The following is a 66,682-nucleotide window of genomic DNA, read 5'->3' on the forward strand; positions in this document are numbered from 1 at the left end:
TACAATACGCAAAAAACTACAAAGCCTTGAAAAGCGTTTGTATTTTTCTTTAATCGGGTTATAAATTAATAAGGCTCGATTCCGGTTTCGTGGATCGCGTGACAGTGGAAAATGCTGATGATTGCACCCAGGCACGGACACCAAAGGCGGGTATGCTGAGTCGGCATCTAGAAAAACTGGGGTGATTTAAGAATCATCCAAGATTTTTACCAACTTTTTGTCAACCTTCAGTAATGTTAACTACTCCCTCCTTAGAAATAAGACCGTCCCCGGTCGCCTTAAATGTTTCGGCAACCTGTCGCATTTACCATGCATCTGCTAATTAAAAAGATTACTTCCACGCCGACAGCGATCCTAATGTCCATTGACCCAGACGACTTTACTTCATTTTTGAAGGTTTGGATTGTTTTGGTTGTTCATCCTCTAAAGCATTGACATACTTAGCACATGGCTATGCCTAATAAGGACTTTAATATTAGAAACCTCTATTAGGCTAATAATGGTGACCTCTGTGGGGTGATGGACTTAAAATTTTCATAATTAAAAATGCTTGGATTTATGATATTTGCTTTTGTAAGTGTGGCCGTGAGCATCCGTTTCTGTATCTCTGTAATAAGCATTATATTTCTGGCCAAAAGAACTCCGCATAAATGTGGAGTGTCAACCAGGTCCTTCTTTTTCGCCTTAAAGATTTCGTTGACAGCATCGGGTACTTTGTTGATCTGCCTTTGCGTTTCGGTGTTAATGACTACTTGTCTATTGCTTCATTCAATTAACCGCGACTCGAACATTTTTAACATTTCCAGGTCAGCTGCATCAAAAGTTCCCGCTACCACCTTAAACGCGGTGCCTAAAAAGTCTAAAAAGGCTTCCGGCAATTTGGTTGTGTACCTTAAATACGGAAAGAATATTTTTAATATGATCAGTATCAACGTGATTGTGGAAATAACGTGGACAATCTAGTTGTTTCAGCTATCTTAATTAAGATCTTTGTCAAATTGCTTGAATGTCTAAAGACAGAGGTCGGCTTCTACCGTGTATTTTCCGTGTATAGCGGAGTTAGCTTATTGCCTAGTCTTTTACCATTCTTAAAGTAGACATTTTCTTCTACCTCAAATATTTTATTTTGTTATCTGTCAAAATTATCCCTTTGTGCTTTTACAATGTTAATTTTTATTGTTTGCTTAGCTTTGTCGGAAGCTGAGTGAACTACGATTTTTTGGTTAATGACCGAATGTAATTTTTTATTTTATTCAACGGTCGCACGCATAACTAGCTCCACTGTATCATTAATTTATTTATCCATTTTTATGCACTTCGATAATTCTGTTAGGGTGCTTTTGAGGCGTTCGATTTTTCTGTTTGAACTAATGTGCAGTGGGGGTGCATTTATTTCTAATAAATAATTTCTAGTTTTCTAATTTCTGCTATTCGTTACTAATACTAATGCTCACAGCTCACACATAACTGTTAACCTATTTGTCATTATGTTAAGTTTAAGAGAACAACCAAAAAAATTAAAAGAAAAATAATTAAAAAAATTAAATTTAACCCTTATAAAAGATCGATTGACCGAAAAAGTCAATTAAAAAGTATTTTCAACGCTTTGAATTCGGTTCGATGCACAGTGGTACAATGTGTAACTTTTTGAATGAAAAAGTTTTTTTTTTTAATCTAATTTTTTTTTTTTAAGATTTAAGGTTTTGTGTATTTATTGAACTCCGTCGTTCGCTTAGAATAAATTGTAAAGCTGAAAATGCTCTCTCAACAGATACCGGAATGGTAGCCAGAATGGTGCAAGGGGACTCAAGTTTGGCGATTTTAGCCTTAAGCCTTGTACTCTGACGACGAAAATCCGCTGTCACACGTGTGACAGCTGTCAAACTCCATATAAAAAAAACGGTGTGAAAAAAGGAAGAAAAAGAAATTTTTGCCTCCTAAATTTTGCCGGTACTCTGACGACGAAAATTATGGCTATCAAATTGAATGACGCTGCTGGATCAAAAAAAATAAACAGCTGATCTCGGGGTGTAAAAAGAGTTCATTTGATTTCTTTTGAAAGCCAAAACATGGAGCAAAAATTGAAAGAAAAAAATTGTCGGACCGAAAAATTTTCGTCCCGCGGGGATAAAGTCAAGCTAATTAGTGCGGTCAGGGCGAAGACCATAATATGGGATTTGACCCACAAGGGGCATTTTAATTCCATAAAATGGCATTGAAATGATTTGTGATTGATTTTGATTTTGATTTTGACCAAGTTTCCTTTTTCTTTATCAGCTTCTTAGCGGCGAAATACATAAAGAAAACACCAAAATCCAATGGGTTTGAATTCATTTTTACTTATTTGTTATTTGTTTACAAACAACAGCTGTTCAGTAATACCCTTTTCCTTAATTTTTTTGGTCACACTAGCTCGGTAGCCAAATAAAGAGCGATTTCGCTAGCACACGTGTGACAGCGGATTTTCGTCGTCAGAGTACTAGGCTTTACATTTGTATAAAAATGTAGTATATCGTCGTTTAATGGTAAACGTCGATACATTTTGTCTAAGTTCTAATTTTGTTTATTTCCCGTTTGTTTTAATTACCATTTTTTTTATTACTTTCTCTTAATATCCATGCCACAAAGGCAAATGAAACAGACCCACTAACTTTCACATACACACATACATGCAAAAAAGAATTTTTGAATCGTCTTACAAAGTCAAACGGTCCTGGAAAGAACAGAGCAAATGGGATCAGAAAATAATGCTCGTCATTTGAGCGAGAGCAAAATTTGTATACGAACAGAGCAAACGGTTGCTCTCAGGCTTCTTTATCAAAGACTCATTGGAAAACACTTATTTTAAGACCCCAGCAATCGGTTAACAGTTATTTGCGAGCTATTCTAATGCGTTAAAATCATATCAATATGTTGGGTGCGGACCACTGCCCTGGACACTGTACTGTCACAAATTAAAAGAACACAAAGTTCTTGCACTGCCAAAATTTCATCGCTGGATAATTTGACACTAATGCATGTTGAATGGTGGCCAATGTTACAAAGTTACAATAAATAGCGTTGACAACTTTTGGTTCGATATTTGGTTTTAGTGTTTCTTAAGAGGTGGATTTTTTCTGTGAAATGTAGAATATGGCGGGACTTATTTCCGAAAAATATAAACTACAGCTTCAGGGAATACTGTGCCTCGTCTAGCATTAATTGATTTCAGAAACAATTTAAAGTGTTTTCCGTTGTTTCCATCGTATAATTGCTAGAATCTTCACTGTAAACTGTTTCACAATCGATTTCGGGTTTGCCTTTAAAAGGCATTGATGTTTTGTCGCGAAAGTGAGTCGGCAACATAATTCTCTTTACCCCGAGTGTATATAACTTTTACGCTGTAGTCATCTATGAATGCCTTCCAACGGTTTATTTTGTAATTTCGGTTTTTTCCGAGACAGCGAACGTTACAGCTTATGGTCTTTGTAGATTTAAATAAAAAAGTTAAAATTTATTGGTATTTTCCTACACATGTGTTTACTTACGGAACCGTTTTCTTCCTTAAGGAGGTTGGTAATTGGTAAGTGGAGGTTAGTAAAAACCTTTAATAGCTGGCAAGTCCTAAGAATGATCTTAGTGAGAATAAGCTTGTCGGTTCTACGTATTCTTTAATAGCTGCTACCTTTTCAGCGTCGGTTGTAGCCCCGTTTCGGGACACTACGTAGCCTAGGTATTGAATGGTGTTCATCTTGCAGGATGGTCATGTTGACTTGGTTAAATTTTTATAAACCATTCAATGTGCCGGACATGGTCTATTTCGTTTGTCCGAAAAGATAATGACATCGTCCACATAACGCAACATGATTTCCCTATCTGCTCTCTTAAGACATCTTCGATTGCCCTTTGGAAAATTCTACCAGCACTTTTTAATCCAAAAGGCAAACGGCAGAATTCATATTTTCCTCCGTGGACTCAAAATGAGGTTTTCTCGCGATTTTTCTCTGCGAGATCAATTTGTGGATAGCCTGATTTTAAGTCTAGGGTTTTAAAATAAATAGCTTTGCCAAGATTCGCCAGTATTAACTCGATACTTGTCAAGGGGTATTTATCAAGAATGATTTTTTCGTTCGGTTTCCTGAAGTCTCACCTAATCCTTTTTTATCGACCACCCAAGTGGGATTGTTTACTTATTTATTTGTTTCGCCAACGGATAAATCCTTATCATTATAATTCGCTACAAAAAACAACTAACAAACTAATAAATAATACTAAAATACTAATAAAAACCTAAACACAACCTTATCAAAGCCCCACTTAATTAGGAGGCTAGGTGGCAAAGAATTAAAATAAGAAAGAGATTTCAAGAGACCGCTTACTGTAACGGGTAAACATACACTTTGATAAGTTTAATGGAAGAAGATTACGGGAGCACCATGAGTAAACTCTGGATATATCCTCCTGTAACAAGTAACTGTCGCTAATGCAACTAATAGCTTTATAGATTTTAAGGTCAGCCGCATACATTAAGAAGTAGGAAAGACGAAAGCATGAATATATGTCATTAATGAAAATAATAAATAGGAGAGGTACTAGAGAGCTACCTTGTGGAAGACCACAGGAGGTGACAAATGGACTTCAGATAGCGTCTCCAATAGAAACGTGGCAAGGTCGGTCAGCCAGATACGACTCGAACCAACTTTATAGGCAGGAATGAAAACCTAATTTATATTACTTGGCCAGAGGGGCAGCATGACACACTTTGTCAAAGGCTTTGGAGAAGTCACTGTAAATTGCATCAACCTGAAGTCCGTTTTCAAAAGCTTCAAAGCAGTGCTTAGAGAAGACCGCTAAATTGGTTGTAGTGGACATCCCAGGCAAGAAACCATGCTGTTTGGGGGATACCATGCTGGTTAGGCTTCAACTATGTCACAGTCCAATACGTCCATGCTACTCATATTGAGAAAAGGCTCAATGCTTAAAAGAGTTTCATTATCACTCTAAGGAACCTTCGGCTCCAAGTTAGAGGCAAAATATTTTGCAAAAAGTTCAGAAACGCCCTGATCCGAGTCAGCTGCTAAATTACCATAACATACGGATGAAGCTATGTCTGATTTTGACTTCTTGCTGTTAACAAACCGCTAAAAAGCTTTAGGATTGGATCGAAGGCTAGCTTCGACATCGGCTATATACTGATTGTAAAGAAATTTATTAAGAAATTCAAATTCCCGCTTAAATTGCCGGTAAAGCTCTCCTGCTCAAGGCTCCACTGCCTTTATAAATCGTTTGAAATGCTTATTCTTTCTATTTTTTAAGTTTTTTAAACCTCTTGTATACCCAATCAAAGGCTGAAATAGAGGCATTAATAAGTGACAAGTTAGTATCATTCATATGAGAATATGAGAGGGGTGAAGCAGCCGACAAAAAACTATAAAACTCAATATGAATTACTAACGGCTTGTGGTGCATATCACATGGACTAAATGGTACATTGCATAATTCTACTTTAAGTAAAAATAGTATTTACTTGGGAGAGGCCCAGACTAAAAATATCATCTAAAACTATAATTTCATGAGTTTGGTGAACCTTGCTAGGTAGCATACGAGAGGCTCCGGGTCCCGCGGCCAGATAATGGAGCCTAAATTAAAATCGCCAGCTACCATCAAGGCAGTGGGTTCCGACGTTCTAGCAGAGACACTAGGGATATTTGGAGGGATATACGACGCAATGATGAGGAAAGGGCCATGGATGCACTAGGTCTTTTCGAAATACATGTAACAAGTTGGTCTCAAAGAACTCAGAGGAGCTAAAGTTGTCATTGAGCCACGTTTCCACAAGGATAATTACATCAAAATCGCAGGCAGAAGAATTCAGGAATACCATCCGGGACTTGGTCCTCATTCCCGATATATTTTGAAATAGAACTTTTAAGTTTTTATTGTGGTCCGACGATGAGTAGCTACAGTCCAAACTGGGCATTGGACGGCTAGGCGGTAGTAACGAAAGTACACTCCTGGTACTGGTGCATGTGGGGGCATGTCCAATACGCATAGCATGCAAGATAGCCGATGAGGACACATAGATCTTTCCATTAGACTCAACAGTAGACCTGCGAGTGCCCAGTTGCAAGGCAAATCTAGTGCCAGGTAAAATCATAGAGCGTTCAAACGCAGCAAATCCACTCTTACGACCAAAACGTATATAAACATCTTCCATCGGCGAAAAGAAGGTACCAGCGAAATCCACTCTCACGTCCAAAACGTAAATAAACATCTTCAAAGAAGGCGCCAGAGAGTTGTTGTCATTGGAGAATATCGATCAGCAAACGAAGAAAATTATTTGAGGAATTGAAGAAAGCGTCGACCTTTACCATTGACACCCACGCCGTTTGTTGATGGTAGCGCAGCGAAGAGCAACAAATAGATGCTTGTGAAGAATAAGAAGTAACGGCGCCAGCGGCGCCGCTTACTGGGAGTTTTTTGACGATCGCGCTTGTGGTAAAGGAAGAATCGCCGGAAGGTCAATAGCCTTAGCAGGCTCTCTATGCACAAACCGGCTGACTTTTACCGACATAGGCCAAAAGTCATCATTGAAGATTGTAAGGAAATTTTGCTCCGGAACTCCCAATTTAAAGTTGACGAACTTGAAGGCGTTGACGTCAGCATCTTTTTTGATCAGCCAAGCGCAGGCTAAATCACTCGGCTCCACGTTCAGCTTATCTGTGACAAACTTTTACAGTGCTGCTGGTTGGGTAGATGTCGCGAATTTACCAATATGAAGGTATTTTAAGGTGGGAGGCACTTAAAGCTGAGCAGAACTCGGTGCTTGTCCCACAATGCGCCAATTAGGGTTAATCCGCCTCTTCCTCGGGACAGCCACCTTAGATGCCGTTGGGGCCTGGCCCAATGTAGCCTTTTTTCTCCCAGTGCTGGTAGGCATAGAGCAACAACATGAACCCCAGCCGAAGAGACCACGGGCGCAGCGGGTCCAGCCGCTCAATTTACCAGGGCATGATCCACTTTGGCATTAAAGCTTTCGAAAAGGGATTATTGATCCAGAACCTTATGATTCAGCTCATCAATTTTGGAATGCGAATCATTTCCAATGACGCAGCTATCACATTGCCACATTAAGTTAAGAAAGTTAAGTTAAGAAAGCTAGATGCAGACTTTTGTACGGTGATCGCGACAGGGTAATAATATTAGACTTCAGTAGGTCTTGGATGTGGAAGTTGTGGGATGTGGGCACATCCCATTGGATGTGGGTACTTTTAGGAATACACTGGGTTGTTATCCTTAGTGCGAAAAGATGCCACAACATTTGTATTGTACGTCAAGGTTTGAGTTGCGGCTGAGAAGACATTAGATTTTTTGTCACCTTTTCGATAAACTCCTTTTTCACCTACCCAGGAACGACTATTTCCTCTATTTTGGTAAATCTAACATTGTGGCAGTCAAAGAACTGCAGGTCTACAGACACGGAACTATACAGAATTTTGTTGGTTTGCATATTGAGGGTGGCTCCCACCCCCGTTATATTTCATTGGAACCGTGAATTGCATTCACGCGAAATAGTGAGGCTACTGGCGTTATATTTTTAAGTTCCTTTAGGAGCTTTATGTAACTTTTCTCTGCCCCCGTGGCAATAATTATATCATATTCTTGGTCTTTGGCACTAGTGGTCTGTTCGATGTTGTCAAGCCGCTGGCGTCTTTGCTCAGTTATCCTATCTGAGGAGTTTACTCTTTTTAAATTTTTCGCCTGCGAGTTTTGATGTTGCTTGGACTTGGAAGACGATGAATTTCAGTCCGTGGGCTCTGCTGCCTGACTTGGATTGCCCCGGTCAGCCTAGTTCTCTGGCTTACGACCAGAATCCTTGTGTTGGTTCTTATCTGGTTTTTATAAATAATGAGGATTCTTTTGGTTCCCTGGATTATCGCTGTTGCGGGAATTCGAAGTTTTTTAGCGCCGCTCGAGTAAAGACGCCCGTGTAGATGCTGATAATTGTTTATTGTTTTCTTCATTTATAACAGGGCAGCAAGGGCTAACAGTGGTACAGTCGGTAACCACTCTTTCACTCCAAACAGTGATAGCACTTTAAATTCCTAGTAAATTAATAGTTGTACAATTCATAATCAAAACTTAATCCTATATTCTCACTCTCGTCCGCTTCTCTCGAAGGTCAAATAGAAAAGAAAAGCTAAGGCACATGGTTACTGGCTGAGTTAACAGAGATTCAACACCCGCTTAAACTATCGGTTCTGCAATTTCGGCGTTGCCGGATGCCGCGGGAGCAGTTTTGCTATCTATCGTAACACTCCCCACTTGTATATTCCGCCAGGGATCTACCAAACTACTCTCGATAGATAGAACTGCCAGCTTTGTCGCGGGTCTTGTATAAACGCCAGATTGGGTCCTCACCGCGTCGCTCCTCACTTGACCGTCCGAGGTAAGGTTCACCTTCGGGGTTCTTCCTTTCGGCCACTACCTACGCGGCTGGCCGGAATCGCACACATACACGATATCCCCCTCTACAAGAGGCTTAGCCTTTCGCACCACTTGGTCCGCCTAGTGATCACTGGCAGGAATTCTTGAAGCCATCGCCTCCAGAACGAGTCCGCCAGTTGTTGTGATTCCATCCAGCTCTTCTTGAGCTGCACTCCTTCTTGTAGGGGCTCCATCTTCGGTCCTCTTCCAGTTGAGCTTCCAAGCAGGAAATGATTCGGTGTCAGTGATTCTTCGTTTTTATCTTCCAATGAAATGTATGTTAGGGGTCGCGAGTTGACGATCGCCTCCGCCTCCATTAGAGCGGCTCTCAGCAACTCATCCGATGGTCGTTTGTCAAGGTGAATCGATTCCATCGCCGTCTTCACGGAACGCACCAAGCGCTCCCATGCCCCACCCATGTAAGGAGATGCGGGTGGAATGAACTTCCATGTCATATGGGGTCCAGTGAACTTGCGAGAGAGTAGATCCTTGTCCACATCTTCGAACGCCCTACGCAACTCCGTGCAGACTCCTTGAAAATTGGTGCCGTTGTTGCTCCAGAGTTCCACTGGGAACCCTCGTCGGGCCATAAAACTGCGCACCGCTAGAATACAAGAGTCAGTTGTAAATGAATACGCTACCTCTAGATGTATTGCCCTTGTAGAGAGGCAAGTGAAGAGCACGCCGTATCGTTTCTCTGAACTGCGTCTGACCCGCACCATCAGAGGCCCAAAGTAGTCCACACCCGTGTAGCTGAAAGGTCTATGAAAGGCTGCTACTCTTGGATAGGGAAGTTCCGCCATGCGCGACGACAGGGCTGCCCGTCGGTTCTTGCATTGTTGGCAGGAGCGTCGAATCCAAGCAAGGGTGGATCGCAGCTTTGGTATCCAAAATTTTTGTCGTATTTCGTTGATCCCCTTCTCGTGGTTAGCGTGCAGAAATCTTCGGTGAAATTCCTTTATGATAAGCTGCGTAATGTGGCTGCCGCAGGGGAGTGGCACGTTCATCCAGCTTTAATACTCCATCGGAATCCATATACGGTCCCAGCTTGTACAGTAGGTTATTCTTCTTCAAAGGTTTTCCTTGTAAAATTAACCGAATCTCCGTCTGGTAGTACTCCGCCTGAGCGTACGACCACAGAAGACTCTCCGCGACCTTCTTGTGATGGCTGATTTTCGATGTCCGATCGTTGAAGAGCCTTGGCCTTCCATCGCCTCATACACCATTCCGTTCTCGCGATACTCCATAGCAGACAGGTCCAGATTGAGAACCGCTCGGAGTCTATGACGGTCGCGCGTCCTACGTCTGTGAATCCGTCACATACGCCGATGAATTGCGCCTTCAATTCCATTCCTGACTCGTCTTCTTCTTCCGCCTCTGTCAGCGGCTAAAATTGCCAAAGAAATGTCGGCCCGTTCAAACAACGACTTTCTCGGTTGAAATTACGACCTTTGTTCCACTTAGTGGCGTCATCCGCCACGTTCTCGGAAGAAAGTACCCAGCCAACTCGCAGCCAACTCAACACGGTCCTTGAGTCGGTCCAGAATGTCCGTGTGCTCAGCTTCGCGTCAAGTGAGAGCTCCAAATTTTGAGCTAACCTCGCTCCAAGCACTGTTCCCATGAGTTCAAGCCTTGGTTTGGCTGTCGGTCTTAGAGGGGCTATCTTGGTTTTGCTGCCCAGTAGACTGCAGTGGATACCTGCCTCATTTTGAAATCTTATATAACTCACATTCTCGCTTGCGTCCACGAAGGTGTGCATCTCCACTTCTGAATCCATCAGCGACTCCTTCATGTGGCATCTTGGGATGGTCATTTTCTCAACGTCCGGGATATACCGAAGCCATCGCTTCCATTTAATCCATTCTGCCTCAGGTATGGGGTCATCCCAGGTACATCCACTTCGCCATATTTCCTGAAATTTAATTTTTGCATACATCACGTAGAAGGATATGAGCCCTTATGGATCATATATAGACATCAACACACTGATAAAGTGTTGCCTTCCTTGGAAAAGTTCTTTATGGCGATATCGTGGGAATACACGGTCGGATGACATCTTCTTTCGTGTCTCACCACATTCCTAGCACCTTCTCGGTCTGTCCATCTGTTGTTTCGTCTAGTCTCAATAGCGTGGGTGCTCCTTCGCCGAGTGCGCTTAATACTTCTCTGGAATTCGATACCCAGTTTCAATTGACTCACCCCTCTCGTTTGTGTCAGTGCTTCCCCACTAATTATGATTGACGTTGGCATCACAACCTATGATCAGGTCGATCTTTTGCTTCCCGCTTTCTTCCACCAGCTGTTTAAGTAGAGGACATCCTGGTCGTGGCCCATAACGCCTAGCACACCTTTAGAGGTCCATTTGGGCTCTCTATTGCTGCGGCACCGTAGTCTTTATTACTGATGTTGGGTAGCAACAGAGATTAGGTTTTTTTTTGCGAGGATGCAGGCGCACCTTTTATCTTTTGTACCGGCTTTACTCCGCCGCCCCCAACCCAAGAATCCTGTCTCTAAAAATCCAAAGGGGTTGGACGGCTGCGGGGTCTTCTCCTTCCGTTGATCTCTGCCTCTTCGCCTTCTGCGCAATCTCCTTGGCAGGTTCAGACCCAGCGTGCTTTTTAAGCTCCAGCCTCACGACCGCCCTTGCCGGTTAGGAGTCGGGCAGGATCTCCTTTGCCCACTTTATAATCTCGGCCTGGTCCGGGTTGGCTTCTGCCGAAGAGTCCGATGAAGGCTGCTCTCCTCCTATCCTTATAGGAGCCTTTCCGCTGCATCGAGTGAGACGCTCCCGGACCAGGGTTCATCTTAGGGGCCCCGCCGATTGGCTTAGAGGTTGACCCTAGGGTCTTCCTCTCCACGCCGTTCGGTGGTCCAATGGATAGCTCCGCTTTAGAAAAAGATGCCTTGGTATCCTCCTCCGCACCAGGGCGTCTCACCTCCGTATGTTGCCCTCTATAGGGAGCTTCTCCATCTCAGCAACTCCTTGGCTCTTGAGGGCCTTGGAGTTTTACGGGTCGTTGACCCCATTTCCGGACTTTTTTAGGGAGATCCGTTCTCCGCTTTGGTTTTTGTTTGGTAAAATAGATTCCATATTTTTGGACACACGAGTAGGCGGGAAGGGGTTCGTCCATCATGACATAGTTCATGACACTGGTTCACATCGAACCAGTGAGAGCCAAGAGATGAAAATATCTTCTATCTATCTTTACTATCTTTAGCTGTTTTTGGCAATGATTCTCGCTCTATTTCAATAACAACTACTTCTACTTCAATACCAATAAATGTATTTGGACCTGTAAAACACACCATGTCGCGAAACAAGTTTGAAGAAATCAAAAAATACTTCTCACTGCGGGATGAGAGCAGGCGAATCCAAAAAGGGGAGCCACGATCACTTCTCTCACTTCCTCTTCAGCGAACGGATGTGTTTTTTTGTGCGTATTACGCTTATGATTAATATTGACGTAAACGGTGTTTAGATACTAGAGAATCGAATTTTGAGAAACTTCAGTTTTAACTTATCGCTTATATTTAGAGGCGAATTCATAATTTGTTTAATATTAAGTCCAAGCATAGCTCAGCCCTGCTTCTTCCTCTTCTTTTGTTTTTTTTCTGCAACTCTGTATTTCTGCAATTTTCCTACAATTAAAATGGAAATTAAACTCGTCTGTTCAATGAAGTCTTGTACAAGGCAATCTCCTCATCCCAGCCTACCATCCATTAAGGGGTAGGTGAAAAGTCGTACACGCCAAGTGTGCGGGGTTCACTGCCCAGTTTCGGATGCCATTTCCCGTAGGTCTGGTATACATTATTGTTGTGATAATTGTCGTGCCGTCCAAGACTAAATGAGGTCGTTCATGAGACAGACTAAGAATGGATTTAAAATGTTGATCACTGATTTTCGTAAAATCAATGACCAGCTCTGTGCGCTTGACACTCAGTTTAGCGGCCTTCAGCTGCTGAATGAGTCCCATAAGCGTAAGAAATCCGCTGATTGTGATCCGCCTCAGCTTGCTCAGCCGACTTAAACGCAGCCGCTCATATCTTTGGCCACCCCAAGGGCTAAAACTGAGAACGTTTTCGAACTTGCGACACCGAAACCCTTACAGGTGATTCCTCCATCGAAACATATATTTGTTTCTTGGCTTGCCCCTGATACTTCAGAGATTGATATCCAAAACTAAAGCCAATATACAGGTGAAGGACATAGATAAATATATAAGGCGCACGTCTTATTTCAAGATTCGTGTGCCCGCGCTTATGTTCAAGACGATTTGTTCGTCCAAGAACTTATATACTTATGGGAGTGAAACTTATTAAAACATATAAGAACAACGGATCAACCTTCCACCTCTTCTTTGTCGACAACTCCAAAAAACTAATATCGTCACTAACACTTACTGCAAAAAACTGTTGTTCCGTTTCCCGCACAATTTGCCGCGGCTAGGTCACAGAGTTAGAGTTTGTGGGTCTGTGGGTCCGAAATTTTAGTTTGACGTGATGGCCCGAGCCCAGAAATAATACCAATAGCATAAATAGCATAAAGGTCGCTGCCGCTGCTTCGTCGCCGCTGCTATTCCTCTTTCTGCGTTGCCGTAGCTTCTCCTAGGCCATCGCTGGCCACACGCAGGCCTTCCTACCTTTCAGAAAACCCCCTTGGGTCTGGAATTGGTCAAAGACTGGGCAGCGCTCTTCTGCTCCGCTACACCAGGGAAACATACCACACGCGGTAGCGAGTCTGGCCAATGGGCCTCTTTATATACTGATTGGTGCGCCCATTAATTCTCGTGGATTCTGCCCCTGCCGTTAATCCTGCCTCCGAAATAACGCCACTTTCCCGTTGGCGGGTCGCCGTCCGTGCCCCCTCGCCTCTCGGGCCCCCTCGTGTGAAATAGTCCCAGAGCTTGACCGCTTTCGTACTCCCTCAACCCCCCTTCCTTGACTTAGCCCATGCCACCTTTCTTGGCGTGTGGGGAGACTAAATCTCCTCACATTTCCCACATTTTTTGGAAAACGAAAAAAATAGTTGTTGGGCAAAGTTCCACGGGCCTCACCGTAACCGCATTGTAGATACGTCTCAAAAAACATGTTGATTCTCGTATGTTATTTCTCTTTGTTGTGGTGGGGATAACCCCATAATCCTGTGGATAACTTCCCCTTTCTTCCGGGAAACGACTGAGCGTCGCAAAACCAATCAAATATGACCAAAACCATTGTGTTCCCATGTTTCGACCTGGGCAGGACCTGTCTCAGCATTTTTCCTGCCGCTTGCACCTGGCACGACTTGTACTGCAGGCAGGTTTCGCACCTCCTGACATATTTCCGGATGTCCCTCTGCATCTCTGCCCAGAAGTATCTGGCGGCCACTTTGGCTATTGTTTTCCTAGGTGTCCTGCCGTCGGTGCGCCATGATTTTCTATGAGGACCTGTTGCCTCGTCTCTGTAGGCACCCACAGTCCATGATGCCACTTTCTCGCTTCCGGCTCTATCCGGGACGGGGCGGTAGACCAACCCGCCCTCTTCAAAAAAATCCGACTTCTGCTTGCTTGTCTTCATCTTGTTCTTCAGCGTATTTATCAACACGCATTCTTTGATTCCAGTCTCCGTGATTAGTTTCTTAGTTTCTCCAATATTGGCTGGCGGGACAGCGCGTCGGCAACCGCGTTGAGCTAACCCTTTCGGTAGCCGATGACGTAATCATACTGTTCAGCTCGGATCTCGATATTATTGAGTAGTTCTTTTGAGTAGTTCTTATGTAGTAGTTCTTTTCAGCCCCAATCAACGTTCGACTGGGTTAGGCGATCCCCTTCCTCGCTGCGTCCGAGTGCAATCTGGGCTATAGTTTCTCAAACGCCTCCTAGCAGAACGTTCAGGGGCTTCGCGATTCCAGCGAAATCTGGGAAGAATCTCCGATACCATGATGCCATCCCGATATACTGGCGTACTCCCTTGACGTTTGTGGGGGACTTGTAGCTCCGTAATTACGACGACCTTTTCTGGACCCATGCCGATCCCCTGGGTTGTTATTCGGTGACCCATGTATAGCAGCTCCTGCCTACGCATCGCGTTCGTCTACGCGTTTCTCCAGCAGCTCATCCACCTTGTTTTTTTTTGTCTTTCAGAATTTGGAAATGGCTTGTGCATCAATAAGAGCATCAGCTAGCATTCCTGTAATCATCATAAAGCTTAGAGGCCCAGAAGACCGAGGGGCGCTCGAGAAACGATTTGTTAGTATATATTAAGATATTTGTAATTTGTTAAGCTAGGAGGAGTTAGTAAGAAAATGTAAAATTCAATATTTTAAATTGGAGGGACAGAAATGCGATTATATAGAGTAAAGGCCATTGTAATTTTAACATAATAACCTAAAAGAGTCATGCAGTGCATATGTCGAATTACAATGGCTAACCCAGCATATTCAGTTTACTCAACAAGAGTTAGTGATTAACTGAATCAAATGATTTGCTGAAGTCTGTGTAAATAACATCAGTTTGAAAGTCGTTTCGAAAGCCATCTATGACAAAGGATACCAACTCCAGTAAGTTAGTGGATTACTCCGCTTCAACAAATCATCCTTGGTTTACAAGGTGCCTCACAAATTCAAAAAATACTAAAAAAAGGCTCTTACTTAAATATAAAAAAAGGAGTATTATTATATTTTTCAATATATCTACTAGCTTTAGCAAAATATCTACAGGAATTATATTCCTCTCTGCCGGGTACAATTTACTTAGGATCCGAAGTAGTTTTATAACTTTGTAAACACTAAGCGTAAGCATGTATTTTTTCCACCTCTACTTCTGTTTGAAAATTCACCTGCTACCTCAGGTGAATTGGTCAAAATTCAGGCCATTGCCGATCTATTCGCAATGATAAGGACTACAGATCACCCTTACGCGTACAACATCCAATCAGGAAATCTTATTTTCTGTCCGTGTTTCTCCGAGAATATTTTAATATCTTATCTTCTAAGGATCAAACACATTTATTTGCCAAACCCAGATGGAGTACGAGGCTGTGTGCCAGATACTGTGCCAGGGCTCTGTGCAAACTTCTACGTGGACTTTTAAACTTGTCTTTGAACCTCGGTTTTAGTGGTGGAAGGAAACTTTTATAATTCCCTTGCATAAAAAAGGGAAAAAGTCCGATGCTACTAACTACAGATGCATCTCTAAATTGTCGGCAATTACAAAACTATTTGAAAATTTAATTACTCCTCATTTGCAATACCTTTGCTCTTCGATCATTTCTCCATGTCAGCATGACTTCATTAATCGTCTCTCCACCACCACTAATTTACTGCAGTTGACATCCTTTGTCATAGATGGCTTTCGAAACTACTTTCAAACTGATGTTTACACAGACTGTTTACACATTTACACAGACTTCAGCAAAGCATTTGATTCAGTTAATCGCTCACTCTTGTTGAGTGAATCACTGAATGATCTGGGATTTCATACAGACCTCCAGCTATTTAGATGGAAGAACACAAAGTGACTTATTTAAAAAGTACATTCTCGCTTTGTCCGTGCTACATCTGGGGCCCCTCAAGAAAGTCATCTTGACCCGTTAATGCGACGACAACTCATAACCCAGACAATTAACAAACAAATTCCTCCAAAGTACAGATTTTTAACAAAAACTAGAAAGGGCGGCTATAGTCGAGTTTCCCGACTGTATTTCCTCAGCCGGCTACTAATCTCTTCCATCCACACTTTAACTAATCTTCAAACAAACAAATAGTTCCAAATATTATAGCCCCGAAGACTATTAAAACAAGAAAGGAAAGCTAACTTCGCGTGAAAGCATGAGTCGGGAGGATGTAAAGGCAGTGAAGGCGAATGCGCTTCTACCTGTAAAGCCGTACAACAATGCGACGCCAAGGATCCTAATTGGACTAACAAGAAGGTATGGATCTAGAGGACCGTCTCGATTAGATGGATTCCGTCTGCCGAAAACGTGGCAGATGACGCGACGAGGCCGCGCAAGGCCGTGGACCTGAGCATCGATTCGCGATGGCTAAGGGGTCCACCATTTCTACAAGCACCGGAGGAGAGCTGGTCAAGATCGAGCGAAGGATGGAACGAGGACGAGAGGTTCAGCGAAAAGTTCGAGCCTGTACGGATCCAGGGCGAGCTGTCGACTAAAGGAGTCGAATGGATTTTCAATTGCCCGGCGAACCCAGCTGAGGGTGGCGCTGGGGAAAGGATGGTGCAGTGTGTGAAGAAGGTGCTGGCGATGAACGATGAAGAACTCGCGCCCAAGGAGCACGTCCTGGAGAACCTGCTGATCGAGGCGGAGAGCATAGTGAACTCTCGTCAGCTCACACATCTACCAGTGACGGTGGACCAGGAGACTCCACTGACACCCGACGATTTGCTGAAGGGAGCACCCGATGTCCCAGATCTTCCCAAGGATGACGGACAGGAGCCCGTGAGATGCGCTACCAGGAAGCAGTGGCGCATAGCGAGGATGATGCAGGATCGGTTCGGGAAGCGATGGGTGCATGAGTACCTGCCGACTCTGATGCGCAGGGAGAGATGGTGCAAGCACGTCGAGCCCATTCGTCGAGGAGACTTGATGTTCGTCTGTGATCCAGCCATACCACGAAGGGAGTGGAAACGAGGCGTCGTGGAGGAGGTGTTCACCGGGAAAGATGGAGTACCTCGTCGAGCGGCAGTGAGGACTAACGATCGAGCCATGACAATGCGTCCCGCTTCGAAGCTAGCTGTCCTGGACGTGGTGAATGCTGCTGCTTCACGGGGGTGAGGATGTCGCGGAACGGATTAGGCTATCGATAGTCAGGATTTTATGAAGTCAGTATTTTTATGAAGTCAGTATTATTATGAAGTCTGGTATTTAGCTTAGGTTATTTGGTCGCACTAAAATCGGGTAAAAAGGAAAACAATATTTGGCAATTACACCGATTTGCGCCATCACAAGGAGAGGGAAGAGAAAACTGCGGTACGTTAGCCAATTAAGTAAATGTAAGAGCTAAGTAGATATTTTAAAATATTCTAGAATAAAACGAACGAACGAACGAACGAATCGAACTCCAACTATTTGTCCAACGTTAAAGGCATTTCCCGTGATCGGCCAAGCGGCGACAGGTATAAAAAAAACCCTTGAGGATGTGACCTGATAGGAACCAGGAATCAGAATATACAGAAATATCTCTACAAATCGGTCAATGTGGGTGTTTGTAGGGGGGCGTTGGTTCCGCAAAAGATTCCAGAATGGGGTTGAAAAGTGGAAAGTCGGGGGCGTCTTTAGGTTTAGTGTACAGCACGCGTTCAGCTTTATTCGGCTGCTTACATGAGATTAATTGCTTAAAAACTAGTACAAAAAGTAATAGAAAAACTACGATCGACGACGGCCGGCGAAGGAGCGAGAGCGCAAAGAGGGGCGAGCGCGGATGCGCTCTTCAGCGCGGGTGCGCTCTTCAGTGCTGGTGCGCTCTTCAGCGCGGGTGCGCTCTTAAAGTTGCGGCACACCGGCCCCTCACGTAAACATCCTCCCCCCCTTGCAATCGCTCGGGTTGCAACATATCCCTCGTCGCTAGCTATGCGTCACTGCAGCTAGAGGGCGTACATGGTCGATGAAGGCCCCCGTGTCGAAAATCCGGGTCCCGATGTTGACGCTGTTCCGTCTCAGCAGCGACGATAGGAGAGGCGGAAAGTTGCCTAGGCGCGGATGACGCGGGCGGAAGAGCGGTGGACGGCACCCGATGAGTGGCGGACGAAAGCAGTGGAGCGCTTGACGACTGCCAGCCAGTGGCGGAAGAATGCCGAGGAGTTGCCGACGAGTGCCGGGAAGTCGATGGCCGTGGATCGGCTTGTGAGTGCCGGAAAATGGCGGACGCAGGGCGAGAAGCACCCGAACCGCGCCGGGAGTTGGCGGATGACGGCCGACGAGAGAGCGAGACACCAGGTGTACTGTCTCCCGTGGGCGGTGACCGGTGCTCCTTGGTCCCGGGGTGCAGCAGCGTGTGGTGATCCTGACCACACGTCTTACAGCCGTCCCCACGCCGACAGGATCCGTCGGAGTGCTCGTGGGCCAGGCAGCTCGAGCAATAGCGGGAACCATCACGAGAACCACTCGGAGCCGCTCCTCGGCACTAAGGCGTAGGAAGCGCCGACACTTCTTTAACGGATGACTCCCATTGCAGACTCGGCATCGGTAGGATAGTGTACCTCGAGTACATCTGCTTTCCAGTGACGGGGCGTTGCGTGGGCGTGGCGACATCGTGCTGAATATGACCTTGGAATCTAGAATTAGACCCGGATCAGTCGGATCATCAGCTGATTGCCACCGTGCAGCGTGATGCGATGTGTAAATCGAAGAAGGAGTCGTAACAGAATTATGCTCGCATCCGGAATCGAAACCCTGAACCAGTGAGTCACCGAGGCTGCGGGCAACTCGTGCGGAAAAAACAGACACGCTGCGGGGGTTGGCTGGAGATAATGGGCCTGTCAGCACCCATCCGAAAATGGTCTCCTGACCGAGAAGCGACCCGCAGATATTAGCCTTGGAATTACCGAGGAGAATGGACGGAAGAATGTCAGCTCCTAATAACACATCGACTTGGGAGCTCTCAAAGAAGTTGGGGTCCGCCAGGGTAATATTGGGCAGCCCCTTGAGACGATCTCGCGAAATCGGATATGATGGCAGATTTCCTGCCAACTGCGGAAGAACGTAAGCCGCAGTCTCTAATTGTAGCCCGGGTCTTGACGGCGACCGAATAGAGAAATGGCACAATTTAGTAGACTGCGCGGAAATGGTTTGATTAAGGACGGAAACTTGGGCTTGAATCGTCTTGAAGGGAGGCTTGACGAGGTTGAACAGTCGTTCCGTTATGAACGTCGCTTCGGAGCCTGAGTCTATCAGTGCTCGTGCTTGGACGGTGCACCCCAAATGGCACACGTTGATAAGGGCCGTGCCCAGTAGGACGGCTCCTGACCCGGAAGCGAAACACACCTGCACATTCGACTGATCCTCGGGGCCGTTTGTTGACGTAGGCGGACTTGGAGCGGTAAGCTGCGTAGGCGGACTTGGAGCGGTTGCGAATGGATTGCCGCGGTGCAAGAGGGTGTGGTGTCTGCTGTGGCATGTGGAGCAGGTATGGGCGCTCGTGCAGTCTCGCTGCTGGTGCCCTCGGGCAAAACAGTTTAAACATAACTGCTTCCTCCTTATGTAGTCAGAGCGCCCATTTACATCCATTTCTAGGAAACGCGGACATAAGCGAATGGGGTGGTCCTCCCTCGAACAGAGATCGCAGCCCTTTTGGCCCGGAACCACTCGAGTCTCGTATGAAGTGAGCCTCCGAGCAGGGGCAGTAGGAAGTCCCGACCTTGGCGGAAATTGCACGGAGCCACTAGGCCTGACGTCGTCGATGGCCTCCAGAGTGCGATGGCGCTCTGTCAGGAAGTTATCTAATTCCTTCCATGTTGGAATCTCGGCCTTATTATGTACGGATTGCTCCCACATAGAAAGTGTGACCTTGGGGAGCTTTGACGAAATCATAAATACAAGGAGACAGTCCCAAGCCTCAACATTAACGGAGGACATTTCTAGGGCTGTCAAACAACTCTGAATGGTAGCTTGCAGCTCCTTCAGCGCGACGCCGGACTCTTGAGAAATAGCCTGGATGTTGAAAAGGATCTTCAACTGGCTGTTGACCAATAGCCGCCGGTTCTCAAAGCGGTCTGTGAGGCTTTGCCATGCGGCGACAAAGCCCTCATGGGTAAGCGGAGCCTTAGAAACAATGGCGTGGGCGTCACCACTTGTCTTGGACAATAAGTGGAACAACTTCTCTACCGGGGTGAGCCGCGAGTTTTGGATGTAAATGGCCGTAAACAAGTCTCTGAAGGTGGGCCACCGAAGATAATCACCCGCGAAGACCTCGGTATCCACCGGAGGTAACCGGCAGCCTGTAGGCGCGGGCGTGTGGACATTGACGGGAGCCTGAGTGGATTGGGAAGCAATTTTCTCCCGAAGCTGGGCAATACATCTCGAATAGACGGAGTAACAGTAGCTGTACTTCGCTTCCAGCACTGTCGAGGCGGCCGCATTGTCGTCGGACACGGCTAGCAAATCGGAGCAGCTCTCATAGCTCTTCTCCACCTTCTCCCATAGTGCCTGAATTTGGTCCCGATGAACTTCGCACATGTATTGGGAGCCTATTTCCGTTTCTGGGGCGCCCGGAGTACTTATGTTAGCCTCAAATTGGATAATTCGATCTGTTGTGGCGATGAACTTTTTCAACGCCACTTCGACCGCACTTGGAGCCATTTTTGCGACGGAGTGAGTCTGCCTTTGTGAAGGACCGGGGGTTGTATTGACGGATTCGTCACTCCTTGCCCTTGGACTGACACTGGTAGCCTTAGGCTTCAAAAGAGGCGTCCGCGGAGATGCGGATTGAGATCTGTCCAAACGGATGGCTGGGATCGAACGCGGCTTTTTGTCGTCTCCCGTGGGCATTCTCAGAGTCCAATTCGCTGATCAGCGCTTGTCGACTGACTCGCGCAACAGGTGCCCCGTACGAAGTGGTGGCCGGTCGCACTAATGTGATGAGAACGGTGAGATCGCGGATGAAAGGCAATTACAAGGAGCAAGTGCGAACTAGTGGCGCCGATGTGGAAAGGAAAGTCGTGTGCGGCACAATTCGAATGTGGAAAGAAAAACTTCAGGCACCAGAAAAAACCCAAAAGGAGACGAGGTTTGTTCGGATTGTAGGCGGATGTTGCCTGATGCGGAGTAGAAGCAGAGTTGGAGGCACGAAAAAATGGAAAAAGTACCGGAAAATTCGTGCTTGTTCGGAAAAAAATGATGACGGTCTATATATGTACATACATGTATATTTCGCCTTGTGTGGTTCGTACTGAATTTAATATATACTGAGAGATTAAATTCTTAACTATTTTCGAATTTGCGGAGCCGGAAGGTGGACTTAACTTTGGCTTGAATTTAACACACATAGATATAAATAATTAATTTTTGGCTAACTGTCGGATTTAAATATGATGGAGCCAGAAGGGTGGAGTGGAAAATCTTAATTTTTAATCAATTGAGGTTAATTATCACGAAACTGGAACGGTGGAATTGAAACCTAAATATTTGATTAATTGAATTTAATTAACACGAAGCCGGGAAGATGGAATTAAAAACCGCGGCTCTATTCGGACAGAAGGTGGATAATTAAATTAATTAATTATAATTTTCCGATAGTTAAATCTTCGACTTTAATTATTGAGTGGCCGGAAAGGTGAATTAAACCCTGGCCCTTTGCTCGAACGGACAATAAGAATTAAATAAATTTTCGTAGTTATAATTATAAATACACAAATTTATAATTAATTGATTTTTTAATCTATTTTGTTATGCAGCCGGTTATGCCGTCGGCACCCTGTACGTACCTCAAAGAAAAATAAACAGAACCGAAAAACACAACACGGCTAGGTCGAGAATTTAAGCGACACAATCACGGATTTGTAGTGAAATGGCGGTTTATAATTGTTGGTTTTAGAAAATGTAAAATATTTTGTAAATTTTATCGGCTATATATTTCCTGAAATTGGAGGCAGAAAATATTTGGAAATTATGTGGACATGCATGCAAGTAGGGCAAGGGCATGTGGGGCATATGATGGTACAGTAGAGCTTCGATAAGTGGACTGTATATGTTAAATTTTATCGGTTATATATTTCCTGGAATTGAAGGCAGAAAATATATGGACATGCATGCAGGTACGGATATATGTAAGGGCATGTGGGCATATGTTGGCACAGTGGAGCTTTGATAAGTGGACTGTATAATTGGGGGAACAGAAAAGTTATGTGGTGTAAAAAATGACACTGATTGAGGAAGATAAAAACAAATATTACGACAGCGGCGGACTGTTCGGTGAATTTGGAATTTCCGGAACTAATTCACACCGGTGGCCAATATTAATTATGCCTTCTTTTTGTCACCACACAATTTCACTGTTCACTTGCGAATTTTTCGCGGATTAATTGCACCAAAACAAAATATGTATGTGTGTATGTATGTATATGGATGCACATATGCCTCCACCGTTGGCAAGCGAATGGGTAACGGAGAGGCCGAAAACGGCGAGGAATATGGGCAGCACACAAAACGGAGACTGATAGAAAAATTTGCCGAATTTTAAGATTATTATAGATTATTACAAAATCTCAACCTGCCGTTGTGTCGGAAAACTCGGACTTGGAGTTGACACGGAGGGAAAAACAATCTTGCAGCAGTGTGAACGAAATTTAATGTTCGGATCACTGCTGAAGACCGGCAGAGAGATGGGGACGGAAAAATGTACTTATCTTTTGGCGGAACAATGCCAAGAACTGCTGGCAGAAGAAAATCCAGTAATTATCCGGCTCGAAGGACCAATGTTTGTAGGGGGGCGTTGGTTCCGCAAAAGATTCCAGAATGGGGTTGAAAAGTGGAAAGTCGGGGGCGTCTTTAGGTTTAGTGTAAAGCACGCGTTCAGCTTTATTCGGCTGCTTATATGAGATTAATTGCTTAAAAACTAGTACAAAAAGTAATAGAAAAACTACGATCGACGACGGCCGGCGAAGGAGCGAGAGCGCAAAGAGGGGCGAGCGCGGATGCGCTCTTCAGCGCGGGTGCGCTCTTCAGTGCTGGTGCGCTCTTCAGCGCGGGTGCGCTCTTAAAGTTGCGGCACACCGGCCCCTCACGTAAACAGTGGGCTTGTTCGGGTTTACCAGATTTTATGAAGGAATAGAAAAATAAATGTATTTCATACTTTTATTTTATTTTTTTTATAAAGTAATAATCGATTATTATCCATTAATCCATAACTAATCCATTATATATAAAGTGATTATAAATTATTCATACTAAATTAATGAATTTTATTTCTACAAACAAAATGTTCTAGCTTTATATTTATAGTTTTAAACAAGAAAATTAATTTTATAAATCTAAAAGCAACAAAAACAACATTTATTTAAGCTATAATAGAATTCTAAATTATTATATTTATGTACATATATATTTATATATATATATACATATATATTTATGTCTCGGTACTTTGTATAAACATTTTTTACTCTCTTCTAGTTTGTCTTCCTTGTCCTAAGCAGGAAGTGCAATATATCGTTAATGTGTATCGATCCAAATCAAAAAATGTAAGCATCGATATGTGGATATTAGTATCGATACCTTAACAGCTTTGAACTAATCGGAGTAAAGGAGACTCATATAAATGGCTTTAGCTTCAGAAAATAATTTCGAATTTAAATAATGCGAAATGGTAGCAAATGTAAATATATTTATACATATTTAGCAAGTCTATTCAAACGTCCAACGAGAACTTGAATAACGTATAAAACAGTAAGTAATAATATGAGACAACTTAACATGAAAACTTATGAGTTTCTTTTGTGTCTTTATCCAAAGTATTTTACAAGTCTCATTATACATATGCAATTATACATTATAAGTATGTATGTATGCAATCACTAACATACAACATATAGACTATTGTACGGAGAGCAACAAAAATATGCGTCTGCTCACTCCCCTAAAATGCATGCACCATCCACATGCAACTTAAGATCATTCGGCTTTCAAGGGAGGTCGGCTAAAATATATCCTGTCTGTTCCTATCTTAGTATATTAATTTTTATTGATTCAATTTTTATTGAAAATCGAAAATTGTGTGCTGGCCGGAGAACGGTAGTATGCCACTCCCACATTAAGTGCATACGAAAAATACCGACTATTTTAGGCACCCGATTGTCTTTCATGCACATAGTTTTGGGTATATATATTAACTAGAGAGAGAATAGCTAAAAAACGACATTCAAATGCACTTTTTTTGGCAAAATAATACTACATGCCGAATTTCATGAGGGTCGGCCAACTATATCCTATAGCTGCCATATAACTGAACGATCGGAAATGACCCAACTTTCGTGTTTTTGAAGAAGCTTGGGACTTTTTTTTAGATTTTTTATTTTAATTAATTGGTTTTATTATGATGTAATCATAAGGATCGTCCAACTATATCCGATGTTTGCGATATATATCGGGTTTTAGTACAGATAGCTGAAACTTAGTACAGATTCTATTTTTGGTCAGTTGATCCAACCTACCAAATTTTATTAGGATCAGCCGACTATATCCTATAGCTGCCATATAACTGAACGATCGGAAATAATATTTGGTAGAAATATCAACTTTCGTATATTTGAAGATAGAAGCTTGGGACTTTTTTTTAGATTTTTATTTTAATTAATTGGTTTTATTATGATATAATCATAATAATAATCATTTTTTTTCTAATTTTTAATTTAAAAAAGCCACAAATACTTTTTTTTTTAATTTTAATTTTTTTTGCTAAATATTTATACTTTAATAAAGACCATAAAAATGAAATAGGACGCTATAGTCGAGTTTCACAACATCGGTATTCATCTCTTCTACCCATACTTTCAATTCAATTCAATAGCAAAGCACTTTTGTGCCTTGGAAATAACAACTGAAGCCATCCTTAAAGGTATGAATTAGCCATTGGAATGGTTTGGCACTACGGGGGCTATAAAAATATTGCAGGTTGGAGAGTGAAAGTGGGCGTGGAAAAAATCTGAAACACACTCGAATGGCGGAGAAGTCTCCATACCAAATCCTAACTATAACTCTATCTTTTATAGTCTTTATAATACACGCTATATATGTATAGCTGTTGATGCTGATCAAGAAAATATATACTTTATGGGGTCGGAATCGATTCCTACTCTATGTTACATATGTTTATATATTTACAGGAATACAATATACCCTTGTACTCTACGAAATTTTTTTTTTTAATATCACAATTATAAAATAATCGTGTATTCGGTTCTTTTTGTTCCAGTCCAAGACCAGAAAAATGGAAAAGTGAAAATTTGGTGGAGAGGGCACAGTACCCAACTAAAGAAAGAGTATGCAGAAAAGTCTTTATTCAAATATAATTCATAGGATAAATATGAGTATTATGGAATATGACTCAAACAAGATGGTTTTAAACACCCAATGGTCCATAGAGGATGATTCTTTGTTTCAGCCTTGCGGGCTGGTCAGTGCACATGCTGGCAAGTCTGTGTTTATTACATGGAACTATAGTTATTTACTTAACTTTTGTTTTAAAAAGCCCAAAGGAAGTGATAAAGTGAAAATGTCCAGAGTTCGGATTCCACTGCCATTGTTAGAAGGATGCGTACTCCGCAACGTTTACACCTTAAAGTTTAATACGATGCTTGTTATGTCTGATGGAGCCATTTACTGCTTTGGTTCATTTCAAACCTTGCATTTAGTAGGATGGCTCAAGGGAGTTCGTTGTCTTGCGTTAACAGACTTAGGATTTAGTGTAATACGAGAAAAAGACCACCAACTGCTTCTGCAGACTTATCTTGATCTACCTGACTTAGAAAAAGGTGAAAGCACACTACAACACTCATTTAATATAACCTTCGACAAGAATAATATATTTGAGAGCGGCTTCAGGGACGAGTACAGTTTAACCTCTGTGAAAATTTCAGAAAAGGAAAAAAGATTTATGAATATCCTTTTTGGCATAAAAGACTCCACACAATGCCACATTTTTAGTATTGGTGGTCATATATTTACGTTGCTTTGCAATACTGATGCGACGGAGAATATTGAAAAATCGTATCATGTTGAGCTGTTTTGTGTGTACTCCGTTTCGGTGAGACTTATACGAATTTTACCTCATCGCAATCTATGTTTGGTTTTTCTTAAAAACGGCACAGTGGATATGTGGTTCTTGTCTAATCTTCTTGGAGTAAAACAGCGACAGATTTATCATACTGGTTCGGAATGGCTGGACTATGATGGTACAAGCAAAAATGGAGATTTCTATTACACTAACGGTGAGGTGGTTGTCCGACTGGAATTTGAATATAACAGACAGCTTGATAAGTGCATAGTAATAACTTCATCCGTAACAGTGCCAGGAATTCAAGTTTGTACTTGGCTAGAGCACAGTAAACAGTTGGTTTCTTTAAGTCAGAACAATATTTTCCAGTATATTGATTTTTCACTAGAAAAAGAGCATAATACAGTTAAACCTTCACAGATTTGTGACATTACACTTGATTCCATTCAAAACGTGCTAAAAAATATCTGGAGCTTTGATAGATTAAAGCGAAAGTTCGTTTTATTACAGGAAAAAATAACTGGAGAGTACCAAAAACAACACGTAATTTCTGTAGGCAGATACAGTGAAAACTTAAATAAAGTTTTCAATGTTTCTGCAGAGTTTCTTCGCCAGAAACCTGTCTGGGATGAAAATTTTAGGGTTCTGAAACAAATTCCGGAAACACATTTGAATAAAAACTTTATATATGTCATTATCCACGTATTTTTAAATAAAATTCAGTCAAGTCTGCATTACAAGAATTGGCAGCTATGGACCTTTTATGAAAATGAAGCCCTTATACATCTTTTGCCTAAAGAAGTACTTTTAGACAAAAGTTTTAAAATAGCGATTCCGATAAAAAAATTCAAAAATGAACTCATGCCATCATTTCATATAAAGTTACTGGCTTTTATAGACATAAAAAACGAAACGGCTGCTGTTAGAGTTCCTATTTTTATGAAAAATAGGGGGCTCACTCATCAGTCTCTATTTGATGAGAAACAAATTAGCTTTATCTACAGACCTAAACATTATCTACAACACACAAAAAAAAGTCTATCTATGATTCATCACGAAATTCACTCACCATTTAATTTAAGACTTTCACTTTCTTCATTATTTAATGTCAATACAAAAACTAACGGTGACACTTTTGATTTGATGGTTATGGGCAGCAGCCTGCGATTAAAAGTATTTGAAAGCTATGTGCATGGTACATTAGAAAGCATGGACGCGTCGTCTATTTTTTATTTTAAAGAACATTTACTTCAAAATTCACCGAGCCTAGACCATAAAGCATTATTCGATAATCGTTTAGCTTATCTGCAAATAAAGGTAGGTTAATAACATTAATTTCCTTAGTATTCAATATTAAACATACACATGTTTTACAGAAATTGCTGTGTGAAACTAAGCTGTTTGACGTTCACGATCTGGAAGGCGAAACGACTGTAAAAATGGCTTTGGAATCAAAATACTATGCAACTAGAAATAATATTTTCTAAGGTGTCCATTCTTTAGAAAAATATTTAACAAGAATCTTGAGGTTGAGTCTTGAGTATGAATCAATTATTTCGAGTCCTGCCTGTAAAATTCGTTCCAATAGAGTAGTTCATTAATTTTGAATTTGTTTCATTTCGATTTTTGAACCCCTTGCGGAGCGGTGGCCTTCTCCTTAATGTTATTTCATATTGGAGGATACCTTGTTCCTTAGCAGAATTGATATTTATATTTTTGGAAAATACAATTCAACTCTAAATTCAGCTATATCACTTCCTTTATTGGAAGTGATCGATATAGATCGATCGAATATTCAACAGTAGACGGTTCTAGAATCTCTGCAGAAAGTAAGCCACCGACGTTTCAGAACGTATTTTACCGACAAACCAAATAAAATTGTGAGCGTGATTGAAATTGTAATATGGGATCCACTCTTTTGCCACTCGACTTAAAACATCTAATAACGTATGTACGTGTGGGCCCACATAAATGAAAATGGGTAATAAAGTTGATTAATTATTTTGTAATTAATCGTTGTCCTGGTAATAGCAACAATGTAATTGCTTGCCACTTTGGATTACATTGGAGGGTAATGGAAAAACACGGTCGTCCATATTCACGCACGAGTCATAGTGTCGTAAGCTACCTGTGTACGATGATAATATAATAGTGGACTTGCATTTTTATACCCATGCAGAGGGTATAATGCCCATGCACTTTTGCAGTCCAAAAGTGTGCAACGCAGTAAAGGAGACATCTCCGACCCTATAAAGTATATAGTATTCTTGATCAGGATCACCTCCTGAGTTGATATGAGCAAGTCCGTCTGTCCGTCTGTCTGTTTCTACGCAAACTAGTCTCTCAGTTTTAAAGCTATCGACTTGAAACTTTGCACACACCCTTCTTTCCTTTGCACGCAGTATATAAGTCGGAACGGCCGGGATCGGCCGACTATATCCTATAGCTGCCATATAACTGATTGATCGGAAATGGTATAACTTTGGTGTTTTTAGAGTTAGAGAGTTGAGAGTCAAATTTGACACGAGAGCTATTTTTGTCAACACATTACGACATGCCAAATTTAATAAGGATCGGCCGACTATATCTTATAGCTGCCATATAACTGAACGATCGGAAATGACCCAACTTTCGTGTTTTTGAAGATATAGTATATATTTTGAAGACTTAGTATAGATTCTATTTTTGGTCAACCTACCAAATTTCATTAGGATCGGCCAACTAAATCCGATGCTTGCGATATGTATCCGGTTTTAACTGCAAGGGTATATCAACTTCGGCTCCGCCCGAAGTTAGCTTTGCTTTCTTGTTTTTTTATTTTTATTTTTTATTGTGACGGGTGAATTTATTGAAAACTGTCCAACAGGGACAACAATTAACTATTGTGCCAGAAAACTTGGCTTCTGTGTAACTTGAAGTACTAACCATACAGCATATATACAACACATTTCATCCAACGAAAATGGACCCAAAAATATCTTGCGACAGGCCCCAGCAGTCCCCAGAGCGAGTTCTTTCTCTCTTCCTTACGCTCATCGTTCGTTCATCTTACGCTCATATTCTCATAGAATGCTTTCTGTGTCTCAGTCTCTGACAGGAGCGCGATGAAGAAGATCAATCTACACAGTCACACATTCACATACATGGGTGTATGTGTGCGTGCGATTTCGTTTCGAAGCCAGCGCACAAAATTTGGAATTTTCTAACTTTTCCGGCTGTCTACCCTAACAAAATCCGGGTATTCCTTATTAAGTGAAATTGCGTAAGAAATTATATAAAATTTTTAATATTTCAGCTTACATTTTAAATTTATTTAGGAAATAGATTAGGTGTTAGCAGTAAAATGTTACCTATCTCTATTAAGTCCCCCAAGAAGGACGACAAAGTAGTCAAAGCACGCAAGGAGATCAAGCCACCACCGATTTTTATCGCGGACGTAACAAATATGAAGGCCATCTCTAGCGCCCTAGACAACAAGGTTGAGGTCATCTATAAGGCCGAGCAGAACAACTCCATTCGTGTCATGACCCCGAAGCGAAAATCAAAAGAGGTTCCACAATTTCCAACCCACAGACGAACGCGGCTACCGGTTGGTCAAGGGCCTCCATTACTCGACTGATCTGGAAGATATTAAAGAGGGACTCAACCGCCTCGGGCACAAAGTCAAGACGTACTTAACTCCACACAAAGGAGTACCAAGAAACCCCTAATCATTTTTTTTTGTTAAACTGAGCGGGCCAAAAACATAAGGAGGCGTTCCAAATAAAGTCGTTATGCAGCTCAGTAGTGGCGGTCGAGTGGTCAATTAAATTTAACAATGTCCAGCTCCAACGCCAACCCAATCCCGCCAGGCAATCCACTGGACGCGGCTATGTCCAGAATGGAGGCCATGTTCGAGAGAAATGACCCAATAATCGCCTCTGTCTGCAAGTCCTTATGCAAACGGGACTAGACGTCACAATTTTGAACGCCATCTGCCTGGTGAAAAGCAGGCCAGCAGTAAAGCTCTACTGTAAAACTGAAAAATTCGATATTCTCCTCATATCGGAGACCCATTTTACAAACAGATTCTACCTAACCCTCAGAGGATACGACCTAGTTGCTGTCAACCACCCATACGGAAGAGGTCGCGGGGGTGAGCCATCAGTCGAAGATCCCAGATGACCTGGTCTTCACCATCACAGGAGGACTGGACTCGGCCGGAATCCAGGTACGAGAAGTCACCGACCTTATTTTCGACCACAGCGCTCTTGACGTTTCCCTATACACGCCAGCCATCCAAAGGTCGGCCCGGAAGAAGCTTATTTATAAGACGACGGACATCGGGAAATTCCAGTCCTGGATGTGCTCTGCCGAGGATCTTAACATAACTCTGGTCGAGGAACTGATCGCAAAAATCCAATCTGCGGCAGCCGAGGCAGCTCCAAGGCTTTCCAACCGCCCGAGAGCCACTGACAGCGATATCCATTTTTGGAATCCAGACGTCACGGCTCTCAAGCTGAAAAAGCGGCCACTCAGGCGGGTCTGGATGCTGTCCAGAAACCCGAGGAATATGACCAACCTGAATAGAGTCTCCAAGTGGCTCTCTGAACTCTTGGCGGACTTGAGGAAGGAAGCGTTCGACGGGTTCGATGAACAGTTGGAACCGGGTGACCCAAAAAACAATCTGTGGCGCATCACGAAAAGCATACGACGTCCTCTTAGGAGGATCCCACCCGTTCAGCGAGCCGACGGCGGTTGGTACAGGTCCGAGACGGACAGAGCCAACGCGTTCTCCGAACACCTGCAAAGCGTATTCACCCTTTTCTACCGCTGCTCGCCAGAAGAGGAGGCAGGAACGGAACGTCTCTTGGCCGAGCCTGCACGAGGGCTCTCGACAGAATACCACCTGTGACGGAAGAGGAGACATCCGCCCCGATTTCCGTGTTGAGTAACAACAAGGCCCCGGGCGATGATGGATGGAATGCAACCGCATTTAAACTGCTGCCACCTCCAAGCATCAAGATACTGACGAACATTTACATTAGATGCTTGGATATTTGGTACTATTCGACCAACTGGAAACATGCTCAGGTAACTATAGCCCGGAAAACCCGAAGCCGATTTTGCCTCTTATCGTCCGATTAGTCTTCTATCGATACTCTCCAAAATACTCGAAAGAGTGTTTTTGAGTAGAGCATTGCCAGTACTGGACAAGGCTGGTCTGATCCCCAATCACCAGTTTGGCTTCAGGCTGTCCCACGGAACCCCGGAACAATGCACAGTGTGGTGTAGTATATCCTGGACGCCTTCAAAACCCAGAAGTACTGACTGGCTGTAATGCTGGACGTCAAACAAGCCTTCGGGTCTGGCATTCCGGTCTCCTGCTTAAATTGAAGACTTACCTGCCCAGACCTTACTATTTCTTCCTGGAGTTATTCCTGAAGGACCGAAAATTTGCAGTCAGATGCGGAGAGGCCACTTCCGGACTCAGGGAAGTCCGCGCCGGATTCCCCCAAGGCAGCGTGCTGGCCCCTTTATCATACAATGTCTACACGGCCGATCTCCCAGTCTTGCGGAGCCCCAAAATAATGGCAACGACCTATTCGGACGATACCGTCTTCCTGGCAGCTACTGACAACGCTACAGATGCTGTCATGCAGGAGCAACTAGAGAAGGTGGAATATTCAAGTGAATAATGATAAATCCACCGCCACCACATTTTCTCTCCGTTTAGGAAATTTCCCACCGGTCCCCCTCAACAGCTCCCCCAACCCACAGGTAGAAAACCCAAGATACTTGGGCTTCACGCTAGACAGGAAAGCTTACTTGGAAGCCTCACCTAGTCAAAAAGCGAAAGCAGTAAGATTTATGGCGTACTGATTGGCTGATGGGTAGGAGGTCACAGCTGAGGACCTCTTCGAAAATCCTAATCTACAAGGCGATTATTCGGCAAATTTGGACATATGGGATCCAACTTTGGGGCACGGCCAGCAAGACTAATATTCGGACTATCCAGACATTTAAAAATAGAGCCCTCCGTATGGCCACTGGGGCCCACGTCTACCACAACAACCAGACAATCCACGAGGTGATTGGCTTCCCAAGGGTGAAGGAGGAGATACAGAGAAGAAGCAGCAAGTACATCCAGAGACTACACAACCACCCCAACGACCACACTCCTCGACAACAGCGGACAGATGCGAAGGCTGCGCAGAACTTACCCGCTGGACCTCACCCGGAATAACTCTTAGACATTCTTATTCTTGTTCTTCTTTTTTCACCTTTAAGTTACACATAAGCAAAGTTTTGTCATAATATTTAATGGTTGTCCCTGTTGAACAGTTTTAAATAAATGAAAAATAAATAAATTTACCCCTGTCATAATAAAAAAAAAATAGATGTCCTATTATCAGGCCTTACGGATACGTACATAAAAATGCTACAGAGTTACAGGGACCGATTTTTGTATTCTGTTATTAATTTTTTTATTCTGTGTTATGCGACCGAGACTGTCAACGGATACGCCGTTTTAATAAATTTTTGGAGTTTTTTATATTTGAACTGCTATTGTTTACTTGAATTGTTAGTTGTCTTAATCTGGTATACGATAGGCTAGGGCGGAGCGGGGGCGAAATCTCTGCGAATTCAACACGCTTCGCCGCTAAGATAAGTTAGGCTTAACATTAGAGAAAAAAATAGAGATTGATTTATAACGTTAAAGAGGAAGCATCTTTTGTTTCGTTTACTTCTCGTATAATCTTTATCAGCCCCCAACAACTGCCCCTACTAAAGAAATCGAACCCAGGACCCCAAGAATAAGGAGCTCGCACTTTCCATCTAGGGTACACCCAAAGTTGATTTAATAATACTTAAAATTGGTGTTAAAGTAAGCGCGAGAATCCATACCAATAAAAGAGCTGAAGAGTAAGGATAGTAGAAGATATTTTTTTATTGAATTATATATTTTGGAAAACACATTAAAAGAATAAATACAAAAATATTTAAAATTAAAAAAAGTGGATGTCCCGAGCCTGGTTTGAACTCTTTCCACTCTGCACACCAGCCAAGCACTCTACCACAAAGCTTCCCACATTTGTTGTCGCGCCAAAAAATTTCTCAAACATAACCTGTCGCGTTGTGGAACCCGCTCGTTCCAGCGGGTTCCAGCGCTGGAACCCGCCATAAAAATGTTTCTTTGTATGAGATGTCTCATCTATGTACTTTATAATCTTTGGTTCAATCACTAACCATACAGCATATAGACAACCCATTTCATACAACGAAAATGGACGCAAAAATTTCTTGCGACAGGCCCCAGAGAGGATTTCTTATGCTCTCTTACGCTCATCGTTCGTTCATCTTACGCTCATATTCTCATAGAATGCTTTCTGTTTCTCAGTCGCTGAAAGGAGCGCGACGAAGAAGGTTGGTCTGCGCTTGGATTGTTTTTTATATGTATGCGTGTCACACATTCACATACACGGGGTCATGTGTACGTGCGATTTTGTTTTGAAGCCAGCGCACAAAATTTTGATTTTTCTATCTTTTCAGGCTGTCTACCCTTACAAAATTCGGGTATTCGTTATTTGGTGAAATGACGAAAGAAATAATATTATTTGTTATATTATATTTTTTAATATTTCATCATACATTTTAAATTTATTTAGGAATGAGATTAGGTGTTAGCAGTAAAATGTTTTGTATATATGTATGTATACATTTTTAAGAAGCATTAAAAACAATATACTGAGAACGGAGAAGGGTATATTTCAGTCGACATCACTTAAAACGCCGATTGCTTTTAAGTTTTTGTTGTTCTGCATGAGAACTGTGCTTGCATACCCTACCAATGGATGCATCCTATAATAGGATATTGTAAGACATCATATGATGGATGTGTTTCAGGCACACACTGAAGTTGATCGTTCCGACGATGTAAACCAATGTCTCGGTTTTCTAAATTTTATCAATTGTTAGCGCATTAAAACGTCCAGTATGTTGTCCTGCAGACGCCTTATTGGCTTTGATGACAATTTTATGATTATCTGATGGCCTGCGGTCCTAATGCAGTTGTGAAAAATGCAACTAATTCATTGTGTTGATGGAAAAATGTTTGAAGTTGTTCCACAATGGATATTTTGAGTTGTGTTGGATCAACACTGAGTTGTTGTATGCACAACGCTAATCAACTTCTCTTGTTGAATTTCCCATAAAATATATTTGCAAAAATTTATAGTCTTCATCACGCACTAGCAATAAGGAACCCGTTTTATAAAATATTTGACCCGGAATCTGAAAGAATATAAATTCGTATTTAGGTAATTGTAGACCAAATTGTTTGCCATTATACTTATTATACTTACCTTGAAAGTAGGTAAAAAATTGTCTCAAATAACTTTTGTTGTGCCAAATGACGTCATTTGATAGCAATTATTGTCTAGCTGGATATGAGTCAAAAAATTATAAGAATCTGGACCATTTCCGGAAAACAATTGAAGGAGTGGCTCTGGTGGTAGTACCAATGGCGTCAATTTGACTTGGCCGCTGGCGCAACACAATCCAGGGGCTTCTTTTTGGAATTTAAATGCATTCCAATGTGGACACACAATGTTCATTAGACAATTTGCTCTGAACTGTAATCAATTGCCACATTATAACTTAACGCAGCTGAGTGGGGATTAAACACAACATTTCTATGGTGATTTCGATTCCGTTGAAGTTAATTTCGCGCTTCGCGTTGCTCATCAGTTAGTTTTGCACTTATATATCTGTGACTTGCCGTATTTCGAGTTCTGCGGTTTAAGTTTGTACGTCTGGTGCTGGCATTGTTGGTTTCTTGTATTGGTTTCTGTGTAGTCGCCAAAAGTTACCAAAAAACGATCTAAAGTGAAGTGAACTTACCGTGACTAATAAACACTTATTAGCAAACAAAAACCTTTTAAGTCTTTAAAACAAACGAACTTAATGTGTTGTCACTGAATATCAACCAATTTCTTAACGCATCCATAATATTTGACAACCAGCCCCAGGCCAGTTTGATTTTCTTGTGTATAGGAAATAGGAAAGGGCTGTTTGTATGGCCATTAGGCCATTAGGTGTTTGTAGAGGTTGAGTGAATCCGTGAAAAATACATTCCCACGAGCTGTAGAAGTTATTGGGGCCGACTTTTACGTCGACGACATGTTAACGGGTGCTGGTTGCATTGAGGAACTAAAGACGCTGGGTTTGAATTGAGTAAGTGGTTTTTAAACTCGCCTGAAGTTACTGCATTCGAAAGCACGGTAAAGCAAAAAACATTTTCGGACTCAGAACTGTTTAAAGCATTAGAAATCGCTTGGGTTCCAAAAAAAAATATATTTAAATTATATTTAAATGAAATATATTTGAAATTGATGCTTCAGTCATGGGTCAAAGGGCGAACAAGCGGAACATTCTTTCGGTGACATCGAAGCTGTTTGGCCCCTTGGCTTATTAAGCCCTATACTTATAAAAGGAAAGATCCTATTGCAGGAACTTTGGCTAAATAAGCTAGATTGGGATGAGTCAATTTCAATGCACTTAGAAACAGCTTGGAACAATTTGTATTGCCTTGTCGCAATTAGAGGACATCTCAATTCCGAGATTCGTGTTTACCGAGCCGATGTCACCGATTCAAATTCATGCCTTTTCTGACGCATCGATGAGAGCCTATGGAGCCTGCGTCTATATTCGTTGCGAATCTGCAGAAGCTATTAAAGTTTCGTTGTTGACTGCAAGGTCTAAAGTAGCGCCGCTTAAGACAAAGACGCCCCCCGTTCTTGAGTTATGTGCCGCTCACCTTCTCGCAGATCTCTGCCGCATAAAGCCTCTAATCAAATTTTATATTGAACAAGGTGAACTTTTGTTTTTTTGTTTCGCGATCTTTCAGATTTTTATTGGAAATGTTATAATTAAGGCGTGTTTGTAAATGCTCGCTATCTACATTGATTGATTGATTAGGTTATATAGATTGATTCCCCCATTTATTTTTATTAGCGTTAGCTTGGTTAAGCTTGGTAAGTTTTCCTACGTTAAGCTTGGTAAGTTTATTAGTAAGAGCCTACTACTATATGATACTATACAAATTTGCATCCCAATTAAGACCTCTAAGTGGAAATGTTAAGAATTTATTTGTATGTATGAATATCAAAATGAAACCCAGAACACCTTTAGCCTTAATAACCATTGTAGAAATATGGTCGGCAAATTTAAGTTTAGAGTCTAATAAGACGCCGAGATCATTAACCTGAGTTAATGTTTTTAAGGCAATCCCATAGTGTTAACATGTAGCCTGCAGAGGGCCAGAACGATAAAAAAATTTTCATAAATTTCCATTTTGATCCATGTAGTATGAAATCATTTGATAAACACCCTTTTTGAAAATTTTCAAGATCGGTTTAAAAATTGTATTGGGCAGAAATGGATTTGTACTGAAAGCAAAGCTTTACATCATCTACATACATAATAACTAGAGAGTTCGTTAAAGCAGGAGGCTAGTTCGTTAAAGCAAGGGGCATTAATAAAAAGAGTAAATAACAACGGGCCAAGATGAATTCCTTGAGGGACGCACGATCTAGCACGGACCAGACGGGAATGTATGTTTTTAAATAAGACTCTTTGTGTTTTTTCATCTAAGTAGCTAAACGAAAAAGATCCACGTTAGTAGGTCTGTTGAAAATACCAGAATATTCAGGTTATTCAACAAGAGTGAGTGATTAACTGAATCGAATACTTTGCTTAAGTCTGTGTATATAACAATATAACGACAATTTAGAGATGCCGCTGTAGTTGGCAGCACCGGAGTTTTTTCCCTTTTATACCCTTGCAGAGGGTGTATATACCCTTATAATTTTGGTCAAAAGTGTGCAACGCAGTGAAGGAAACATCTCCGACTCTCTAAAGTATATATATTCTTGATCAGGATCACCTTCTGAGTTGATATGAGCATGTCCGTCTGTCCGTCTGTCTGTCTGTTTCTACGCGAACTAGTCTCTCAGTTTTTAAGATATAGGCTTGAAACTTTGCACACACCCTTCTTTCCTTTGCACGCAGTATATAAGTCGGAACGGCCCGGATCGGCTATATCCTATATCGGATCGGATATCCTATAGCTGATCCTATATAACTGATTAATCGAAAATGGTATAACTTTGGTGTTTTTTAAGTAAGAGAGCTTAAACGAGTTTTACACGAAAGCTATTTTTGGCAAAATAATACGACATGCCAAATTTCATAAGGATCGGTGGACTATATCTTATAGCTTCCATATAACTGAACGATCGAAAATGACCCAACTTTCGTGTTTTTGAAGATAGAAAGCTGAAAGCTGAAACTCAGTACAGATTCTATTTTTGGCCAGTTTATTCAACCTACCAAATTTCATTAGGATCGGCCGACTATATCCTATTGCAGCCATATAACTGAACGATCTGAAATGGTGTTTGGTAGAAATATCAACTTTCGTATTTTTGAAGATAGAAGCTTGGGACTTTTTTTAGATTTTTTATTTTAGTTAATTGGTTTTATTATGATGTAATCAAAAGGATCGGCCAATTATATCCGATATTTGCGGTATATATCCGGTTTTAACTGCAAGGGTATATCAACTTCGGCTCCGCCTGAAGTAAGCTTTCCTTTCTTGTAGGGTGACCAGATAGCTGAGGTGGGAAATACGGACACCGCCGTTTTGTCGTATCCACAAACTGTTCACAGGAATATTTTTTGAAATTGAATTGAACCAATACTATACTTTTCAAGTTTTCAAAAACAAAATTGTTCCGTTCGTCGCTCCATTGAATATTTACTAGTGAAAATACGCGTTCGCAATTTGCGTTGTGGCAGGGAATCGCAAAGAAATATTGAGCAATTTTGAGTATTTCAGAACATGATTCAAGGCAACTATTAGCTGCAAAAAAATCACACACTTTTTCATTGCTACTTTTTTTGAAAAAATCATCCTTTGCTTCTTTTTTGTTCAAAAATTTTTTTAAATTAACAAACTGGTCGAACAATTTCGTATCATCAATTTCAATATTTTTTGATGCGAGAAATGCAACCGATTTTTCGAGAGATTCATACCTCAAATCTTTCCCTGGCTTGAAATTAAACCATTCGAATTCTTCCAAATGACGCAATGACTGGCTCCATTTCAGTAAATATTCACAAGATCTTTCATACACTACAAGCATGGATTCTGTAAAGTTTTGACACTCAGTTTCTTTACCTTCATTTGTTAGCTTTTGCATTTTCTGCTTGACTGCGAATGGTATAAATTTCGAATTAAGTCTTTCAGTCAAAGTCTCCGATACTTCGTCAATGATTTGCAGAACTTCTAGAACAGAATTGTCTTCGCGTTCGATGCTTTTGATTCTATTGTGAAAGACATTCATAAGTGAACTTATAAACAGCAATTGCAATTCCGCAAAATCATCTTTGAAAAAACTCTCTAAAATAATTGGCGGATGGTCAGTGGATAAAAAAAATGATTTCAGAGCTGGAAAAATTTGTAAAATTCGATCAATGCTTGGCTTGAGGGTTAGCCAACGTGTTTTGCTGTGAGATAGCAGTTTCCTGTACTCCACGTCAACGAAATCGCAAAAACTCTTTAATTGATTTGTCCGAACAGTGTAAATCGAGAAGTAATTGAAAATTTTCATTACAATACATTCAATGTCGAAAGAACCGAACCGATCTATACCATGGTGAGCTGAATTGTTCATGACATGGCCTGAACACCCAATGCCAATGATATTTTGGTTTATTTCACGCCTTAAATAAGTCAATACGTTTTCTCCTTCTTTGCGATTCAGCCCACCAAAGTTTGTATTGATATTATCGCCACCGTATGCGACCAGTTTCTCAGTCAAAACATGTTTATCCAACTCACTTTTTATCATGTTAGCAATAGTTTGAGCTTTTTCATCAAACTTTTCTTTGATATTTAACAATTTGACAACTATCCCTCCTTCAGCAGGATCAAAATATTGGACTATCAATGGAAACATTTTCAAATTACCATGATTACTCGAATCAGTGCCTATACTAAAGAAAGGTGTCTTTTTCAAATCTTGCACTAACATTTCAATGGAATGAACAGATAGAACCTGATTTACAATAGCTTCGGTTTTTGTACGTCCGCAAGAAACATTTTTTCCTGCATGAGAATCGCCAAAGAGTGAGCGAATGAGTTGACTTGTGCAATCCATGGATCTGTAGCTTTGATGATGTTTTATGGTGTGGTATGCCAAAGTTCCTTCAGCCGCCCAAACTGCATGTGCCTCTGTTGCTGATTTTTGATAAGTGAAGTCCAAAATGGAACGCGAAGTAGATGCATCTTGCACTTTTTTTGAATGTTTTGGTGTAGCGAGGTGTTTTTCCAGATCACGGGTTCCTACAATTTCACAAGAGCAATCAGGCGATATTTCATGAAAAAAGAAAAAATACAAACCACTATTTGCAACTGACACCTCACAATCACAAACAATGCAATGAGCAAAATATGCAGATTTCCCATCGCTAAAACTACGAGAATAAGTTTTTCTCAACTCCTCTGTAAATGTACACTTGCGTTTGGTTGAATTCGGCGTGGTTTTCAAGCGTTTGTGATCGGGTGACTCGGACATTATGCCGTGTTAATTGTCACAAGCTTGTTGTCCCTATCGAGTGTCAGGTTAGATTTTCCTTTACCGAATTTCGAATACCGAACTTCCAGGATCTGCAACAACAAGTACACTTTTTTTTACAATAAAGCTCTCAACTAATCTAATCGTTATTAGCGTTTATAAAACATCCAGAATACTTACGAGTTGGTTGTTTTGTTACAGATTGACTGATTGAGAATAAAAAAGTCAGCTGTTACAGAAATACACAAAGCAACGCTAAAAGCAATGTACATATGTACGCGACAGTATGCATACATACATAGCAAACCGAACAACCAGACGCAATCGTACCATATTTCTAGGGAATTTTACCGTTAACGCGTGCTAAACTAATTGCGCGTTCTCTACGTCAGCTGCGAGCGCGGGCGCTTTCGAATGTTTAAGTCTAGAAACTCCTTTCGGAAAAATTGCAGGTGCAACCTGTTTTTTCGTTAAAAACGCGAAAAATACGGACATTTTACAAAAAAATACGGACGGACGGACACAGAGCTGAAAATACGGACATGTCCGTATTAATACGGACGCCTGGTCACCCTACTTTCTTGTTGGAAAAAATTTTGCGAATAAATCGGCAATGGCCTTTCAGATGAATTTTCGAACGTAAGCAGAGGTGAAAAAGATACGTGTTTACGCTTTACGCTTGTGTTTACAATATATAAAATGCTTTGGATCCTGGGTAAATTGTATCCGTCAGCGGCGAATATAATTCCTGTAACATTCAGAGTTATGCACGGTAAAATTTGACCGAGCTAGTAGATATCTTGAAAAATCAATACTACTGCAGGTTTTTTTTTATATATAAGTAAAAGCTTATTTTCATTATTTTTTAGGTTAGTGAGGCACCTTGTAAACCAAGGAGGATTTGTTGAAGCGGACGGATATTTCCATGGCACACAGGAGTAAAAAAATATATTTAAATTTTTCTAAAGTGACGTTAAGATCAGTGCACGCCTGAATATCGGACCAGTCATATGTATCGATAAGGCTATTAAGTTTGTGAAAATCAGCATTACGGAAACAGCGAATCTTATTTGTCATACATGGAGGCATCTAGTCGATACCAGGAATGGTTTCAATTGAGACCTCCAGCGTGGGGTGATATGGATCCTCTGGGGTTGAATGATAAATAAAATAATGACAAATAATGACAATAGTACAAATAAATTCTATGTCACCAAACTCTTGTTATTTCACCTCTTCAGAAGCAAGATTGGAGTCTACCGAAATGACTCCACCCCCCCTTCGCTAGTGTACTTACTTGGAAAAACTTCGGAGCTAAAGATCTCCGGCTCTCCAGTTTCTGTAATGGCTATAATATGGGATGCAAAGAAAGAACTATCAGAATATACTCACAGCTCATAGAAACTCATAGCGACGAAAAGACTGGCGAAGTTGGCCAATGGGACTCACACGAAACACGAGCGGTACTCCAAACAAACGTAACCTTCGGTGACAAGAAGAAGATTCTGAAACTGCTGATAATGCCAGGTATGGGAGAAATTTTGTTCACGGAATAGGACTTTCTGTCTGGAGGATAGGCTGTCCGAAGCAGTGGAAAAGGAACATGATAAGAGGTTCATTAAAAGGGAGATGTACAAAGGTTGGCGATTCGATGTCGAAAATGTAGCATAATTTGTAGATCCATACACGGTAGTGGATTTCGCCGGGTCAAGCCGTGCCAGGATGGTTCCACTGAGGAGTAGTGTCTCCTAGCAGTAGTTTGTTGGTTAGGGAGCAGACGTCAGCCTGCTCCGATCGATCTTTATTGAATGAATTCTTAGCTTTCTTACCTATACTCAAAATAAAATTAACCCTTAGATTGAGAAATTTGCCATACAAATTTATTTTTTCTAAATACAAGAAAACATTTCTAGTTTCTAGAAAAAAATTTTCTGAAAATATGAAAAATTTTTTAAATTAAAGAAGTTTTTCTCAAATATGGTATAGAAATAGACACCATAAACTGAAATCGCCCTAAAAACAAGGACATTTTTCTAAAATTAAGGAAAATTATGACCTATTTTCAGGAACCATTTTCTTAATAATAGAAAGGCTCGCATTAGAATTAGTATAGCAGAAAGTAGGCTCGGGCAGATAAATGCAGACTGATCTATATTATATTTTATATATAAAGTTTTAACATGTTAAAAACAAAAAATCATGTTATGAAATTAATAAATTAATTAATAATCATTCGTAATCGAACTACCGAACTGAGCGGACGTGCTTTGTCCGAGCTCCGGGAAAACTTCACTTCGCTTATATTTTCGCCAATATAAGCGAAAAGACACTGAAATACAATTTATTAAAAGCGACAGACAAGCTTTTTTTTTTTATAACAGTTGTAATGTGCTAAACCAAAACTAGTGCATTGTTGAAAAAAAAAATACGTACCACGCAATGAGCTCATTGAGCAACGACCAAAAGAACGAGCGTAGAAGTTCAGTGAACCAAAGAAACGGCTTCTACTCTTACTTTTCAACCCGCGATACCGAAGTGGAAAAATCGGCGCTTAAAAGCAACCCGGCTTTACTGACCGCTGAAACCCAAAGGGCACGGTCTTGCTCACCCGCTCTGCTCACTCCGACTCCCGCGTCATGGAGTTCGCAGTGTAAAACCCCCCCTCCAATATCGGAAACAAATTTCGCACCAACAACAAGCAGCGCTACAACTTCTGCAACAACAGCGAAAACCCCTGCAACTCAAAGTACCACGACGTCAACGACTACAGCGAGTACAAAAACAACAACCTCGGAAAGTGCCAAAGCGGCAACGGCCACACAGACTGGAATGGATCGCTACATCCAAATTAAGCGCAAGCTTAGCCCGCAGAGTAATCCGGCAGGCAACAAAACAAAAATTAACCGTGTCCTGAATAACGATAATGAACCAGACAGATCCACTACTAACAGATTTGCCCTACTGGCGGAGGCTGAGGAAAACCAACCAGCCCAAGACACCGCAAAAAAACCCAAGCCCCCTCCAATCTATATTAGGGAAAAAAGCTCGAGTGCCCTGGTCAACAAAATTGCGTCGTTGATCGGGAACGGTGAAAACTTTCATGTTGTTCCGCTTATCAAAGGGAACATCCATGAAACAAAGGTGCAAACCAAGACTGAAGAGCACTTCCGAATAGTGTCAAAATATCTGGACACTGTACAGAAAAACTATTACACGTACCAGCTGAAAAGCAGTAAGGGCCTACAAGTGGTAGTAAAGGGAATAGAACCTGATGTTACCGCCGAGGAAATAAAAACCGCCCTTAAAGAAAAGGGCTTCGCCGCCAAGAATGTTATTAACATTCTAAATAAAGATAAAAAGCCACAACCCCTCTTCAAGGTCGAGCTCGAGCCTGAAAGCAGGTCGCTGAAGAAGAACGAAGTCCACCCAATCTACAACCTGCAATATCTTTTGCATCGGAAAATCACTGTTGAAGAGCCACATAAACGTAACGGTCCAGTGCAATGCACTAATTGTCAAGAGTATGGACACACAAGGTCTTACTGCACACTTCGGGCTGTCTGTGTAGTCTGCGGGGACGCCCACAAGTCCGCTTGCTGCACTACAAACAAGGACAGTACCGTGAAGAAATGTGGAAACTGCGGAGGCAGCCATACGGCAAACTATAGAGGATGTATTGTGTATAAGGAGTTAAAGAGTCGCATGCGTCAAGTGACCGCAACGCGCAACCAAAATCCACAGAATGCGTACGTTTCGTCAAAAACCACGCCAGACGTCTTCTTCGCCAAAGCTGCGAGATCCTCATTCGGTCCACTAAACACCACCAACGGCTTCTCCTATGCCGATGCTCTACGATCTGGAAGGGAAATTCCAATTCAGCCTAACTCTCAAAGCGCTCAACAGGCCCCAGAACAGCCACACAGCAAAACGGAAACTATGATGCTTACCCTCCAACAAAGTATGATGGAGCTTATGTCATTCATGAAAACGACCATGCAAACGCTTGTTCAAAACCAGAACATGGTGATACAGCTGCTCGTAGCACAACAGTCCAAATAATCTATGCAGGCGCTACGAATATCAATGTGGAACGCCAATGGTGTCTCACGGCATAAACTAGAATTGTCACAATTCTTGACCGAAAACCATATTGACGTTATGCTACTGGTGGAAACGCATCTTACAAGCAAATACAACTTTCATATAAGACGCTACACAATCTACCGCACAGATCATCCAGATGGGAAAGCCCACGGCGGAACTGGAGTTCTAATCAGAGAACGAATTAAACACCATTTTCACAAAAGGTTTGCAACAAACTTCTTGCAGGCCACATCGATACAAATTCAGTCAAGCAACGGAATCCTTTCAATTGCTGCCGTTTACTGCCCTCCTCGCTTCTCAATCTCGGAAGGACAATTTATGGACTTCTACAATTCACTTGGGGATCGATTTATAGCCGCAGGAGACTACAACGCCAAACATACGCACTGGGGATCACGTCTAGTGACTCCCAAAGGAAGACAATTGTACAATGCAATTATAAATGTGAAAAATAAACTGGACCACGTTTCCCCTGGAAGTCCCACATACTGGCCAACAGACTCACGAAAGCTCCCAGACCTTATTGATTTTGCAGTGACAAAAAACATACCTCGCAATCTAATAAGTGCCAAAGCAGTCTCGGACTTATCATCAGACCACTCGCCTGTGCTTCTAACGCTTCTTCAAAGCCCAGAAATAACCGAACACCCCTTCAGCCTGACGACGCCAAAAACGAACTGGCTAAAATACAAAAAGTACGTGAGTGCCCACATAGAATTCGCCCCGGAATTTAACATGGAATCGGACATCGACTGCACTACGAGCGCCCTGGAAGAAGTACTCGTTGCGGCAGCTAAAATCTCTACTCCTCATAGGAAAGATGTAGACCTAAACAAACACTTCAAATCTAATCAGCAAATCGAACAGCTCGTGCGAGAAAAGAGGCGCTCGCGTCGTGATTGGAAAAACAGCAGATCACCAGCTTCAAAACAACGCCTTAAGGAAGCAACCCGATCACTCGACCAGGCTCTTCACCAACAGGAAGAAAATGCACAGCTGAGGTACATCCAGAATCTCTCGCCAACAAGCCCACCCAAATCTTAGCGCCCCAATTGAAACGACCACCCCGATAAGAAACTCTTCGGGATGCTGTGCTCGCAGCGACGAAGACCGAGCTGAAACATTCGCCACACATCTTCAAAGTGTCTTCCAGCTAAACCCAGCCTCAAATTCATTCCTCCTGCCAGTAATTCAGCCAGAGTCCTCCCCTCAGCCAGCCGCACCTCCATTCCGGCCGAACGAAATCGAAAAAGTCATAAGAGGGCTAAAACCAAAAAAGGCTCCCGGTGGTGACCTATTGACCCCAAAGATGCTGATCGAACTTCCAAAATGCGCTATAGAGGTCGTCTGCAAACTATTTAATGGAATCATTAATCTTGGCTATTTCCCAAAAAAGTGGAAGAAATCCATTATTATAATGATACCGAAGCCTGGAAAAGACCACACAATTCCGTCATCATACAGACCAATAAGCCTTCTATCTTGTTTGTCTAAACTGTTTGAAAAATGCTTGTTAACTCGCATAATACCACATTTGGAAGCTTGCAATATCATCCCGGCACACCAATTTGACTTTCGAAGAAACCATGGAACCATCGAACAAGTGAACAGATTAACATCCGAAATACGCTCAGCCTTCGAACAACGAGAATACTGCAGCGCTATTTTCCTCGACGTATCTCAAGCTTTCGACCGAGTTTGGCTCATCGGACTCATGCACAAAATTAAAACGTATTTGCCAACATACACCCACAAGCTACTGGAATCATACCTCTTCAATAGGGTATTCTCAGTGAGATGCAACGCAGCTACTTCGGGCGACTACACCATCGAAGCTGGAGTTCCACAGGGAAGCGCACTCGGGCCGTGTCTATATGTTTTGTATACTGCGGATATTCCTACGAGCGCACAACTAACAACGTCAACTTTCGCCGATGATACCGCTATTCTTAGTCGCTCCAGATGCCCAACGCAGGCAACAACCCAACTGGCTAATCATCTCACAATAGTGGAAAGGTGGCTGTCCGACTGGCGCATTAAAATAAACGAACAAAAGTGTAAACATATAACGTTTACTCTTAATAGACAAACATGCCCTCCGCTTTTACTAAACGGTATGCAGATCCCTCAAGCTAACGACGTAACGTACCTTGGCGTTCACCTTGATAGACGACTTACCTGGCGTAAGCACATCGAATGCAAAAAGATGCATCTAAAACTGAAAGCCAGCAGCCTCCACTGGATCATAAACTCACGATCGCCACTGTGCCTAGACTACAAGTTACTACTGTACAATTCAGTCCTAAAGCCAATCTGGACGTATGGCTCCCAGCTGTGGGGGAACGCGAGCAGCAGCAACATAGACATCATACAGCGCGCACAATCAAAAATCCTGAGAACTATCACAGGGGCACCTTGGTATGTTCGCAACGAAAACATCCACCGGGATCTGGGCATCCTCGCAGTGAAAGACGAAATCCAGAAGCAAAAAGAGTCATACAAAGAAAAACTGTCTTCGCACCCAAATTTTCTCGCTCGGGGATTGACTCGGGTTTCTAGCGTATCCCGCCTTAGACGCAACGACCTCCCAACCCAGCAATCGATTTTTAGGGCCGTCTAACTCCGTATCAGTCAATATGACTGTTAGTTAAGTTAAAAATATAAGATTTGATACACCTCTTGTTAGTCTCGCAAAGAGAAGATTCAAGAAATAAAAGCAACGTTAAAATAAAAAAAAAAAAAAAAAATGTTATGAAATTATGTAACGATATTTGAAATATCAAATATCGCACAAACAAAGGAGTCTTCCATCTCTAAGATGTTGACATTACAACAGTGGTCGGCACCCCAATACATTGATATGATTTTACCGCAATAGTGTTAGTAACGAATAGCAGAAAGTAGGCTGTGAGCATGACGTTTCACACATGCATACTGTGTGTGTGGCAGAGCTCGGGCAGAGAAATTTCCTATGCCCCCGAGATAGGGCCCTGCCGACCTCTGCATTACAAGTTTATTAAACAGTTTATTTAACAAGTGCTAATGGATTCCTTGCTGAACAAGATAATCTGAGAAGCGTTTGCTTCTTTTTTCGCTGGTAAGTTACTAAAAATGTTACTAATTTAATAAGTAATTTAACTAAATTACTAATTTAATTAAACTAGAGCTAATTGTGGAAGTGCATGATAGATCTCAACATCGGCAAAAAGCCAGAAGGTCTGTTGTATATGGCAAAATTTATAATTTGAAGGCTAAGAAGAAAAAGTTATCAACTGGTAAATTACGCCCCTCTTCAAAGGATGAAAATAATTTCAGGTTTTAAAATACATTTTCAGGTAATATGGCAATAGTGAAGAGGCGAAGCCTAGCCTTGTGAAGAGGTCAACGCCAAATTGGATCTTACTTTTGAGTGCCGAAAAATTTTCTTTTTCTCGGACGCTATCGAGCTTATCGAGGAATTGCTCATTCTTAATAAGAATTTTGAACACAAAATTTTATTTTATTTAGACAATAGGAAAAGATTCTTATTGTGCAGCTTATATAATTTGTAAAAACAATTCGCACACATAATAACAACAATAATTATCAGTGATATGTTTGTCAATTTTAAATTTACGTAACTCGATTCAACTTTATTTATAACGTTAGCAGTGGAATCCATTGACTTAACGTCTACTAATCCCATTTTGAAATTCTGTTCCAAATTATGAATTGTTTCAATTAGAAAATCTTCCGAAGATAAATAGAACAGTTTTCTTACCTATGGGCTTTAATTTAATTTAATTTGTTGACTTAACTGAAAACTTATACATTTTTTTTCATATTAAAATTTCAAATTTATTTGGCATTTAAGATTTGGATTTTTTTTTCAAAAATTTTTTGTTCTGAACTGAAAACTTAAATATTATTGTTTTTTTTTCATATTAAAATTCTTAATAAATCATATTAAACTGGATGAATTAAAAATTTTTTTTTTTTAAACAAGCAACCAGCTTGGTTTTTTAGTAAGGCTTTATGGGCCTCACTTCTAATTGGGAAAAATGGAGTGCTGCGCTGCGCCGACTCGCCGACTTAGCATGCCGAGGGTACTTGGCGCTTCGAGGAAGTCGCTGGTTATGTATGATTGTTGTTGGAATAACAAGAAAGTGTTGCAGCCTTATTTATATGTATGTATGTATATACATATGTACGCATGCTACAGAAGCTCAGGGTTCAAGAGTCGAGTTGGGCCATTTTACGACCAAGACAGAAAGCCTACGAAGCGTGTAAGCGACTAACAGGCGCCGACATCCTGCAAAACAAAGAGTGTTCGGGTAGTTAACTCATGCCCATCGAGAAAACCGATTTGGGACCCGCGAGCACCAGTCAATCCAGGCCCGCTATCGCGTGTGCTCGGTGACGGGTATGAAACAAGCGGGACGCTTAGTCGCTGGCCCGTCATGAATCCGGCAGCGTGTATGCGCGCAGGTGTAACGACTGGTGGCGAACGCAAGCCATGTGTGTGTCCCGCAGCGAGTGAGTCCAAGCGAAGTGTGCCTGGGGTCATGTCATGAGCAGTGGCGCCGCCAGCTCGGCGAGATACGTGCTCGGGATTTTCGTTGACTTCAAAGGAGCGTTCGACAATGTCGAATGGAGTGCTGCGCTGCGCCGACTCGCCGACTTAGGATGCCGAGAGTTGAGCTTGTGACAGAGCTTCTTCTCTGACAGAAGCGCAGAGATCCGAAGCAGTTCTGGAGCCGTGTCGGTTCCAGTAACTAGAGGCTACCGCAGGGATCCATTAGTGGCCCATTTATTTGGGATCTGCTGATGGATGTTCTGTTGCGGCGCCTCCAGTTGTACTGCGCTTTTAGCGTGTATTCGGTAACCTGAAAAAGGAGCGATACTTCGAAAAAGGGTTCCTTCAACGAGCGCAAAGGATCGTTGAAGCGTGGGTAACGGAAATCGGTGTTACCATTTTAAACAGCAAGACGGTGATAATGCTGCTGAAGGGGTCCCCCGCGCGCGTTCCCCGTGTGTGAGAACCGCAGGAGCGGTTGGCGCGTGTGCTGCGAGTCGACTGGGCATTCAGTCCTCGCGCCAGGCGGACCATTTATGCCGGACTCATGGTGCCCTGTGCACTATTTGGTGCCTCGGTGTGGTATGTCTTTACAACGCGGCAAGTTGTAGCCAAAAGCCTACTTCTTTCCTACCAGAGGCTGATCGTTATGCGATGCCTTCCGGTATGCCGAACAGTATCAACCCTGGCACTGCAGGTGCTTGCTGGAGACCCGATTCCTGACCTGGTTGCTATGAAAATAGGAATCAAGTACAAGTTGAAGGGTGGATACCCGTTGGAGGGGAACGACTGGCCCTACGGCGAAGACCTTTCAAGTCTGAGCTGGGCGCAGAAAGTCGCGCGCATCGAAGGAAGCCTCCTGTCGGACTGGCAGAATAGGTGGGATGACGCTGGCTTGTCCGGTCGGGTGACCAACAAGTTCACGTATCATTCGTTATCATTCGATGCGCGCTGGCATTTTGTTAACAGGGTACGGTTCGTTCAAAACATTTCTACATAGACGAGCTCTTAGCGATACTGCCGCATGCTCATGTGGCGATCCTAATGAGGACCCTTTGGGGTTCCTGGAGAGAGGCACGCTCCGAAAAAACTTACGGATAAGACATAAACACAATCCCGAGGGCGATGCCAGAGTTACTGCGAGGCAGCGCACAAAGATGGTAATAAATGACGAAGAGTGGCCAACGTAGACACAATTCAAGGAAAGTATCCAAAACTTTTTCCTGCCAAAAGGATACTTTGTTGGCGGATCACGTTCGTCAGCGGAAGCAAAGACGAGACGAGCCGTTAAAGAAGTACATGGTGGATCTTCAGACTAATGAATGAAGAATAAATGTTCATAAGGCCATATGTATGCGCATCTATAGAGGATGTGATGAGTCTGGAATTGGCACAAGAGGAGAAGACTTTTAAGACGCTGGAGCCACAACCAATCTGCCCTAGTCGGAAGAAAGCAGAGAGAGGAGCCGCAGCCGGTCGAGCCAACAGGGTACCAAAATGGCCACCGAGATTGCAGGGAGACTAATTTCGCCAACCGACCACCCAGAAAGCGCAATGGACACCAAGGTATCTACAGGATGTTCTGCAGCATGTGCGCCGCGAAAGGAGTAAAAAGCACAGAATACTGGCAGCTGATGAGAAAAGCGCAGCGGTCTCAGCTCCAGAGATGAGAGCAGGATTCAAACGGTGCTCAAAAAAGTTAGCAGACAGCCCAGAAATCGCCGGGGAACGCATAGCAAGAAGAAGACTAGTGAAGCTGGACAATGGGATTCACACGAAAACACGAGCGGTACTCCAAATAAACATAACCAGCCATGGGAGACAGTTTAGACCTAGGTTGGGACTTTTTTGGAGAGTTCGAACGACGAATGTTACCGTGTTCAGCCAAATTGCAATACCGAGAAGCGAGAAATAGCGCAAGAATAGCTTATATTCGCTTTTGTGTAAATTCGCCGAGCTTCACTGTAATAGTTTAATGTTTGGAAATAAGTGCCTAATAATATTGCCTTAGAAATAGAATACATCTGAATGGAAGATTTAATGAGTTCAAACGACACAATTGAGTAAGTGAGTGGAAATAAGTGAGTAAGGAGCATTCTCTCTGATGGGCATTCTCTTGCATTGAAACCGAGTGAATTGGGGTGGGAAGCAAATATACTTGTAAATATTCGAAAAATATATTCTTTATGAATTTTATATTTATTAAATAAATAAACTCTTTATAATTCTTTCATAATGAGTATGTTGACCAAAAGGTAAGTAATAGCACTAACCAGCGCACACAATTTTTGATTTTTCGAAGTTTTCTAAGGGTAGCTTGCTACCCTAACAAAATTCGGGTATTCGTATTAAATTATGTCGTATTAAATTTGTAATATTTCAGCATACATTTTAAATTTATTTAGGAATAAGATTAGGTGTTAGCAGTAAAATGTTTTGTAAATAAATTTTTACGAATCATTAAAAATCAATATACTGAGAAAGGAACAGGGTATATTTCAGTCAACATCACCTAAAACGCCGATTGCTTTTAAGTTTTTTGTAGTTCTGCATGTGAATTGTGCTTGCATGCCGATGGCAAACAAATTAGCAACTAAAAAACTTGTACACCTTCCCGCTCAGCTTTCGACTCGTCCCTATGTCCCGTCTTTTCTCTAGCGTTGCCACAGAGTCAGCGGTCAGCTGGCGATCGGTCGGGCGTTGCCAATTAGCTTTACGACGCCACATTCCTTGTTTGCAATCGACTCGGCTCGCCGAGGCGCTTTCCAAATCTGATTTATGTCGTACATCCAGCTTTGCTAACTTTACTATGGGCCGTCTGAGTAGTCCGGATACCGTCCGTACTACTGCGCTGCGTGCCTGTCCATCTTTTTCTGAACGAAGCTTGTAGATGATTCCTTTTTTCCAGAACTCCTTCTTGCGGGTCTCATCCACCATAATTACTAGGCCTAGTTGGATCGGGTTCGCTGGTTGACCGTGCCAATGGCGTCTATGTCTGAGACTAGGTAGATACTCCTTTAGCCATCTCTTCCTAAACTTGTCCGCTATGTGACCTGCAATTCGATAGTTCTTACCAAGTAGGATACCCATGTTTTCGTTATCCTTTGCAGCTAGAGAACTATTACAACTCCATAGGAAATGGTTTGGGTTCAACGCTTCCGCTTCTGCTGTCTCAAGTGGAATGTGGGTTAGCAGTCTGCTGTTAAGGATAGTCTCTATGTTAGCAAGTTCTGCTCTTAGCACAAGCTCTTCATCATGTGTTTCTTCTAGTAGAAGGGATATGACGGATCTTATCTTTCATTCCCAGGCCCCTCCCATATGAGGTGCTCCAGGCGGTATGAATTACCACTTGATCTCTGGGTGCCTCTTGATTGATCTCTGGTCTCGCGGTGCCTTCCTACGTTAGAGCGGTAGAGCGCTAATCTCAGGGCTCTCTGCCTTCGCTCTATTATTTCTGCATCTCTGGCATGTCCTCGTCATGTGGCGTACATTGGCTTGCAATCTAGGAATGCAGTATATTTTTCGCATTTTGTTGACTACGACCTTACTCATTTGGTGATGCAATTTGCGGTGGTAGTAGTCGATTAACAAGCTCGTAATCTTGTGTGATTTCGGTAGAATCACTTTTGACTATACTTAACTTTTGACTACAGATGAGTCCTAAAAACCGCATCATGCATTTTAACGTTCCTCTAAGTCTGAAACGATGTTCATCTGAGACGATGGCTCCTATATTCGATTTAGTCGAATCCTTTCTAAGTTGGGGGCACGGTTACCGGCCAGAGAGATTCTGCCTTGTACATATAGGTCGGCCCTTTAAACCATCTTGAGCCTCCTTCGAATTTCGATTTCTTGGTCCACTTCATGCCGTGGTCGGCGACGTCATTGATGACGGTACCCACCTCCACTCCTCCGTCCATTGATGACGGCTCGGAGTTCTCTAAAATTTCTACTATCCTATCCTACCTCCTACGAATTTTTCATACTTTAGTGCTTCGTAACGCAACCAATACAATAAGTATTTTGAATCGGTCCAAAACACGCGTATTGTCGCTTCGCAAGAGAGCTCTGATGCCATAATCTCTGCTAGGCGTAGTCCTTAGATGGCTGCTATTAACTGCAGTCGTGGAATAGACATCGGTTTCAACGGCGCGACTCTTGTTTTTGATGCTGGTTAGGTAAAATTTACAGATCCTTTCCATTCCGTGCGTAGGTAAGCGACTGCTGAAAACGCTTTTATACTGGCATCTACAAAGGTATGTAATTAGGCGTTTGTTGCTTTGTGTGTCAAGCCTACATACTGCGGGATTCGTACTCCCTCGATATGTTGAAGTTTCTGCTTCCAATGGTTCCAACGACGACCTTCTTCTTCTCCGACTGGTTCGTTCCATACTGCTTGCAGAATTAATGCTTCTCTTCGTTGTCGTCTGACTCTAATGGAGCCTATTGCTCCTATGTGGGTTTTGAATACTGTGAGGTGAATCGCCTGGATTTTTTTTTCTGACATATGTCGCGGCTGGTAGGGAACAAGAGGTGCCGAAAGTCATGACTGTCATAACGTACCTGTCGGGCTCCCGTCTTTTCTCTCCGTACCTCCAGAGAAATTGTTGTGCTTGCTGGTCCTCAGATCGAATTTTCACTTGATAAAACATTTCTATTATGTCGCCGCTGATGCCTATGCGTCGTTCCCGAAATCGCAGTACAATTCCTACTAGGGAAGGTATTTGATCCGGTCCTTTTAGTAATGCTGGGTTGAGAGATATGCCTTGCGCTCTAGCTGCTGCTCGACTAACGCTTATTCGTATTGGTGACTACGAATATTGACAAGTACCAGGAACATCTCTTATCTGTTATCTCGTTCTTATCAAGTATACGTACTTATCCATTTTCTGCGTAGCGCTTGAGCTGCTAGTTCAAGAAATTTCCAAGCTCTGAGTCTCTTTCCATGCGCTACTCTAGGCACGCAAGTCGACGCTTCACCATCTGTAGCGAGGACGGTAGCTCTATCTTGTCGTGGCGCCAGAGAGAACCTGTTTCCCATCGCTTTTCTTCTGGGATGTATTTGGTCGTCTTGTCCAGGATTGAGTAAGCTCGTTCATCTTCTTTGGATCTAATGGTCCCGTTGTTGGCACATACACCTACAATGCCTTCTAATCGTAGATCACGGTTGCATTTGCAGAAGTGCATTATTCGGCTGCTTCTTTTTTGGACGCTCTTCTGCCGTTCCTAGACCGACCACCCATGTTTTGGTAGCGATAACATTTGCACTGACTGACTCTGTGATCGTCAATGGTGCGCCTAGCTAAACGTTATCTAGCCCAATTATTATTGAAGCTCTTACATCCTAGTATGCGCGTATCGGTAGCTTCTTTAGGTGCTTATGATTTTGGAAAACCGACTCCACCAAAGTCTGCTCTGGTAAATCCATGTTCCTTACGGTTCTAACGTAGCGCATCTCCTCCGGAGATCCGGAATCCTCTTGGATTCCTGTTCTCGTGGAGTTATTTCGCCTGTCCAGCGTAAGAAGACTTCGTCTGATGGACCGTCAATGCCTAGTTTTTCAGCTAGCTTTGACTCGCTGAACCTTCGTCTATCAGTGCACATGTTTGTTCCGACCCGTTTGGTTTACGGACCAACGACTGGAACATATCTAAACAGGGTTGCTCTTTTTTGTCCGGTGTACAGAACTGTTGCGCTTCTTTCTGAATTGTCCTCTCTTCATTGAGGCTCTCTCTCGTCTTCTTGGTGCAGAAGGCAATGGTGTTTTCTGATCCTCCCTTCATTGAGGGTCTCTCTGGTCATCTTGGTGCAGAAGACAGTGGTGTTTTCTGATCCATGATTTTCTCGTATGCGTGCGATCGCATTTATCCCTCCACTCCCGGGCCGATGCCCATGATGTTGCTGATGCCGATGGTTACGTCACACCGATGGTTACGTTATGCATGAATCTCGTGGTGGCTTTTGATAACTGTTCTTGAGGTTAGGGGGTCACGAGTAAGAGAGGTCACGAGTCGAAAGCACTTTTATTGATTCCAAATGTAAAGTTTTTTAAAACGTTGGCCCGCTTGCCAATGACTTTGCTAGGGTGATGTACGTTGCAGCCACAGTTTATTTAAGTGTGAATTTACAAGATGATATGGATACATATTACTTATCATATAACTTTCTGATTACCTATCTGAATATTAGGAGCTACGTAGAAAACTCCCCAAGCTATATTCTGATAGTTCTTTTTTTGCATCCCTTATTAAAGCGTTTACAGCGTTTAAAGCCGGAGATTTTTAGCTCCGAAGTTTTTCCAAGTAAGTACACCACTTTTAGTCCGTTGACTCTACTCTTGCTTCTGAAGAGGTGAAATCACAAGAGTTTGGTGACATAGAATTTATTTGCGTTAAAATCACTATGTCCGTGAAATCTTCATACATTACATGTTTATATATACCGCCTATGTCTGAACCGTCCACATATTGGCAGCATTTGTCCGCTATTCAATACGTCTTTGTATTGAATGACGGATCGTGACCAACTCGTAGCGGTGGGCGACTTTAATATCCCAGAATTAAAGTGGTCTAACGTCGATAACTCACCATCTTTGTCACTTATAACTTACCATGACTTCACCGAAGGCATGTTTGACATGTCCCTAGGTCAGATCAATCATGTTAGAAATTCGCTAGGTCGGCTTTTAGACTTATGTTTTGTATCTGATCCTGATGGTAACGCTCTCTCCAGAGCTTTTCCCCTTTCAACCCCAGAGGATCCATATCACCCCTCGCTGGGGGTCTCAATCGAAACCACTCCTGGTATCGATCAGATGTCTCGAGGCGTGGTAAATATTCGCTGTTTCCGTAAAGCTTATTTTCATAAACTTAATAACCTTATCGATACATATTACTGGTCCGATATTCTGGCGTGCAGTGATATTAACGTCACTTTAGAAAAATTTTATTTTACTTTAAATAAATTTTTTGACTCATGTGTGCCTTGGAAATATCCGTCCGCTTGAACAAATCCTCCTTGGTTTATAAGGTGCCTCACCAACCTAAAAAATAATAAAAATAAGCTTTTACTTATATATAAAAAAAAACCTGCAGTAGTATTGATTTTTCAAGATATCTACTAGCTCGGTCAAATTTTACCGTGCCTAACTCTGAATGTTACAGGAATTATATTCGCCGCTGCCGGATACAATTTACTCAGGATCCGAAGCAGTTTTATAATTTTGTAAACACTAAGCGTAAACACGTATCTTTTTCACCCCTGCTTACGATTGAAAATTCCTCTGCGACCTCTGATCAGGCCATTGCCGATCTTTTCGCAGAATTTTTTCAAACAACTTATTCTCCGCCTAAATTGACAGATCAGCTTTACGCATATAACATTCAAGCAGCAAATCTTATTTTCTGTCCGTTTTTCTCTAAGAACAACTAATGACCTGATCTTCTATCATTCACCTGATCTTCTAAGGAATCATTCATAATTCCCCTACATAAAAAACGGAAAAAGTCCGAGGCTGCCAACTACAGAGGCATCTCTAATTATTTTATTTATTTAACAAAATTAAATCTAGTATATAATACTAAATCTAATGAGTTTCTTAAAATAGTACTAGCAGCTATGGCCTTCGACTCGAGACTTAGTTAATTATTTACAATACTTAAATATTAAGGTTGGATTTGATTACAAATGTATAAAGGTTTGTTATGTTTTCTTGAGAAACTACAGTTAAACTGTCGGATGGTTTATGTTGTTTGAAAATGTGAGCCCTGACGCTCTCTAGAAGACGGCATGAGAAGAAGATGGTCTATTTCAAGGCGTTCGCCACAAAGGCAAGAGGGACGTGGTGTTCTTGTAAGAATATGTTCGTGTGTTGCACGCGTGTGTCCGATGCGAAGGCGAATGAAAGTTGAGCATACCCGCTTTCCAAGGTAGGCAGGCAGAGAAATTTTTGTAAAAGTATTGTTGATGGAAAAATATCGGTGGTTGTAAAGTTCCCATTCTCCAATTTGTTTGTTCTTAAGGTGATGACGGATTAGGTTACTTATGTCCTTGCTATTGAAAGGACTGAACAGAGGAGACGGTTTAAGTCTCATGTCCTGAGCAGCCTGGTCTGCTAGTTCAGAGAGTTATCTTGTTGGTGGTGGAAAGCTTTCTTATCTCCTCGATTGTGGAATCGGTGTGCCCCCAGTTCCTTAAAGAAGATAAGGTGGAGAGGCTATCGGTACAGATAACAAATTGTCAAAGGTGTTACTTGGCGAAGAGGCAGGCTCGTAGTATGGCGAAGGCTTCGCCTGTAAAGATGGAGTTGTACTGAGGTAGCATTCCTCCTGAGATTATTTTGCCTTCGCTGTCGACAACAGCAAAGGTAGTTGATTCGTCTGTTTTAGATCCATCGGTGTAGAGCCATGATTTTGAGCCAAGTTTTTCTTGTAACGATCGGAAGCGGGTCTGAAATTCTGATCTCGTGGTATTCTTTTTTGAGGCGTTATACATATCCAGGTTCACATTAGGTTTTGTATTGTTCCAGTAGGCTGGGGGCTTTGTGTACTTTAGTTTGGGAGGTGGTAGGCCAAGCTGCGTTGTGTAGTTGGCACATCGTGGATATGATTTTGTATATTCGTTTTTGCTTAAACAGAGCAGAAAAATCCTTCCTTAAAAGAGCATTTATTGTTAAATGCAATTTGGGAATGAGCTGCATGGTCGTTTCTTCTCTGCGGGCCGGATGCTCGGAAGACCGGATTCAGCCAAGATGCATGCGGTAGGAGAGGTAGGATACGCGTTAAGAGCACGTGGAATTGCACCGTGGTATGGAGCCTGCAGCTTGCTTAGGTGCGATTTTGCACACCATCCGTAAACTGGTAGGCCGTAATCTATTTTAGAGAGCATCAGGGCACGAGTAATCCCTAACAGTGTATTGATGTGAATGTTCGTATATTTGGATGACAAAAATTTTATAATATTCAATCTAGTCTCGAGCTGTTTTCTTAATTTAATACAGTTTTAATCAAAAAGGAGTTTGGTATCGAAGGTTAAGCCCAAAATGGTTAAACTTTTTACATTTTCAATTATTTTGTTTTTAAAGTTAATTTCAGAGAGAGAGCATCTGTGCTTAAGGCAAATATGAAGTATTTTACATTTTTCTATGGCTAGGGAGGCACCCGAAATGGCTCCCCAGGAATCTATGTCTCTTAATATATCAACAAATTTATCTTTAACAGTATTTACATTTTTAAGTTTGGTAAACAGAATTGCGTTATCTGCATATATTGAGTCTTGAATATCCTTATATCTACGTATTATACAATTAAGTTTTTCGAAAGCAATAATAAAAAGAACAACTGAAAGAGGGGAGCCTTGCGGGATGCCGTTATAGAGGCTGTAGGTGTTAGAGGTGTTGTTGTTAACGCGAACTCTGAAGGATCTATTGGTCATGAAGGCTTTTATAAGGTTATAAAGTTTTGGACCAACAACCCAGCGCTCAAGCTGACTGAGTACGGCATGAATCCCTACACGATCGAAGGCTCTTTCAAAATCCGTCGCCAATATAGAGACGTGATTTTTTGTGGAAAGGGCGTTCGACGCGAAGTGTTGAATACGCAATAAGGCGTCCATAGTACTATGTTTTTGTTTGAAAGCTACTTGGTTATGTGAGATTAGGTTATTGCGGGTGATGAACCACATAAGTCTGCGGGCTATAATTTTATCTATTGTTTTACCTAAACAGGATAGGAGGGAGATGGGGCGGTAGCTGTTAATTTCGGCAGGAGGTTTATTGGGTTTTGGTATTGGGATGACAGTGGCTGATCTCCAACTGTGTGGGTATGTTCCGGAGTTTAGGATTTGATTATATATTTCTAAAAGTCTAATTTTGAGGGAATGTGGCATTTCTCTAAGCATAGGATAGGAAATCCTGTCTGCACCAGGGGTTTTACCCTTTGACCCTGCTAAGGCATTATCAATTTCACCTAGAGTAAAGCGTTTATCTAATGTTTTGGCAGGGGGTGTCAGTGTTGTCGGAAGATAGGTCAGGGATAAATAGGCATCTTTTTGGTATATGTATTCGTCTGAAAAGTAACTATCTGCAGAGTAGTTAGACCAGAGATGCCCGAACTCTTCGGCGATACCCTGAGAATCTGTTACGACACCTGAATGACACTTCAAGAATCGAAATGGTTGTGGTGGCACACCGGCCAGCCTCTTTACGTCGGACCAAACATTTTTTGAAGAAGAAAGAGGGGATATCCTAGAGGTGAAATTTTCTAGACATTTCCGTTTAGCCACAAATACAGATTTTTTAAAAACTGCATTGGCTCTTTTATAATTTTTTAGATTGGTGTCTGACATACTGGCTTTGTAAACCGCGAACAAATGTTGCTTTTCATTTCGAAGCTCTGAAGTGTATAATTCCACCACGGAACTGCTGCCTTATGCACGACACGTTTGGTTTGAGGGATACTGCAGTTAGCTGCAGACCTAATGCCTTTGGTTAATTGGGCAACTTGGTGGCTTAAGCAACCGGTCTTCCAACTAGTTGCTGTCTGTTCGCACTTTGATCTATATACATCCCAATTAGCTAAATCTATTTTATATTTAGGTAGGGGAGGGGTGTGGTCAGGACTGAAATTGATGGAAAAAATAATTGATATGGGGAAATGATCACTTCCGAAAAGGTTGGCCAAGGTCGACCAACTGCACCTATGTGCTATTTGCGGGGTGATCATGGAAAGGTCTACATGGGTTAGGGTGTTATGGGTGGATAAATTTGTGGGAGATCCATCGTTTAGGACAATTATATCTTGTTCCGCTATTAGTTTTTCGATTTTTTTACCTCTGGTGTTTGATTGAGAAGAGCCCCAAAGAGGAGACCACGAGTTAAAGTCCCCTAGAACGAGGTATGGTTGTCTAACTGTGTCAAGAATAGCAGATACGTCGAATGTAGAAAAGCTTTGATTAGGAGGAATGTAAACATTGACGATCTGTATGTCAATGCTTACATTGAGCTCCAAAACAGAGCAGAGGATGTTGGAGTTGATGTTGCGGTGTTTGTGGGGGAGGTTTTGTTTAATAAGAATACCGATACCTTGCTTAGCACTGATATTCAGCAGTAAATTGTGGAAATAACCAACGTAGCCTTTGGGACAGACAAAATTTATAAAGTTAAATGACAGGTTTGTTTCTTGTAAACATAAAATGTAAACATAAATTAGAAGAGGTTGTCATGTTAGTAAGAGAGATCGTGTTGATCTCACTATCAGGCTTCGGAGTTGTGGTACTTTTGTCGGTTTTCGTGGTTATCATGTTCGGGGTTCGGGCAGTTGTAGTAGACGAGCTTTTCTGTTTCGGGAACATTGATCAAGCAAGGGGCGTAAATTGTGCCTTTAACATAATTAAGAGATTGGTGAAGTTTGATTTCAACATCAGTTATACCAGGCAAAGCAGAAACTTTGGTAAACTTATCGGCGACTTCACGGGAGTTAACCAGGAGAAGCAGATTACCATCACGTAAGGTTGATATAGAGGAGATTTCTTTGCTTATAAGCTTAAGAGAGCGGTGGACTGCGAAACAAGAGAATTCGGATAGCGGTTTAGTGGATTTGGATGCAACGACTATAAATCGTGGGTTTTTTTTGCTGGGTTAAGGGAAGTTCAGGGAAATCGACGGGAAGTTTTTGATATGGTCTTTTTTTTTTTTGCTTTGGGGCTAGCGCTAAGGCTGGCAAAGCGGTTATCACCAAGATTTGGTGGCCCGGGGGCCATGGTAATTATTTTTGGTGTGCACTTGAAAAAAGTTGCTAGAACGACGTGCGCGAAGGGAAGATCGTAGGCCGAAAAATAGGCAAGAGAGTGAAAGAAGCAAATTGCAAGAAACCACTGATAGTTCGGAAGACAACGACGTCCGCACTCGAAGAGAGATAGTCGGTGACTGGAGGGGCATCTCTAAGTTGTCGGCAATTTCAAAGTTATTCGAAATATTAATTGCCCCTCATTTGCAACACCTATGGTCTTCGATTATCTCTCCCTGAAAGCACGGCTTTATAAAGCGTCGCTCCACCACCACAAACTTATTGGAGTTGACATCCTTTGTCATAGATGGGATATCTTTTACCTTTTGTAAGGGATATCAAACCGATGTAATTTACACAGACTTCCGCAAAGCATTTGATTCAGTTAATCACTGACTCTTGTTGAGTAAACTAAATATGCTGGGTTTTCCTATAGACCTCTTAATAAGGATCTCCAGCTACTTAGATGGAAAGATACAAAGAGTCTTATTTAAAAACATACAGTCCCGTCTGGTCCGTGCTACATATGGCGTCCCTCGAGGAAGTCATCTTGGCCCGTTATTATTTACACTTTTTATAAACGACTTGCCCCCTGCTTTAACGAACTCTCTAGTTCTTATGTATGCAGATGATGTAAAGCTTTGTCTTCAGTACAAATCCATCTCTGCCCAATGCAGTCTGACCTTGATAACTTTCAAAAATGGTGTTTAGCTAATGATTTAGTACTTAATGGATCAAAATGCAAGCATATGTCTTTTTTTTATCGTTCTTGCCCTCTGCAAGCTATGTTTTCTATTAATGGGCATCCTATTAGACATCAAACTAAAATTTGCCGACCATATTTCCTTAATGGTTAATAAGGCTAAAGGAGTCCTTGGTATTATTAAAAGGTGGTCAAAAGAATTTAATGACACCTGTATAACCAAACCATTATTCATTTATTTGGTCTGTCCTATACTGGAGTACGGTTCATGTGTCTGGAGTCCCCAATATGGAGTACATCAGGACCGCATAGAATCCGTACAAAAGAATTTCCTAACTCTTTCACTTAGAGGTCTGATCTGGGATGCAAATCTTCACCTTCCATCCTATAATAGTAGACTCTTACTTATAAACTTACCTAGCTTAACAAACCGAAGGACAGTGCTCGGTGTAACACGCTTAAAATTTAACATTCCTAATAAAAGAACTCGAAACTTTAGTCCTCTGTTCCTTAGCCGTTGTAGTTCGACATATGCACTGCATGACCCTTTTAGGGTATTATGTTCGAACTACAATGGTCTCTACTCTATAACATCTCTTTTCTGTCCCTCAAATTTAAAATATAGAATTTTAAAATTCCTTACTTACTCCTCCTAGCTTAATATATTTTAACAAATCGTTTCTTGAGCGCCCCTTGGTCGTCTGTGCCTCTAAGCTTTTCGATGAATACAGGAATGCTAGCTGATGCTCTTATTGATGCACAAGCCCTTTCCAAATTCTGAAAGACCAGTAAAAAAAAAATATAAAATATAGTATGATTAAGTAACATTAATTTGCGTTACAATAGCAGTAGATAATGATAAGTTTAATAATAAGCAATAATGAACAAACTTAGTAAATTTAACAACTAAAAAATTTGTACACCTTCCCGCTCAGCTTTCGACTCGACCCTATGTCCCGTCTTTTCTCTCGCGTTACCAATCTTTCGGCCAGCTGGCGATCGGTCGGGCATTGCCAATAAGCTTTACGACGAAACAATTTTCTTAAATTATTTTACGAAATTTTGTTGGAAAATATTACCAATATTTTTTGGAAGGGTGAGAAATCCCATAAGGGGACCCCTCCCGTTTTTTATCTACGCCTCTTTGTTTTCCCTTCTTACCATCCAGCTCTCCGGATGAGGGAAACTAGTCCTATTAACCAATGCCCTGTTATGGCCTTAATTGCTGTCTAGCAATCCTGCTGTCCTTCCTATTTCAGAGCGGATGCGCCAGATCATGCGCGACTTCCTGAAGTTTTGGTGTTTTTTCCATTTCCTCAGTCCTATCAGGTCAAAGTGTTCCCTACAGTTTAGCCTATAGGTAGCTGAGGGGATGCCTACATGTCCTTTCTCCGAAAGGAGAGAGTAGGCGGTACCTGCCTTTGCTAATTTGTCAGCGGCCCTATTTTTGTGTTCCCTATTATTGGTCACCCACATGAGGTAGATATCTTGCTGCTCCGCCATCTCTTTTAGAAACTTGCGACAGTCATTTACTGTCCTAGAGTTGGAGCGTCCTTTTGCTCTCTATTGCTGCGGTTTGATAATTTTTGATTGCTGAAAAAAGGTAACAAACAGAGGTTAATATTCCTTTTTGTAAGTATGAAGGCTCGTCTTTTACCTATTCTGTCGGCTTTACAAAGCCTGTACTCCGACGCCCTCAACCCAAGAATTCTATCTCCTAGGATCCAGGGTTCCTGGATTAAGACTACATAAGCTTCACCCTCGGTGAGGTGGAAAAGAAGGGTAGCTGATTCCGCCTTACTGTGGTGGAGGTTTATCTGCAGGATTATCAGAGCTATCTTTGAGATTCTCCACCACAGTTCAGAGTGCTCATCTTCGGTCGGCTCCTCCAAGTCTTGCCGATGACTGCGATGAAACTGCGTATTTTTTTTCAACTTTGAAAATATATTAAAAAAAAGGTTACAATTTAAATCTTCAAAGTATGCCCCTTCAGAATGTGTATGCCACACATTTTGCCCATCTTTCGGGCAATTTATGAAATCCTCGCCAGAAGAATTCCTTTTCCTTGGACCCAAGCCAGTCTTTTAGCCAAGCGCTGGTTGGCTAATCCGTGTCCCAAACTGGCAAAAAAATGGTAATCTTCTGGAACCAAGTCAGCTGAATAAGCCGCATGGGGTAAGGACTCCCAGCCAAACGTGGCTACCAGTTCCTTAGTGCCTCTTGCCCGGTGTGATGGCGAGTTGTCGTCCAGAAAAATTGCTTTGTGCTACCTTTTTCTTTCTTTCAGATATTCCTTCAATTCTTCCAATTGTTGGTCGCGTTCGCCATCAACGGTTTCACCCGGTTTTAGGAGCTCATAACAAACGGCCAAGGGTGACGCAGAGATCGCGACTGAGTTCGCTCGAAGTATTCCCACAAGGTAATCTTTTTTGATCGCTATTGCAATGTCATCTTGTGTGTGTCATCAGTCTGAATTTACAAGATTATATTGGTAGTTGTAGTATGATAAAGTAAGATTAATTTGCGTAACAATAGCAATAGATAATGATGAATAATAATAAGATGAATCTTTCGGTAAGCTCTCGTTGCCACAGGGTCAGTGGGCTGCTGGCGATCGGTCGGGCGTTGCCAATAAGCTTTACGACTTAACAATGTTCTTAAATTATTTTACGAAATCTGTTGTCCTGCCTATTAAAAGAGATAAGCAGGGATATTTTCCTTAAGCGGATGGGCCAGATCAAGCGCGAGTTTCTGCAGTTTTGGAGATTTTTTCCATTTCCCCTACACTTTAGCCTATAAGTAGCTAAGGGGATGCCTACATATCCTTTCCCCGGAAAGAGAGAGTTGGTGGTACCTGCCTTTGCTAATTTGTCAGCGGCGAGATTTCCCTCGTGAGCCCTTTAATCTTCGGTCGGCTCCTACAAGTCTGGTTCTTGGACGTCTGCTTTCATCTCGATGCCTCCCATCGTGCAGCTAGCATCCGACTTTAATACCGTGACTGCCACATGCTCGAAGCCGAACTTCATCCGGCTTTACTAGGATCTTCGTGGTGTTTTCGTTTAACGTGAGTACCACTGCTTCCGCAGTCCCAACGCATCATCCATCTTAGCGACTCTCTAGTCCGCTTTGGGGAGTGTCGGGTTGTACAACTTCAGCATCGGCAGAATGGTGCTCTCGGTTCGCTGGAGATCTAGCCCTAGTCCCAAGCGTGGCTATTATTTATTTATTATTATTATTAACAATGAACTGTTATTTCTATATTATTATAACTAAGAGTAAGGATAAATTAAGTTAAAAGATATTCCATAATTTTGGATTTAATTACATCTAGGGAAAGTTCAGGGGACATTAAATGGGATAACGAGTTATAATTTTTTCAAATAACGCGGAATGGATCGTGTTCCGTGAAATTAGATCTAGAAATTGGTAACCAAAGGGGTCGGAATGATCTAGTTACTCTATTAGGCACAGAAAACATTAATTTTTCAAGAAGTACTTGTGAGTCAACCTGTCCAAGAATAAGCACATGAAGCAGCATAACCCCAGCACAAGTACGGCGCTCATTTAAAGGAGGTAGGTTTAGTAATTTTAACCGGCAATTATACGACGGGAGGGAAGTGGCAGTATCCCAGTTTAAGCCTTTTAACGCAAATAGCAGAAACTGCTTTTGGACTGATTCAATCCTCCTTTGGTGAACAAAGTATTGCGGACTCCAAACGCTAGAACAGTATTCTAAGATAGGACGAACCAACGATACGTATAGAGTTTTAGTTGTGAAAGGATCATCAAATTCTTTAGACCAACGTTTGATAAAAGCTAGCACGCCTCTGGCTTTATTCACTGTTAGTGATATGTGGTCGTTGAAGGACAACTTATTGTCAAAAATTACTCCAAGATCGTTAATTAGGAAAACACGATCTAAGACGTTATTCCCAAGAGAGTACGAAGCGATGTAAGGCACACTGCGATTGAACGTCATAACCTTACACTTAGAGCAGTTAAGCAAAAGGAGATTGTTTGAGCACCACAAGAAGACTTCGTTAAGGTCTAGTTGCAAGTGTCTATGAAGGAAATGGTCTGAGAAAGAAAGACATAACTTGACATCATCAGCATACATAAATGTAGTAGCATAGTTTACAACACTAGGTAAATCGTTGACAAAAAGAACAAACAGAAGAGGTCCTAAGTGACTACCTTGTGGGACACCAGATGAAACATTTATAATCTGTGATGAACTGTTTTTAAACAAAACACGCTGCGTGCGGTTCGATAGATAAGAGGTCAACCACTGTACTATATGAGGAGAAAACCCCAAAAGACATAGCTTATGAAGGAGGAGATGGTGGTTAACAGAGTCAAACGCTTTACTAAAGTCAGTGTACACCACATCAGTTTGTATGCGGCTCAGAAAACCTCTGTGAATAAACGAAGTGAATTCAAGAAGGTTAGTTGTGGTAGAGCGATGCTTGACAAAACCATGCTGTGAAGTGGAAATAATACTTTTACAAAAATGTTGCAGTTGGAAAGTAACCAGTTTCTCAAGCAGTTTGGGAATCGCAGATAGCTTAGCAATCCCCCGGTAGTTCTCAATAAGTTCTTTAGAGCCTTTCTTATGAAGCGGAATAATAAAAGATTCATTCCATCTCTTGGGGAGACATGCCAGCTCCAAGGATAAGTTGAATAAGATAGTGAGAGGATAGCACAGGATATCAGAACAGTACCTTAGAACACAGCTAGGAACATTGTCAGGACCAGCAGAGAATGATATATCTATTGTTGAAAGAGCTTCAAACAGATCCTGAATTCGAAATTTTGTAAAGTAAATGTTGTTTATATGTGGTAATTTGTAAGGATAAGTAGAATTGTGGTTATATGAATCGGACGAATAGGTGGTTTGAAAAAATGACGCAAAGAGATTAGCAATACCTTGCTCAGAAGAATGTGAAATATTTTTATATGATAGGGAAGGAGGAAAAAGATTTGATTTACGTTTCATATTGACAAAAGAGTAGAAGGAGCTTGGATCATTTCGAAAGTTTACCTTACAATTCCTGATATACTGCTTATAGAGTAGATCGTTGAGAATAATAAACTGGTTGCGAACATAAAGAAAGTTTGACTGGTGGCACATCGATCCTGACTTAAGAAACTTTTTGTAAGCTCTGAATTTCCTGTTCTTAAAACGAGAAAGGTGTTTATTATACCAAGGTGGTTTTGTAGACAATGATACAGGGACTTCCGGAACAAATTTGTTCAAGGCATTATGAACTATTTCGTAAAACGAATCAGTAGCTGCTTCAATTGTGTTTATAGATGAAAGAAAATTCCAATCGATTTCAGCTAAATGATTCCGAAGGGCAATAAAATCAGTCTTTCTGAAGCATTTGAAACGAGGTTTAGCATTAAAGCAAGCATCATTGTGAGGCACATCAATTAACACCGATGCTAATAGTGTAGGGTGGTGAATGTCTTCAGGAAGCGATAGCGGCGGGGACCGAATGACTGTCACGGAGGATGACACATTAGAAAAAATAAGGTCGAGAAATCTGCCATGAGTGTTATGAATTGGATTAATTTGGAGCAGGGCAAGATCGGTTAAGCCATCGATAAAGTCGTTATGACAACTGGAAAGCAAGGAATTGTCTACCTCAGACGGGATCCAGGAAATAATGGGAAGGTTGAAATCTCCCATGATTAGGATTAAATCACGGTCCTTGGCCAACGAAGAGACAGACCTAATGGCATCAA

General features: G+C 41.9%; 2 protein-coding genes and 3 long non-coding RNA genes across 10 annotated transcripts; 2 read left to right on the forward strand and 3 right to left on the reverse strand.

The window, feature by feature from the left end:
- Positions 1-8,510: 8,510 nt before the first annotated feature.
- On the reverse strand, positions 8,511-9,473 carry LOC138925869 (uncharacterized). The gene has a single exon (XM_070277458.1). It carries the CDS (start codon positions 9,471-9,473, stop codon positions 8,511-8,513), a length of 963 nt encoding a protein of 320 aa, XP_070133559.1.
- Positions 9,474-17,330: 7,857 nt separating this feature from the next.
- On the forward strand, positions 17,331-32,672 carry LOC108127045 (probable RNA-directed DNA polymerase from transposon X-element). Of its 6 annotated transcripts, none has more exons than XM_070276819.1 (6): positions 17,332-17,430; positions 23,569-23,841; positions 25,367-25,433; positions 29,255-29,429; positions 29,485-30,377; positions 30,442-32,672. In XM_070276819.1, the coding sequence occupies exon 6, from the start codon at positions 30,510-30,512 to the stop codon at positions 31,059-31,061; it is 552 nt and encodes a 183-aa protein (XP_070132920.1). In that variant the 5' UTR covers positions 17,332-17,430; positions 23,569-23,841; positions 25,367-25,433; positions 29,255-29,429; positions 29,485-30,377; positions 30,442-30,509; the 3' UTR covers positions 31,062-32,672. The 6 variants fall into 6 exon arrangements, 5 of the variants coding, with proteins under 5 accessions (XP_043069641.1, XP_043069642.1, XP_070132920.1 ...); XR_011441914.1 differs by having other exon boundaries at positions 17,333-17,430; positions 29,485-31,240; positions 31,295-32,672; XM_070276818.1 differs by having other exon boundaries at positions 17,333-17,430; positions 29,485-32,672.
- A 1,121-nt stretch (positions 32,673-33,793) lies between these two features.
- On the reverse strand, positions 33,794-35,207 carry LOC108133802 (uncharacterized). Its single transcript, XR_001773781.3, has 3 exons — positions 35,051-35,207; positions 34,513-34,997; positions 33,794-34,441 (listed from the first exon to the last, which is right to left on the reverse strand). It is a non-coding gene; the product is annotated as an uncharacterized lncRNA (long non-coding RNA).
- Positions 35,208-37,789: 2,582 nt separating this feature from the next.
- Positions 37,790-40,665, reverse strand: LOC138925712 (uncharacterized). Its single transcript, XR_011441915.1, has 3 exons — positions 39,615-40,665; positions 39,054-39,557; positions 37,790-38,536 (listed from the first exon to the last, which is right to left on the reverse strand). It is a non-coding gene; the product is annotated as an uncharacterized lncRNA (long non-coding RNA).
- A 5,969-nt stretch (positions 40,666-46,634) lies between these two features.
- LOC138925858 (uncharacterized) lies at positions 46,635-47,655 on the forward strand. Its single transcript, XR_011442100.1, has 3 exons — positions 46,635-46,990; positions 47,058-47,168; positions 47,229-47,655. It is a non-coding gene; the product is annotated as an uncharacterized lncRNA (long non-coding RNA).
- The last annotated feature ends 19,027 nt before the right edge of the window (positions 47,656-66,682 follow it).

The sequence above is a fragment of the Drosophila bipectinata genome, chromosome 2L (assembly GCF_030179905.1).
Source record: "Drosophila bipectinata strain 14024-0381.07 chromosome 2L, DbipHiC1v2, whole genome shotgun sequence".
NCBI lineage: Eukaryota > Metazoa > Arthropoda > Insecta > Diptera > Drosophilidae > Drosophila > Drosophila bipectinata.

Excerpts from the sequence above, each read along its gene's own strand:
- LOC108127045 (XM_017243865.3), top strand. The coding sequence starts at position 25,436 with ATGCAGAAAAGTCTTTATTCAAATATAATTCATAGGATAAATATGAGT. Across the intron at positions 27,485-27,543 it reads TAGCTTATCTGCAAATAAAG|AAATTGCTGTGTGAAACTAA; the intron begins GTAGGTTAATAA and ends CATGTTTTACAG.
- LOC138925869 (XM_070277458.1), bottom strand. The coding sequence starts at position 9,473 with ATGAACGTGCCACTCCCCTGCGGCAGCCACATTACGCAGCTTATCATA.